The sequence below is a fragment of the Rhinichthys klamathensis genome, unplaced genomic scaffold (assembly GCF_029890125.1).
Source record: "Rhinichthys klamathensis goyatoka isolate OS25496 unplaced genomic scaffold, OSU_Roscu_1.1 h1tg000191l_1, whole genome shotgun sequence".
In the NCBI taxonomy this organism is placed as follows: domain Eukaryota; kingdom Metazoa; phylum Chordata; class Actinopteri; order Cypriniformes; family Leuciscidae; genus Rhinichthys; species Rhinichthys klamathensis.
The window spans coordinates 3,216,229-3,288,317 of record NW_026606717.1 but is presented as its reverse complement, the minus strand read 5'-3'; the positions used below and the strand labels follow the sequence as shown (position 1 = coordinate 3,288,317).

At 40.6% G+C, this 72,089-nt stretch overlaps 2 protein-coding genes across 3 annotated transcripts; one reads left to right on the top strand and one right to left on the bottom strand.

Annotated features, from left to right (window-relative positions):
- Window positions 1-14,997: 14,997 nt before the first annotated feature.
- adra2db (adrenergic, alpha-2D-, receptor b) lies at window positions 14,998-16,594 on the bottom strand. Its single transcript, XM_056262131.1, has one exon. The coding sequence runs from the start codon at window positions 16,432-16,434 to the stop codon at window positions 15,055-15,057; it is 1,380 nt and encodes a 459-aa protein (XP_056118106.1). The 5' UTR covers window positions 16,435-16,594; the 3' UTR covers window positions 14,998-15,054.
- A 16,980-nt stretch (window positions 16,595-33,574) lies between these two features.
- On the top strand, window positions 33,575-49,308 carry cnot6a (CCR4-NOT transcription complex, subunit 6a). Of its 2 annotated transcripts, none has more exons than XM_056262116.1 (12): window positions 33,575-33,679; window positions 35,132-35,253; window positions 36,017-36,203; window positions 36,788-36,873; window positions 37,535-37,636; window positions 37,913-37,981; window positions 39,208-39,365; window positions 39,989-40,143; window positions 40,350-40,504; window positions 43,273-43,506; window positions 43,590-43,792; window positions 48,635-49,308. In XM_056262116.1, the coding sequence occupies exons 2-12, from the start codon at window positions 35,142-35,144 to the stop codon at window positions 48,845-48,847; spliced, it is 1,674 nt and encodes a 557-aa protein (XP_056118091.1). In that variant the 5' UTR covers window positions 33,575-33,679; window positions 35,132-35,141; the 3' UTR covers window positions 48,848-49,308. The 2 variants fall into 2 exon arrangements, with proteins under 2 accessions (XP_056118091.1, XP_056118092.1); XM_056262117.1 differs by having other exon boundaries at window positions 33,588-33,665.
- The last annotated feature ends 22,781 nt before the right edge of the window (window positions 49,309-72,089 follow it).

Below are 72,089 nucleotides of genomic sequence, written 5' to 3'. Positions count from 1 at the left end.
CAGGATAATACAGGATTGTAATTTCATCGACACATAAACATGACCTGGGGCCCGTTCTTCGTACGTTGCTTAAAACATCCGAGATCAAACGAGACATCCAAAATAATATCATCGTGCTCATCATGATCCGGCTAATTAGGTTCTTCGAACACTCCTGCCGGTTATGATTAATATAGCTGGATTGAGTTATCTGAGATAATTGCGGGTTCATGCACTGGTTTAAAAGGGGATATGTATCGATAGCAGAAACATTGATCAGCAACGCTGATATTGGCTGCTCACCGTGGCCGAAGAGCGCGCTCAGTTTTTTTCTCCACAGAAGAGCAAGAGTTATTGCTTGAAGGATATGCTGAATTTGAAAACTTAATTAAAACGCCAGGGAACACCTTAAAGTGTGCAAAAACCAGGAGAGAGGGCTGGCAAAAAGTAGCAGACAAATTAAGTTTGTAGTTAGATGTTTTTATCACTTATTACAGTATATATTTTTATATTTTAATAATTTCTAAATAATTAATAACTTTGTTCATTGTAATGTCACAGTCACCACCCACTACTAGAACATGGGAACAAGTAAAAGTGAAGTACTAGAATATTCTACATAATAGTAATTTGTACTAACTAATCTCTTTTAAAAAGGCCACTGTTAATAAATGTTTGCCTGTTTATAAAAGCAACCAAGAAAAAGGCTGAGAAAAAAAAAAGAAAAGAAAAACAAACAGATGGTGGTCCTGCACCCCCACATTATACCCAGGCAGAAGAGCTGGCCCTTGGGTTAAATGTGAACCTTGTGGAGGGCACCCCTGGGTTCAGCTCTTCCTCAGACCCACAGCCAGGAGCAGCAACACCTTCACTGCTGGTAAATGACCTTTAAATGATCCTAGTACACTGTAAAATAATTTGTTGCTGCATTAAATTAAGTAGGCCTATAATCCAAATGGCTGTCCAGTCATATCAACTGTTAAACCTTGAGTAGTAATGAATTGCTTTGACTTGTGAAAGTCTACATGTGTGACTGTGAAACTACATAGTTAATGTAAAAAAAATACGTTGCCATGAGTTATTGATCACATTTCCACCCAGTGTACTTCATTGTAATTAAATTGTGTTTTCCTCTTTTGTGCAGTATTAAACAATACACCAACACTTTTATGTGTTCCCAAGCAAGTGGTGGCTGAAGCATGTGCAGTAAGTGGACTTTTTCTAATGTTACATCAAAAGGGAAGAAAGTACAACACTTTGTAATGCCCATTTTCCCCCCAATGCACAGGACAGTAATAAAAACCCTCTCAGGTATCTTTAAGTGCATAAATATCTTTACTTAATTTACACTTGAGTACCTATTATTTCTGAATGCAATATGAGTTGCAGGAGTCCACATCTACAGAAGAGTCTGCACAAAGCAGTGATGCAGAGGTGGGCAGTGTTGTACTTTTCCTTTTAATTTTTGATGCATAAGCCATGTGTTTGACAGGTTTACCCCTACCCCTAGAAAACAGAGTATTTTGAAAATACTTGACAACTTAAAGAAAAAAAAAACTGGCACTGGAGATAGAGTTGCTTCATAGGAACTTCAGAGTAAGTGCTAATATATTATTTCACACAGAGTACAATATATATTATTTGCAGGCAAAAGATGACCTGATCACTGGCTTTTCTTTACAAAGAACAATTAAAATAAAACTCAAAGAACTAAGCATATTTGTCTCGTCTTTTATTAAACATTAATGAAATGTTTTATATTTCTTCTGATGGTGCAATGTTGTGTAATATGGCCCATGCAATGTCACAGGCCCTGTCAGGTGCAACCCTCAGACTTTTCAGATACTTTAGTTGGCTAAAGTTCACTTCATTGTGTGCCCTTGCCCTGGCTAGAGCTGCATTGTAACTGGTCTGGGGTTTGGGTCAGGGAATGGGGTCATAAAATACCTGTCTCCAAGCAGGATCCTGTTGTAATCACCTGTTTAATGGAAAAATTCAGTTCTGTTAGGATAAGCATAAGTGTATGTAATACAGTGAGCTTGATATTTATATTTTTCCTTACCACATTCAAATAATGTGCATAAATCTCTGAAAATTCTTGAGTCGTGCACAGATCCTGGCCATATTTGTGATATGGAACATATCACACACCATCTAAGAGATTTTGGTCAGTCAACTGCCTTTTTAAAATTTGATATATTATTACTAATCTGGATAAGAATCGCAATAGTAACTTGCCTGCACTGTTATTAAAGCCCGACTCCGATGAGTCGAACATTTATGCGTTTCCAAAAAATTAATGATGTAAAATACATCCTCACGAGTCATGAGAAAAATGATATCTCTCAAAAAGTACACTATCGCGCTGCATTAAAGCTACTTCCCGTATCAGCTCCGCTTATAAAGCCGCGATCTAATCCTGTTAACATGAAATAAGCCTGCTCGCGAGCAGGTTCAAGCTGGCGCACCTGTTGCTATGACAGCAAGTCCAGGATGAGCGTCGAAGAACCAAACAATCCAAGATCATGCCAAATCGCCAACAATCAAATCCAGCTAACTGAGTTAGCGACGTATGAAGAACGGGCCCCTGGGCTGCATTTCCCATAAACATCTTAAGCCAAACTTGATCGTAGAACAATTGCAATAAATGGTCTGTATGATCAAAATATGATCAAAATACGATGCATTCAGGAAATGCAGCCCAAGTCATAGCTTCTCTTGCCACAACAAATGTGCTTTATAAACACAGAGTTGGAGCAGCCAGAGAAAAACTATTATTAAAAAGTAACGGGTCAAGAGCCCAACTCAAGCATACACTGATCACCGTAATGGTGACTTGAAACAAAATATTCCATAAAACATTACCATCTAAACTTCTGCTAAATCTAAATAAGACCGTGTGTAGATGTATGACAGAAATAAAGTTAAACTGGTAATAATACGTGCAATAATGTGTAATGGCTCGAAGTCAGTAGTTCTCTTTCCTTCAATGATTCTGCTTATTAACATCAGGCATCTTCAATAATGCTCAATCATCACTTAATCACTCAATTGTCTCATTAACTTCAACACTGCTTCAGTGTTAATTTTAACACCCTGTAGTGTGGACACATACACTACCGTTCAAAAGTTTGGGGTCAGTGAGAATTTTATTTTTATTTTTTGGAGGAAAGAAATCAATACTTTTATTTATCAAGGACAGTAAAGACATTTATAATGTTACAAAAGATTCTATTTAAAACAAATGCTGTTCTTTTGAACTTCCTATTCATCAAATAATCCTAAAAAAAAAAAAACTGTACAACTGACAGACCAACAACTGTTTCAACATTTACAATAACATTTGGGTTATTTAAATGAACAAGATTTTAAGAACAATCACACCAGGATATATTATAGCTATTAGCTATATATATATATATTTTAAAAAAAGTGTTAGCCAACAGAACGGATACATTTATGAGGGTTTATGTAATTTATTGCAATCAACAAATGATAACAATTAGTAAAAGCCACATTTTAAAAGCTTCGCAAGGTGCAATTTATACGACGAGTTGAAGTTTGCTGTACTTTATGCCTACACGAAGTGAATGCCAGCAATCATTAGCTAAGTCAGAGACGAATAAATAAAAACATGAACTTAACGAAACGATACACAATTGTAAGTTCGCGCTGAAACTATATTTACCTTTTTTGAAATAACCCATTAAACCTGCTGAGAAACGAGGAGTGAACCTCTGAGTGAACTAGAATGAGCAGTTGCACGCGCATGCCCGGGAAACTCATGAATGTTAATGTAGGCTCCGCCCACTGCCTCTACAGATGCACAACTCACTTTTGCACCACATTTCACGGTGCACTTGGTGCAAAAGGCGGAGCGTACGAAACTTTTCACTTGAAAGTGAAAAACAGAGCTTGTGATTCGTCGCAGCAGATTCAAGCAGCTGTAGTTATGTACTTGTGTTTGTGCTAGAAAAATATACAAGACCTTTGTGAGAAAAGATTCTACAAGTGTGCAACTCTCATTGGATGAATTCACATACTGATTTGCAGATGAGCAAAAGTTCTCTGTGACTTCACATTTTTTGATGCGGGTGTGTAAATGCGTTTTGCACCATATTCACTGCAGCAACTGTAGCAAAAATGTGAGCGTACGAGTTTCTTAATTTGTGATTTGTAGAATAGGATTTGTGCAATGAAGAATTTGAGAAGGTGTAACTGTTGTGTTGTGTTTGTGGAAGATAAAAAAAAGTCTACAAGTTTGCAACTTTTAAAACATTTCTCTCTGTGACTTCACATTTACTGATACACATGTGTGGCTATTCTTTACAACTACAAATTCCACTGTCACAGGCGTTCAGTTGTTTTGCACCAAAAATACCTTCATAGTATAGCTTCCTGCAGCCAGCCCCCTCAAGTTGCAGCAGCCGCAGCCGCGAGGACAGTGCAGGCAGCCAGTCATAAGGAGTGATTGATTGGTTGCAGCACTGTGTGGAAAAAATACTTCGGCCGGGCCTAATGTCTGATGTCGGGTTACACAAAGCAAATCATCTACACAATTATTTAGTTTTCCTATTTAATGACCGACAATTTAGTTGTAATAATAATTTTGTCATAAGGCTTATTAGCATTAGGCAAGGTCTGATTTAGCACTGTTACAACAGTAGTGAAAAAAAAAAAAATTCACAATGATCTTTGAGTTCATGATTTTAATGTTTTTTTTTTTTTTTTTTTTTTTGTGGCAGACTAAAGACTAATGACAGACTGTTGATCTTTGAATAAAAAAATATGTTTGGTTCAGGTTTGAAATTCATTATCTTTTAAGGCTATGTAGTTTTATATCATAGTAGGACTACTGAGAAGGTCTCCCATATAAGTGAAGAGGTCAAGAGGCACGATGTCAAGATTGTTCAACTTGAAAAGGAGAATAAGGATCTGCGAGCTGAAAACATATGTCTAAAAGAAAACTTGGATGAAATGCAACGGTACTCGCGTAGATCTCAAGCTACAAGGGGTCCCAGAACCAGATGGAGGAGATGCGAGAAGCGTGACGATCGACATCCTAAGAAAGATGATCCCTAGTATCCAGAACAAGTTGGATGATGTAATTGATGTTGTACACAGCCTGGGGCAAAGGAGATCTGATGGAGCACCTCGTAACATCATCATACTTTTTACTTTTTACATCAACTTGACTCCTGAGTTGCGCATGGACAATCTCTCTTTGCGGACTGCCTTTATGGAGCAACGTGAAAGTTTTTGTACTCTGCTGGTTCCTACAGCATAAATAAGTTATGCCCTCCCATACAGTTGAGCTTTTTTCTAAGTTTCAATGTATATGTTAGCTTTAACTACACAGCAAAATCCCCAGTAACACTCCTCAGTGTACATACACTACCGTTCAAAAGTTTGGGGTCGGTACGATTTTAAATACTTTTAAAAGAATTCTCTTCTGCTAACCATGGCTGCGCTTATTTGATTAAAAATACAACAAAAATCAGTTATAGTATTAAATATTATTCCAGTGTAAATCAGCTGTTTTCTGTGTGAATATATAGTAAAGTGTAATTTATTCCTGTGATCAAAGCTGAATTTTCAGCATCACCAGTGTCAGTGTCTTCAGTGTCAAATGATCCTTCACAAATCAGTATAATATGAGGATTTGATGCTCAAGAAACATTTATTATTATTATCAATGTTGAAACAGTTGTTGGTCTGTCAGTTGTACAGTTTTTTTTTTTTTAGGATTATTTGATGAATAGGAAGTTCAAAAGAACAGCATTTGTTTGAAATAGAATCTTTTGTAACATTATAAATGTCTTTACTGTCCTTGATAAATAAAAGTATTGATTTCTTTTCTCCAAAAAATAAAAATAAAATTCTCACTGACCCCAAACTTTTGAACGGTAGTGTATATTTTTTGAGCATACTCTACAATATGGAGCTCAAATAGTGAAAAGAATGATTTTGACTATTCAGTTACGCAGCAATTTGAAGCTTTTGAAAGCTTTTGAAGTGGGTTGACATTGTGTACAGTGTGAAAGTATGTATCAGAAGAAAAAAGGTTTGAAGCAGCTGTGAGATAACATATTCCTTATGAACTTTCATTTATGTTGAGAAGACTACCTGAGCAGGGGTGCGTTTCCCGAAAGCATCGTTAGCCAACCATGGGCGCAAGTTCCGTAGTTATCAGCATAGTTCAACGAGTCGGTGTTTCCCGAAACCATCGTGCAAACGAACATTTGCAAAAAGCATCGCAAAGTTGTGTGGTTTGAACGACAGCTCTCGAGCTGGGGTTAGAAGAATACCGTAGTTTCTAAATTGCATGACATGTGGACTTAATAAATCCTTATCTTGAACAAAATAAGCAAGCTGACATTCAGTACAACCTGTGTCTTTTATTTAGAATACATACAAATGTCATTTACATCTTTGAGTTTGTCAAGAGATTTAAAGCACCGTTTTTGAAGACTGCGCATGTGCGAACGTGCTCTACTATGTAAGAATGAGCCTATGATCAAACAGTTTTAGTAAAATAAGTTATTACTCCACTACATGAGTGACGTCATAAGCCAACGTGGTTGAACGACACTTTGCGACAATATGGTTTCGGGAAACCATGACCGTGACCGTGACCATAGATATCCACAATAAAGGCTAGATGTCTTATGGCGGAGTCTCTATCGTCATCACCGGCGGCCATCTTGTCACAGGCAAGCTTTCTGGCGGGCTCTGTGGTACCTGATGTAAGATGAGTGATCAGCACGAACACAAATACTCTTATCTTGTTGAAATCTTGACGGATTTACAAACGGTTTGGTTTCTTACAAACGTTATTAACGTGGTTATAATTCTGAATGATTATTTATTTATACACACTTATTATTCATAAGTATGCAGTGTCATAACTACATCTCTGACGTTTATAACAAACCAAACCGTTTGAAAATTGGTAGAAAATTGAGCAAGTTATGGTTTTTTAAAAAGTACATGCACCATTAAAACACAATGTTACGAGTGAGCGAGCTGCCTGTGACAAGATGGCTGCCAGGTGCGGACATCGACCTCCATTGGCCAGCAGCGCGGACGAGACATCTAGCCTTTATTATGGATATCTATGGTCGTGACTAGCTAGTTGATTTCTTCATCGATGCTTCGTACTATGGTAGTGAAGCATCGAGTTACGTCGTTGTACGGGAAACGCACCCCAGATGTGTGCTACTTAAATCTAAATTGGCAGTTTTCCTCAGGGCAATCAGATTTCCTTCTCTATAGGGCAATCACAAGTGTCAATGGGTTTGATGTATGAATTTCTCAGGGGTGAAATCAAGAAACATTTTATGCAGTTGCATATTAATTCAGAGTATGATTGTCTTTGTAGAAACCCTGTGGTGGTCACCCATCACAGGTGTCAGCTGTTAGAGAAAGAGGTAAACACCAATAGCTTTGAGATCTACTTAAGACATCATAAAAAGGCCGCACAGAAATAACATCTCTCGTCAGCTTTTTGCCACAAAAAATAACAAGCGTGTTCTGCTGCAGTTTAATTCACTCAAATCTCATGGAGATTTTTTATTAATACTGTAGCGTCTGGACCAATCTCCAAGTTGACAGAGTGTATTAAGGATATAAAATATTGGATGACCTGTAATTTTCTTCTATTAAATTCAGATAAGACTTGAGGTATTACTTATTGGACCAAAAGCCTGTCCACAGAATCTCTTAGAATACAATTTGCATTTAGGAGGAGGTACTGTTACTTCATCCTCTACAGTAAAACACCTGGGTTTTGTATTAGACAGCAACTTCGAAAATCATATTTCATATGTTACAAAAAAAAACATTTCTGCTTTGCAAGTTAACAATTCAGTTTCCAAACACCCTGAAGAAATTGAGAATTTTTTCACTAATTTTTATAGACATTTATACTCCTCTGATCTTCAGGCAAACCTAAGTTATTATGTGAGTCTCCTGTTTCTTTAATTGAAATTAGTGATGGAATGAAATTGATGAAAAAAGGGAAGTCGTCTCGCTGCGATGGCCTTACTTTACAATTATTTACAGTTCTAGGAAATTTTAGAGCAACCCTTTTTCTTAATGCTTCAAGAATGTATAAAACCTGGAACGATGATTCCCACTATGATATATATTATTCCCAAACCAAACAAAGATGTACGTATCATTGATAATTGGCGCCATATCACACTTCTACATTTTGATTATAAATTATTTACTTCTATTTGTTAAGAGATTAAAACAACATTTACATCATATCATTAATGAAACAAAGCTTTATGAAAGGACGTCATATTAGTAATACTCGACTTGGGTCTTATTGAATATAAAGGACAAATTGAGTCTGATGATTTGTCTGAAATCTTATTCCTTGATTTTTATAAAGCCTTTGACACTGCAGAGCACCAGTTCCTTATAAGCTCTTTAGAGGCTTTTGGATTCCCATCCAATTGTATTAATGTTGTCCAAATGTTGTACAAAGATATTGATAGCTGTATAATTTTAAATTCACAAACATCACCAAGGTTTCCTATCTTCGTGGAAAAAGACAGGGTTGCCCTTTCAGCCCATTTTTATTTGTATTGGTTGTAGAAACATTACCCATTGATATTTTGCGCAATAATAACTTTGTTGGTCTTAGTGTCTTTAACAGAGAGATACAAATCTCACAATAAGCAGATGATACCACTTTATTCTTAAAAGATAAAGAGCAAGTTTCTCCAGTCTAAAGCTTTACTCAAACTTAATTTATCCAAGTGTGAAATGATTTGCTTATTTGACTATGTAGAAACTGAAATTGAAAATATACCAATTAAAAATGAAGTGAAATATTTGGTGATTCATATAACGAAACATGTCATTAGTAGACAGTTACTGAATCCAAAACAAAATATATTTTTAATAGCTGGCTACAAAAAGATCTGTCAATTTTAGCCTTTATAGTATTTTTATCCAAAGCAGATGAATTATCCCTTCCCTGTCTTTAGCTATAGATAATCACACCTCCAAAAAAATTGATACGATTTTCCTTGATTTTATGTGGAATAATAAACCTCACAAATTGAAGAAATATATTTTAGCAAACAAAAGGCGTGAGGAGGGTCTTGAAGTCCTGAACTTTGATGATACTAACAACACATTCATAATTAATTGCTTGAAGAGATGCTTGCTTGGGTCAGATTCTATGTGGTATTTTATCCCTAATAATATATTTAAAAGGGTAGGTGGCCTTTCTTTTTTTGATGAAATGTAATTACTCCACTGGTAAATTACCCATTAAATTGGCTAGATTTCATCAACAAGCTCTGTTAGCCTGGAAATTGGTTTTTACACAAACTGAGAAAGTCCAAAAGCGTTAGGTTGTGCCCCGCTCTCCCCTACATAATGTAGTATGAATGAAATCCAGACATGCTACATTTGTCATGTCATTGTCATATGACCTACAGTGTCGTGTCAGTTCACAACGCCTCCCATCTGGCCTCAGTGGATAGCAAAGTTTCCATCAGATGTGCACTTCAGAAACTGGTCGAAATAGTACTTCGACCAGTTTCTGTAAGACCAGTACTTCGACCAGTTAAATAAGATTTAATTCAACACAGGGGCTTGTGTTAGCCTATATATGTATGTGTACTTGATGTATTTTATATGTTGGAAACTGTTCTTTATGTTTTGTATGCTGCGTCTTGGCCAGGTCTCTCTTGTAAAAGAGATTTTAATCTCAATGAGTTTTCACCTGGTTAAATAAAGGTTAAAAAAAAAAAAAGTACGTCCTCTGAGTACTTTTCGCATACTGTTTTGTGAATTAAATATATGGAATATACTGTATATGTGAATCAATATATACAGTAGGCCTATATATAATGATTCATTTCAAGAAGTAAGTGCCACTATGAGTTGCTCTGAGATGATCAGTGGTCAATTCTTTTTTGACTTCATTTGGAACTATTTTCACTGTCAATGCGAAATTTAATGGCAATATTGTATCTAAAATGTAAGTTACCCAATATTAACTTCTCCTTTATTGAACTGTTGTGTAAAAGCAGCCCAGTCTCACACCCAAGGCGTCATCTAACTGACGCTTTTGACCATGTTTGGCCATGCGTCAATATGCCGACGCACAGGGTACCCCTTGAGCGTCAATATGAGACGTGCCTCCTAGTGGTCTAATCCTAACCCTACCCCAGACCTAAACCTACCCATAACGGAAGCGTCATCTAACTGACGCTAAAGGGTGCGCGGCATTTGATGACGCCCGAGGATGAGCGTCTCATGTTGACGTTTGGGGGGTGGTGTGTGCGTCGGCATGTTGACGCATGGTCAGAAGCGTCAGTTAGATGACGCCTTGGGATGAGACTGTGTTGGTAAAAGCACTAGCAAGAGTGTTGTTGGCCTGAATATCAGTAAGGTATTGAGTTCACATAGTTTACTTATGATAAGTGACCCAGAAATAGTGCAAAATCAGTGATATTTTCTTCTGAAACCTTAAATAAGATTTTAAATAGTTTTTTTTAATGTGATCTCAGACTTTAGACTCCACCGTACATAATGCAATGATTTCTTTAAGTGAAACACTTTGTTGTCTTGTGATGAAACTGCTAAAGCATATGTCTTGTGTCATTTTTATTTTATTTTATTGCAATAATGTGAGTTGTTTTGCTCAGAGGTTGCACACGTTCCAGTAAGGACTTAATGCTTCATCTTCACATCGTTCCCCGCTGTGCCACAGTACACAATGCTGCCCCTCATCAGATTAGTGTGTGCTGGAGCTGCCGCCCGCCCATCCGCCCCCAGTTTCCCCCGATCTGACCCCGTTCCATCTCTCACAGGGAAAGCAGGACTCCCATGTGACTCCTTTCTCTCATTTTCCTAACAGTAATCAATGAGCATGCAAAGTGGACGCCTCCCAGCTTTTAGTCACTTCACCAAAAGCTCTGTTCATTTAGGGTTTATTTCGAGCCTCAATGACAACCGACTGCAATCATGGTTCTCTGAAAAACGAATTAAGCTTCTCGCTTGAGTCCTGATGGGGATCTCTGGCAAATGCAGTTTCTAAGCGTTAGCCTGAAGCAAGATATTCCATTTTTTTATGGTTTAATCTCATATTGCAGTTTAAAAGCTTGTAAACCATGTGTCCACCACAATATCACACTATTTGTTTTAAAACAGCTGCATCCTCTGTGTTAGGTGTGTCAAGAGCGGAAGGCGGTGCACATGATTGGCAAGATTTTCCTCAGAGGGAATCTGTCCTTGCTTTTTGCTATTCTGTTTCATTCTCTTTGAAGTGTGTCTCTGGTCATTGAACATGATGTATCTGATCTCAGAAGCCAATTGCAGAGAAGTTTTTCAATAGCTTTCAAGTAGGAGAGCGGGATTGCTTTAGCTATAACTACCAGTTCTGGTAGCGCTCTTATTAGGGAACTTGGTTTGAGTTCGAGAAAATAACCGAATGGGCTCGTGGAGTACATGGCCTGGGGCCCCAGACTCCAAGGGGCCCGCAGCAGTGAGCATCCATATGAACTGAACTGGAGCCCAATGTGTAATCAGGGGCACCTGGACTTGAACAATTCATAATCACAAACAGCATGCATCAAACAACTTGAACAAAATCACAACAGGATCCTTTCATCATTTGCATAATTTTCACACATCCTCCTTATTAACCTGCTCTAATGCTGTGACAAGACGACTAACCAAATGATTATCAATTTTTGTTGTGTCGATTATTGATTATTACTTATTACAAAAATAATTGATATAGTAGTTTTGACTTTTAGTTTTATGATAATAACCCTGAAAATATCCCTAATTCATGCTATCGGTCCTGATCTGTTGTCTATTATCAACAAATGTCTTCACACCGGGGTCGTCCCCAACAGCCTGAAACATGCTTAGGTTTTGCCTCGACTTAAAAAATCTAATCTGGATTCGACAATTCTGAGTAACTTCCGCCCAATTTCAAATTTACCCTTTATCTCGAAAATTCTAGAAAAAGTGGTTTTGAGTAAACTATAGTCTTTCTTGAATGATAGTCATATTCATGAGAAATTTCAGTCTGGTTTTAAAATATCGTCACAGTACTGAATCTGCACTTTTAAGAGTCATGAATGATATATTGCTTACCACCGATACCGGGCAATCTGTGGCTTTGGTCTTGTTAGATCTTAGCTCTGCTTTTGACCTGGTCGATCACAATATTCTCATTTCTCGTCTTGTTTCGGGGTACGGTGCTACAATGGTTCCGCTCATATTTTACTAATAGGAGTTACTCAGTTCGTATCGGGCAACAGTGTTTGTCCGAAATGAAATTGGGGTCTGGCGTTCCTCAGGGTTCTATTCTTGGCCCGGAACTGTTTAATCTATATATGTTCCCCTTGGGTTCTATTTTATCTAGACATGGGGTTTCTTTCCATCTGTATGCCGATAACACTCAAATGTACTTGCCTTTGAAGCGTGATGACAAGTTTGCTTTAAAGCCAATACTGGACTGCCTGGACGAACTGAAACTCTGGCTTGCTAGTAACTTCTTGAGTCTTAATGAGAGCAAAACCGAAATTATCTTGTTTGGCTCCAATGATCGTAGTATTCATGATTTTGATCTCCAAACGTTGTTACCATACAGCACCACCTGTGTTCGGAATTTGGGGGTCTGGTTTGATAACAACCTTAAATATGATGTCCTGTTTTTATCATCTCCATCTTTTAGCTAAGGTTAAGCCCTTCTTGTCTGCAAAGCACTTTGAGATTGCCATGCATGCATTTGTAACATCCAGATTGGACTATTGTAACTCCTTATATATTGGTGCCCCTAAGAAATGCATCACTCGTTTACAATTAGTCCAAAATGCAGCAGCACGCCTTCTCAAAGGGAAGCGTAAATTTGAACACATTACACCAGTTTTGATCTCGCTTCACTGGCTACCGATTCAATTTAGAATTGATTTTAAAGTTTTGTTATTTGTTTTTAAGTCATTGCAGAACCAGTCTCCACAGTACTTATCTGAATTACTTCATCCGCCCACACAGTCGATCACTCAGATCGGGGGACTCTAACTTACTATCTGTCCCTCGAACTAGACTAAAAAATGGGGTGATCGCGTTTTTGCAGCCATTGGACCTAAGCTATGGAATAGCCAACCGGCTTACATCAGATCTGCCCAAACTTTGTCGATTTTTAAATCTACTTTGAAAACGCATTTTTTCTCAATAGCTTTTAATATATCTTGATGTGTGTGTTTTATGTTTATATTTTTATTTAAATTGTTTGTCTTTTTGGCCTTGTTAAGCACTTTGGTCAACGCCAGTTGTTTTTAAATGTGCTATACAAATTGTATTGTATTGTATTGTATTGTATTGTATTGTAATATACCTTTTTTATATACCTGTGGCTTTTGTGCCACAGGGTCTTGTTGTCCTTTGTTCCAGCCCTCAACTGAGATTTTACATGAGTGCACTGTAAATAGAATCCTGTACATAGTGATGATGAGTTAACATCACAATACTGTTAAGATTTGGAACAATAAGGATATGATTGTTTGCCAAATAAGGAGAAACAAGCAACATAATAAATGAATCATTCTTATTTGGCCCAGACTTATCAGCTTTGGCATATAGCCTAATCTTTGATTTTAAACATGATATGAACTGAGATGTAAACGCTATGGACATTTCATTACATAATTAGGGTGGCATTAACATATAAATTACATTTAAATGAGGATAATCAAATTTAGACTTTAAAACCCCAGTTATCCTTGTCATCTTATGCAGCCTTTGACTGATCTAGTTAATTTTACATCATCAGATTGGGGGAAGGAAAAAATGAATATTGCATGTATTTAATGGCCTTTGGATGACAAACTCACAGCCAGGGTTGCTTTCCAGGCCTTTGCAGGACCGAGGACAGCGGCAAGAGTTCAGGTCTGCAGTGTCGTCACAACACTGAAAAACATGTGCTTCTAATCAACAAACAGTTGCATCGTTCCATCTGGTAATTGGCTATTAAATATTCCGAGATTTTAACAGTTGAACGTTTTTGTAAGTTCATTTCATAAACACGGGTTCAAAAACTTTATTAAAACGTCTCACATTAATGTCTTTGTACACTGAAACAATTTCAGGAAAGTGTCTGTGTCATATCTAAGATTTTTTGATCCAGTTGTGCAGTATTTTGAACATGTACTCCTATGAATTATACATAATTCAAGTGGACCGCCACATTATGTGTGGTCTTTAAAGGAGTTTTCACATTTGACCTGGTCACCTGCCCGTGTTTTTTAGGAGGAAATAAACATACTGTATATTGTAAGTTAAAATCTTAAATATGAATACACTACATTCCAAAATTTGTCCACAAAGAGCAAGAGAAATGCTTGGAGATCCTGTAAAACTATTTGCAAAGCACATAGACAAACTCAAACAAACACAGACGATATATATGGGTCAATGACATGACGCTCATTTTTGAGGTACTTCATCAAAGATACAACAAGAAAGCAATTTATACTTAAATACACTTTTTCTATGATGAAATGTTTTTGATTACTAAAATAAGTCACATTGTGTGGCATAAAGAAAAAAATGTCACGGTAGTGTAACTAGCTGGAGATTGTAAAATGGGCTTACATTTTTGTAAAAAAGAAAAGTTGGCATTCATTATATCTTTCACTACAAAACAAGCAGTAAAGCAATTTGGTTTAAAATATTATTAATATTTGAAGAAAGTCCACCATCAAAATCATTGTGACTAACAAGCAGAAAGCCATTTTGTTTTCATGTGACAAGAAAACTATAAAACCATATTACTGTGTGTGTGTTTTTTAAATGCTTGTTATAAAAAGGGCATGTTTTGTTCAGCCATAGAAAACTTATTTATATTCATGAATCACAATTCATGATATGATAATAAAATATTGTTTGAAAACTGGTGAAGGAAAGAATTTAAGACATTAAGGCAGATGTGTTATACTATATTGTATTATATTATAGCCAATTATATGTATTATATTTACAAAAGATTGCCCCTCTGACTCTTATTTGTCACTGACCCATATACATGTGCATTTACGTGCGTGTAGAATGCTGACACATTATCTTCTTAAACGCTTTCCTAAAGTCTCTGTTGAAAATTGTATAAATAATGGGGTTCACAGAGCTGTTGCAGTAACCAATCCAGAAAAAGAGATTGAATAGAGAATCCGGTATTGTGCAACTTTCTCGACATATTGCATGAAGGCTGTACGTGAAGAAGAATGGAAACCAGCAGAGCACGAACACCCCCATGACCACAGCCAGCACGAAGGTAAAGCGCTTCTCTCGCATCTGTGCCAGTTTGGACTTGGACAAAGACAGCTGACGCGCGGTCGGCTCCTGCTCGAGCTCCGACCCGCGGCTACAAGCCCATGACAGCCGTCCATTTTGCTTTGGGCACGCTTGTGCACCCTCCACCTTTCTGCTCTTGGCGAAGCGCGAGTTCCTCTGTCTGTTGGAGATGCTGCTCTCCTCCAGATCGATGTCGTCGAGCTCGCCTTTGCGCTCTCGACTGCCCGAGCTGTGGCTACTGGGGCTCTCCGTCTCTGACTTGCCTTTACGCACGAAGCAGGTCTCGGATTGCGACGGTTGTCGCTCCATTCCGTTCTTGGCCACGAACACAGTGGACGCACGCTGTTTGGCCACCCTGTAGATCTTGCAGTACACCAAAATCATGATGAGACAAGGGGCAAAGAACGACACCATGCAAGAGGAAAGGATGTACCAGGTCTCGTTGTTCAGCAAGCACTCCAGCTCATCGTGTTTGGTCATGAGAAGCGGCGGGAAGGAAATCACCGCAGAAATGATCCACACCACCGTGATCATGAACTTTATTCTCCGCGGGGTTCTCTTTAGGTTGTAGCTGACCGCTTTGGTGACTGACCAGTACCGGTCCAAACTTATGGCGCAGAGGTGGACAATGGACGAAGTGCAGAAGAGCACGTCCAGAGCCAGGTAGAAAGCACACCAGGTGCTTCCAAAGAACCAGTAGCCCATCACCTCATTGGCTAGGGAGAATGGAATGACCAAAGTGGCCACCAAAATATCAGCAGACGCCAAAGAGACCAGAAAGAGGTTCTGTGGCGCACGCAGCGCGCGGCTGGTGAAAACGGCCACCACGACTAATACGTTCCCCACTATGGTTACCAAGATGATCACGGTAACCACGAGAACAATGAGCATCGCCACGCACTGTGAATGCGGCGGGGGTCTCGGCACGGACGTGCTATTAGTATCCGCGGATGAGTTCGGCGAAGTGAAGGTGATGGTGGTTAAATCCATTTTGAGGACCCTTGGCGCTGATCCCCCATTTCCAGGCGTATTCTCATCCAAGACGCGCTTCGACTTCAAACTTGTAGCATCCAATCTGAAGCGCTGCGCAATCCGCCAAACACTCCACGCCAGACGTATCATACCAAAGATTGTGTGCTAACTTTTAAAACTCCCCGATGATTTGGATATATTTTATCTGTTTTTGCTGCCTTTTTGACGGGGCAGTAGTGAACCACACTGAGCCAAGACATGTTTTGTTTCCCAAAGAAGCGCGCGCCGACACAGGCGGATTAAGTCTTCGGTGCGCTCCAGTGTGTCGCGGCGCTGAACATTTATGCGAGTGTTTGTGCCCGTCTCTCTCTCTCTCTCTCTCTCTCTCTCTCTCTCTCTCTCTCTCTCTCTCTCTCTCTCTCTCTCTCTCTCTCTCTCTCTCTCTCTCTCTCTCTCTCTCTCTCTCTCTCTCTCTCTTCATGACACGGGGGTGTTCTGTTTGTGCTGTTAAACTACACAAGCTTTCGACGTTTGATTAATTAGCAATCAAGCCTTTTAAAATCCATTAGGTAGTCGCACGTTATAATAACTTTCGTTAATAAGTCATGAGTGTGCATTGATATTAATCAAAGTTCGATTCCATTACCCAATAATGAATTATATATATAATTATAAAGAATCATATAATACTATTTATGTAATAGCCTACTACAGTTTATGTTAAAGAACGGGCAGCTGTTATAAGACTTTTATTAAGATGATAATAATAATAATACATTAATAATAATAATATTTTAGCGATGTTTTAACCTACAGTTAACCAATTAACAGCTTTTTATTGTTGCATTAATTAATTATAGCATTTTTCACAAAAATGGATGATGTCATCACGCTTATACTATGACCACGATGATTGGCTAACAAATATAATAGAATATTGTGATCAATATTGTAGAACAAGTTATCAAGTTGGCTAAGTGTGACTAATTAAACAAGTATATGTTCAGATAATTGTCAGCCTCTTACATGTCTGCATCTCAAGAGATTGCAGAATTCAAGCAACAAATTATGTTTTATAAACAAAGTTCGGGAGGAGTTCAACTTATCTATCAAATCAGCTTGAGAGGAGGCCTCACTCTCGGCTGGTTCCTATTCCAAGCCGGGGATACGGGGGAGTACTCTGGGTTTGGGCTAAATTCAGAGCAAGGAGCCCTCGATCCCCTCGGACAGCACGGCAAATAGGCTTATTTTACTCTTTTACTCAATCCGATCATTTGTAAGTTTGAACTCGTGAAACAACTGCCAGGTAATCAGACATTATTTACTCTATTTATTTATTTATTTATATATTAAAGATTTATTGATCGTGTTTTGCCTTTTTATTATGATAGGACAGTGAGTAGACAGGAAGCTGGGTGGAACAGAGACAAGGTTTGGGAAAGGTCCATGATCCGGAACTCGAACTCGAACCATCAGGGCCGACGATATTTTCATGTTTTATTCCCCATCATTCAATATTGCATTGCATTAAATCTATAAATCAAAAAAATTTAATTGCATATATGAAGAAAAGGCTCTATCGCCCATTGCCTCAATGGTGTAGCGGCTAGCCTACAGTGTGGATTACTGAGGCGGATTGCCTGCAACAGCCATTAGTATTGTTTGTGATTTTGTCTTAGTGACTTAGAAATCCTCTTGACTACTCCTATAACTTTACAGATTTAGGAGCTGATTTTAGTGCTAAAAAGCTTTGAAAAATACTCTTAGAGCAAAAAATTAGGAGTCCTAAAATTAGGACTTACATGCCCATTAATTATTTTTAAGAGTTTCTCCTAAATTGGCAAGTTAATAAGGCTACCTTTAGCCTTAAGATGTTTTGTGAATACGGCCCCTGGTTGTTAACTTGCCATGCAATTATTAAGCCGGTAATTCTAATGAATAGTAATCGAAAGTGGTGTACAGAGATTCATTGACTGCTATAGCAAATTAGCATTTAAGATGTCAGTATCCAACTAATAACACCCCTGGACTTTTGCTATTGCTAATCAAACTAAAATTAAAATGGTTTTATATATAACACCTTTTTTTGGGGGGGTAAAAGCATAATTCATGAGTAACATTGCTGAGAAATGTAGTCAGCACTGAGGAATAGAGAATTTTGGTTCAGTGCCAAAATGAGAGTGTTTGCAGAGCATGGTGCTGAATTAATAAAGTGCATAAAACTAGAAGATGAAAATAACAAGGGCTTCTTGTGTTTAACAGCAGTTTGCATTTACTTAAATAATTCTATTTTTTTTTCAACATCTCCAAAAGTCTTTTTGAAACCCAGATTTTCAATGTCGTCTCAGAGTTTTGGGCCCAAAGTTATTTTCAGGTCAGATGTTTCCAGCGAGAGAGAAAAAAACGCTTTCGAAGTATTGCATTGAGGGGCTGGCGATGGTAGTATGTTTTCTTCCCTGAAAGAGGTGCTGTCAGTGTATACACTGCATGAATGCAAAATGTAAATGAAAACTGAAAGTTTGACTCAACTTTCCATTTGATGAGTGAAATAAAACAGTCTGGGGAGAACGGATTTCAATTGTGTGCATGTTATTAAAAATTACACCAAATCTCTGATATGGAAAGCTCTAGGCAACACATCACTCAACTCAAAATTGATTTCAGTAGAGTTTGACATAAACATGTTTGCAAGCTAAATGCAAAATAATAGTAAGCATAACAGCTCGTAAAATAAGTTTACAATTAAATTAACATTAAACATATTTATAGTCAATATTTCTCTCACTTTTACTGAACTCTTCATGATGCATTCTGCGATGGCCTTCTCTGTGAAGAATATATTTAATGCCACCTTTGAATGTGGCTAGAATATGAATCTTAACCCTGTAACGCCTGATATGCATGCTGTAAGAAATAACAGTCAGAAAAAAAACTTTTTTTTCAGAACATTGACAATTTGTATATGTTTAATACATCATAATTGATATATCATGCTTTTATGGCTCATATAGTATGATATGAGAATATGGAGCTCATAGTCGAGGAGGAAAAAGCAAGATGAAATTCTGATAGCTTGTAATGTTAAAGTGTCCCTATTGTAATCTGTAATATAGCTGTCTGTGAAAGTAAACAGTCTGCAAAGTTAAGTCGAAAGAGCACAATAAATAAAGTTATTGTCTCTCAAAATAAATAATTGACTCTGAACCGCCCAAACGAGTCGTCAGGAATTCGAATCCCAATCAGTTACGGCTACACGTCACTAGCTAACACATTTGCATAATGCCCGCCAATGTTCTACGTTGTACGCTAGTGTCTCGAACAACTTGACCCGTCCTTCACAAAACGCTTGCTCTTGAAAGATGGGTCAATACCCAGTATATTTGGACCAGCTTGCTCCTCAGAATCACAACCTGTAAGTATGATTCATTATTGATGTATATAGTTTCTACCGGGTGTTCAAAAACAGTTTTGTGTTTTATATTGTGTAGTCTTCGGCTAACAGGCTAACTTACATTATTACTGTCTTACTGAAATAGTTAATGCTAATCAGCTGTGTACCCACTATTACCTAAAATTTTGTCTATTAATGCAATGTCCGTCGTTCTTATTACTTTGAGTAATGATGAAGGATTGAGCAATATTTATTTTACAAACTTTAACGTTACATCAGTCATTCATGTTATTGCTCTGCTAACGTATGCGCTGTTATTGATACAGTTCCGCGTGTGCACTGCAATAAATAAGAAATATACACATCGGTTTGTTGATGGACATACACTTGTAATGCTGATGGGGAGGAATTACAGCTGTACATCTCATAATGTACCTCAAATGAGTAGCGTATCAATGAGAAACATCCTGCTCAAGTCATCCTTGCGATGGAGGTTTGGGTTGAATAACTAGTTCTTCCAATGTTTCATCATCGGACTTGAGCTCGGATTGATATGGTAAAATCAACGCCAATGTTACTGTCTTACAGTGTATATAATCATTGAGTTTTAGGAAGCCTCCGGAGCTGAAGTTCAGTTATGGAAATGGGCATTTAGTTTCCGACAAGCGCTGTAAGAGGTAGACCAATCACAACAGACTGGGCCATCTGGCCAATCAGAGCAGAGCAGGCTCGTGGAAAGGAGGGATTTAGAGAGACTGAATCATTGGATAAGTCATTTGAGAATCATTGAAAAATGTGGTGATGTGCAATGAGAAAATTAAAGTTTTTTTTTTTTTACCTATGATGCATGTAAACCTGTTGTAGGAGACCTCCAAAACAAAATTAGGAACCGTAGCATAATAGGGGCACTTTAATCAATACGATTTTTATAGCAGATACTTACATAAAATAAGATCTGTCATGACAACTCTCTTAGAGATATGGCAATGTTAAAGGGTTAGTTCACCCAAAAATGAAAATTCTGTCAGTATTTACTCACCCTCATGTTGTTCCAACCCCGTAAGACCTTCGTTCATCTTCGGAACACGAATTAAGATATTTTTGATGAAATCTGACAGCTGGATCTGTCATTGGATTCATTTTTGGGTGAACTAACCCTTTAATGAATTTGCTCTTGGCGGAATAGATCTACGCTACTCCTTAAGCAGAGCAAGTACAGAGACTTGCTACTGCCAATACATTCACATACATTGCTGTGAGCATGTAAGACTTGCTGCTGTAGCACATATAACATTCAGTACATGAAATACCCCTCGTAGCAGATACAGGTGGAGCTGGGGAAGGTGGAGGGTTTCTGAAAGCGCGCTGCACACTGCTAACAGCAACACTACCAGTATTTGAATGTTGAGGCACAGCTCATTGGCCACTGATGCAACAGCAACCAATCAGCTGTGCTATGTAGATGACGATGCGATTACTACCAAATAAGTTAAGGACCTATCAGCCTGCACCATCTAGAGTTTCATGCCAGAACTTTGTATTTGTCACCATATATCTGTAAGGGAATTCCAGACTCAGAGACAATAATATGGTGAGATAACACAGGTTTATAAGGCAGTTTTGCAGGTAATGGCATTTCAGGTGAGTAAATGGTCATTTCAAGTTGCAGATAAGAGACTGCACACTGCAATAAAGACCCTGGTGACTTCACGACAATAGGCTTGTTCGACTTCATGCAGCGCTGCGCAGACCGATTGGCGGCTGACTAGAAGCAGTGCATGCCGGTTAGAAATTTTGTCCGACTTGAAAAAGCGGCGACACCACGTCACTGTGACGTATGGCATCAAAGTACCTCAAGGGCGATTCGAGAACAGACGACTGACTCAGTCAGCGGGGCTTCTCAAAAACGGCTTGAGCCGTTCATATGATGCCTTAAAATATTGCCTCTGTAGGCATAGGGTTCATAGGGTTCCTCATAGGGTTTTGCTGGGTAATCAACCTTTTTTATAGCCCTCGAAGGGCAAATGCTCTGGCTTCGAAGTGCTGATTGATGCAATTACAAATTCAGTTGAGCCCTCTTAATTGTAATTAAGGTCATAATTGCACAATGATTTCATAGCCAGAGAATAAAATAAAAAAACAGATGATGGATGCTGATATACTTTGTGCTTGAATAGTGAGTATTGAGTAATGAATACTGAAGGTTCACAGTTTAATGAGTGGAGTGCACTGCAATGTTTTGCTCACATTTGGTTGCTTCATTTACAGGAGTTAGTGCCAGCACATATATATCTCAGTCTAAAGATGTGTTATTGCTGCTGCTTCCTGTGATGAGCAGATCTGTGCATATTTCTTACTCTTTGTCTGCATATTGGCTCACATATCGTGAATGCAATCACACAGGCTAACACACACTTTTCTGTGGAATATCCCCACGGTCAGTGGGTTCTGGGGGTTTATGGACTCAGGGATGCTGAACTCCCTCAGGGTGCGTAATGACTTGGTGGGTTTACCAGCACCACAGCTGTAGCCTTCTATGACGCCATTGCCACACATTATACAGATACAACACAAGATGTTTTACAAAACACAGCCTTGAACTGTTTTCCGCTCCAGCCTATTTTGGTTTCTTTTCCTGTTTCCCTTCAGCTAATGAAGCTCCTTATTTAAAGCTTCAAAGGGGGAGAAAAAAGTCAAATATATAGCAGTCTCATCAACCAAGATTTCGTTGTTCCTTTGTGTTAATTGTCATCCTTTAAAGTGCTGTTGGGATTGATCACTGTCTTCATTCAATTCAAAAAGACAATCTGAAAATCCTCTAAAAAAATGTGCTGGGGGAAAAAAGGAATAGAAATTTGCTTTATTTTCCTTTTATTCATGAAATTTCAGGATTAACATTTTCTTCAGTACTGAATCATATTTTGGTTCTTATATTTTACTTGAGAAAGACTTTGAGATATTAGTAAGATATTAAGACAATTTCAGAGAATAATTATTGAATTAAGCTTATTGTTCTTACAAATTTCTTACATGATGTAGGCTATGTATGTATGTATGTATGCTGAAAACAAATAGTTTGCCAATAGGCAAATAAACTGAATTCAATAAATAATATAAGTAATGTAATTTTAAGCATAAACTAACATTTTACTGAAAAGGTTAAATATAAAATACTAAAATACTCAAAACGTAAATGGTGGTTTAATAAAACTTCTAATTAAGACAAATGCATTGCATAGAAATTCTAAATGGATGTGGGATGACATTCACTGGAGGTTTGTATGAACTACTTTGCTCCTGGATGTGTTGAATTTCTACACTAGTATCAATCAATAGATCTTGGAAAAGAAGCCAAGTTGTTGCATTAATGATAAACCACATTTTTATGCCTTTAAATTTCAATTTATGAGGAAAGGCCAGATTCATGGCTAGTATGTGAAAATCTGAGTAAGGGCTGTAGCAGGACCTCTTCTTTCAGACTCAATGATTTGAGGTCTTGGCCATCTTGTGGTACACGATGATGTAAACCCATGGCATGCCCCCAGAATGCATTACATGCTCTGTTAGCTGGTGTTTAATAAACTATGTGGCATCTTGTCTGTGACAATCCATCACTCAGTTTTGGCCGGCATGGTCCATCAGATGATTAATGGGTCATGTTGGTTGTGATTTTTCAAGCTTTAAGGGAACACCCTGTCATGGTATATGTGTCCTCACATGATGTGGCAACTGGACAAATTGGCAGAGTCAGACAGTAAATTAACTGCAACTCCACTGGACTTGACAGTGTTAGTGACATGGGAGATCATACAGTCAAGAAAAAGCTGTTAAAGGCTAAATGCAGCACTCATTATTTTTTGTGTTTAACATCTATTCGGTTTCACAGACAAGGTTTAAGGCTAGTCCCAGATTAAAATGCATGTTTGAGCTGTTTTAACTGAAAGTGACTTGCACTGACATATCTTAAAATATATCGGTGCCATTGTTTTGTCTCAAGATGCACACCAGTAAGGCATATTTATAAAAGCTACTTAAATGTCCTAATTGAAATAAGGCCTAATCCTGGCTTAATCTAAGCATTGTCTGTGAAACCAGGCCCTAATGCAATACATTTAATGACCCACACTATTCCTCTCCACACCTGCGTTCCTCAATATAGACGTACTTGGCCATTCAGGTTGTTATGCAAAGAGGAACATTGCTCTTATTTCTAGAGATACGCTCACTGGAGGTGAGAATGTGGGGGTGTGAGTGTGAGAATTAAACAGGGAGACACAACAAAGGAAAAACAACAACCTTTTTTTACCTTGAATTATTATATGAGATGCAGAAAAGAAAATCTGTCACAGCTCTGTCAAAGGTCAAAATGTGACCCCTGTGACAAATTCCCAGGCCGCTGCAGCTTGAAGGGAAATCCCAGGGCCCTCTTTGTTCATGATTCAGATCCACAGGCAGTTTCTTTGTTCACGTTGACTTGCAAACCCAGCTTCTTGGTTTTAAAAGAGAAACTGAGACGGCAAAAAAAAAAAAAAAAAAAAAATTATCTGATCTCTCATGCACCTCTGCCTGAGCAAACAACATTCTCAGTTTCATTGTTGTACTAAAAAATCAATTTGTATTCATTAGCAGAATATATGATTCTGACTTTTCAATTGTATGGATAATTTAAAAGGACATGGTGATGGTAAAATAAATTACATTGGAAGGAAAATTATTATTTCATTGCTTTTGCTTTCACTATATGGACAACAGTATTGAGACAACTGATCATTACACCAACAGGAAGTTTAATGGCATTGCATTCTAAATACATAGACAATATTATGGAGTAATAAAAGGGGGTCTCCCCTATGACAGCTATACCTTCCACTCTTCTGGGAAGGCTTTCCTCAAGATTTTGATTTCAGTTCTTTCATTTGGCCTAGCCTTGTCACCCCGCACATACTGGACACAAAATGCATGGATGCAGCTCTGGTCCCGCTGCAACTCCAGGACATCCGCATTTTAAATTACATAGACGACTGGCTGATCTTGGTCCAGCCTCAAGAGCTTGCTTTTCAACATCGGGATTTCATTCTCGCTCATCTTGTATCTCTGGGGCTGAGACTCAACACCAAGAAAAGTGTTCTCTCTCCTGCCTAGAGGACAATGTATTTAGGGGTTGTATGGGACTCGGTCACCATGCAGGCACAGCTGTCTCCCACACATGTGTTGAGTTCATCTTAAACACCCTGAGCAATATCAGGCTAGGTCAGGAAATTACTTTCCATTACTTTTCAAAGAATTCTAAGTCTTATGGCAGCTGCGTCCACGGTGATACCTATGGGCCTTCTGCACATGAGACAGATTCAGTTGTGGCTCAAACCCAGGGAATTTCATTTAAGGGCCAATCCTTAAAGGCAAATAAGGGTTACGTGCCGCGGGCTTCGTTCCCTTTTTTATGTGGCTCAGACCCAGGTTCCTCACCTTGGGTCCCACTCTAGGTGCGTGTTGTCGACGCAAAATGCTAACGACAGAAACTTCACGTACTAGCTGGGGAGCTGTCTTAGATGGCTGACCAGCCCAAGGGATCTGGAGAGGTCATATCGATTGGCACATCAATTGCCTCGAATTGATGGCTGTATTTCTGGCCCTGAAGTACTTCCTCCAGCAGTTAAGGGGTACCATGTCCTAGTGCGGGTGGACAACATTACGTTAGTCTCCTACATAAATCGTCAGACGGACTGCATTCTCGTCTTCTGAATGGTTGTGTCACTTTCTGATCGGTTCATTCTTTCATTAGGTTCAGGGGGTTCTTGTTGCTCATTAGTCTTTGTGTATAAATAGCCCTCGTGTTCCTTTGTCTAGCTTTGATCCTTGTAACTGCTGTTGGTGAGTTTTCGTTCATGTTTAAGTTAATGTTTCAAGTCAAGTCTTTGTTTATTTTGTATTTTGTTTATTTGAAACTCTTCAACTCTACTCGCCTTCAGTGGACTTTATTACAGATACATCTATGCTGCCTTCAAAAATCTTTCAGATGAAGGAATCTCAGGAGACAGGAAGTGAGGCTAACATTGGATTCGGACATGCCATGATGCCTTCATACTTTGGAATGCATCTGCCGAAGGCAGCATTTTTCAGCTTTCGGACGCAGCCAGTGTTAAAGGTTTCACACCTATATATGCGCAGCCTGGTGACCAATCTTCACTGATTTTACATTCCATCAGTCAGAGCAGAGTGTGAAGGTTGAATTAGCAGAGCAATAGCACAGCTGTACATAAAATATTGCAATCCACACAACATGGCATCTAGGGTAATGTCTGCATCAGTGATGGTTTGGGCAGCAATATCATGGCATTCCCTACTGTGCTTTATGTGCACGTCACTGCCAAGGACTACCGAACCATTCTGAGGGACCATGTGCAGGGATTTTCCTAATGGTTCAAACATTGTACCCTGAAGGGGGTGCTGTGTATCAGCATGATAATGCACAAATACACACAGCAAGACTTGTGACGGAATGGTTTAATGAACATGAAAGCTATCTTGAACCTCTCCCATGGCCTACACAGTCACCAGATCTAAATATTTTTGAGCCACTTTGGGATATTTGGAGAAGCAAGTCAGAAAACATTTTCCTCCAGCAGCATCACATAGTGACCTGGCCACTGTTCTGGAATAGGAATGGCTCAGAATCACTCTGGCCACCAATACGAATTGATGCTGCATTTGCCGCAAAAGGAGGCCCTACACCATACTAATAAATTATTGTATAAAAACGGGTGTTTCAGTTTCAACCCCTGAATGTATTACAGAGAGTCGCTAATGAATTAAAATTGACACTGGGGATTTATTGACAAGTGATATTCAGCACGTATAATTCCATCAAAACAAGCGCATTACAGATTTCCATATTAGAGAATGTGTCTTCAGACTCCAATAAGCCAATTACAAACAAAAGATGCTTAATCCTATTTAATTCAAACACGGAGAGTTGCAGTAAACAATAATTAATCAGTTTATTTGCTTTATTCTGTTTATTGTACTCTTTGTATAACACTGTTTGTTGATCTTGACATTTCCCATAGGTTTGGTAACTAAGTCAAAGTAAGACTCTTTTTGAAGTTGTCATGTTTATCTATACAAGTCCTCTATATCACTCAGTTACACTGTACAACTGCCATCCACCAATGAATATGAATCAAAAGTGAACATGAAATAAGAAGAATTGGTGAGTAAAGAGAGATGGAAGTTTTATGCCACAGGGTCTCATTCCATATGCAGCACTGCATGCTAAGATTAAAGATTACCTTCTTTCTATTACAACCTTTCCTTTTTCCCTTCACCTTCAGTGCCTTATCATTAGAGATGGGAAATGATGACATTACCAGACTACTTTCCTACCGCGCTGAGATAATTATCAAGTGTTTGATTTATATAACCCGAGGCGTTCGATTTCTTGAAAGAGCTGATAACGCTGACTCTTGCATGCTATTGAAAGCCATTCAATAGCTTTTGGCAGGGATGTCTCAATCATAGTCATTTAAATGAATCCTACAGTTCAAAGTGTTAAGTCACTGCATTGGAGAGCTTTCTGGCACACATCTGCACAGTAAGCGGAAGTGGGTGCTAGAAGATAGAGAAACACAAGATGATAGAACATTTGACAAGCGCAACCCTTGCAATGCTCAGATAAGTGAATGCGGCAAAAGCATGTGTCAGATTTCAATGGGTGGCTGCTAAATGAGGATGCTACTTAAACTGCCGCTTTTGAATGTAGGTGCTAATTGGATGATGTGGATTCAGTTGGGCACAAGTAGATGATAAAATTTTTACATCTCTGGTTTGTTTTGAATTATAGAGCAGTAAAAGTTGGGGCTTGGTAAAATATCTAAATTACAGATCTAATATTAGATCAGATATAGCAGTTTCAACATACTCTTTTAAATCAAATCATTACCTCTTGTAACTTGGAGTTTATTAAACTTGAGAACTTTTTGTTAGATTAAGATTACACTAAAACTGTCTATAGGAAAACTTTTTGTCTTCAACATTTATATTAGCTATGCATTTTACTTTTTTGTGCAGATTTTATTGTCCCAGTCCCAGACTTTTAATTATAGTGTGCCCCTATTATTCTATTTTAAAGGTTCCTAAATTTGTTTTCAAGGTCTCTGTGATGGCCGATGACGTGGCCACACAAAAGGACGGTAACTGAGAACACATGCATACATGCATCCTTCTTTCTGGGTTGTTTACACATTATTTTGGATTATTTTTAGTATGTCATGATTAAACATTTGTTGCAGATACCTTGGTTACAGATCACGCTATATACATATTTCATAATAATGACACAAATTTTGTTCATTTTCACTGTTTTATGTTAAATTTGTTTTCTGTTATAAATTACTAGTTTGGGTGCACACTTTCTAGTTATTATTGGTATATTGTTAATGTAATTTCTTTTGAGTTTAAGTTCCTTACGTGGGAAGAGAGGAGGTTTGGCGATGTCTGGGACACAGCGCAGCACTTCGGTGGAGGTCCGTTCCAATAATGGCTCGTTTCCACTGAGCGGTGCGGTACGGTACAGTACAGTACGGTACGCAATTATTTCCGTTTCCACTGTCAAAAGTTGTGACCAAAATGCCAAACCGAACCGTACAGTACCTAAAGGGTGGAGCTAGACTCACTGCAAAACGTTGATGGTTGACAGAGAATCGTCACTTGCACGTGCTACAAGGGGAATGACAACATAAGCAACGCCATTTTTTAGTTAAAATACTGTTATTGTGTCACGAAATGTAGTTTTAAGAGTTCTTCAGGCGAGAATGTAGTTGTTTGAAGCTCAAATCTGTGGTTTATTTATAAGGATTTATGAAAATTAGATCCAGGTTGTGCGATCCATTCCAGGCGATCACAGGGCGCTTGACGCTCATGTACCCCGCTTGGAACAGCCTTTCCTTGGATAGTCGTTTTGACGTTTGCCGCTGATGTCTCTGTAGTGGTTAAACATGAGATACAATTCGTCTTGTGTAGACCTCCTCACGGGCGATCTTTGGTCTCGTGAATCAATAATTTGATCCCTGGCCAATCGTTTTGAAGTTTCACAACTTTATATATTTAGGCTATTTAACTTTAACGTTGAAACGTTAGACTAGAGCGCTGACTTTGTATGTTTGACTGAATTGTTTGCTTTATTTATTATTGTATAGCTTCATGTACCTTTTACTTATACTTTTATAATGGCTATTATTGATAAAACTGAAATTTAACAAAAAGAGACAGGGTTGAGTTTTGTAATTTTTCATTTTATTACAGTGAAGATGATCACCGTAATGTTGTTTACTGCAACATTTGTTGTTTAGTACAAATGCACATATTGCCTGGACCATATTAATATGTTTAATATTTTTTTTAATTTAAACGAAAAGAGGCTTTTTTGGAACAACATGTGGGTGAGTAATTACTGACAGAATTTTCATTTTGGGGTGAACTAACCCTTTAATATGTATCTATTTTGGGTCATATCAGAGACTATGAGCAAATGGAGCTTTGTGCCGCTTGTCCTGCTTATATTTATCAAGCAGTAAAAACGCACCTTTTCCCTCTCCCACAACAAGGCGCCTGTGGATGAGAGTCAGTAGCAAAGACTGTCCTACACCACTTTTCAGACAATGAGTGGAAGGAGAATTATAGATTGACCCGACAGTCATTTAGGACACAATATCCAACAACAACAACAGCTCGTTCCATGCCTCATATAGCCCTACCATTGCTACGTCATTACACATTTGCAGAACTTTCCAGATTCTGACAATCTGAATGAAATTTCAATCGGATTTGGCCAATTCACTCCGATTGATGGGGCTACATGTGACTTTCTATATTCTAGCTGTGCTAGTCTGATTCCAAATGGATTATTAGGGTCCATGTAAATTCACCTAGTGTTTGAGTGCAGATAAGTAGATGAAGTAGATGCTGTTCGCAGGCAGCCAGTGAACAGTAAACATTTATATTACACATGACAGGTAATATCGAGAAAAAAAAAGCATAGGGGCACTTTAAAATATGAAAATGTATCATCAAAAATATGATAGTTTACAATTACAACTATGATAATCTAAACAGTGCAACAAACATAAGCCATTTTAATATGTATTGTATAAAAATAACTTTTTAGCGTTTTATATTTTTACCATGTCCACCATCACACTGATCACTTTTGTCCCTTCTCAAGAATTTTAGTGTTAGTGTACCAAGGAGACAACCGTGTCAGTTAAGTGCAAGGTGAAATATGAGACTTGAAGAACACAAAGAAAACTAAGGTTAATATCATGTGAAGCTAATTATATTGTGTCATACAATCAAGCTATAATTTTGTCAAATTATGCAAACGGTGCAAAAACATGTTTAATTGCGTGTATTTAGAATGCATAAAAATGCTAGCTGTGAAATTAGCTTTAAGGAATTGGGTGTTTTATCACATTTGAAATGTGTTGGAAATCAGACAACAATGACAGAATTCTTCTGTGATGTATGAATGAAGACAGAAAAGACTTTGATGAACGTTCGGTTTACATATGTATCTAAAATGCTTTGGTTTTAGATTGCATATTCATTTTGTTTAGGATGTGCTTTGTTATCTTTAATATCCTGAATCTGATTTCATTAAACAAAAGGCACGTCAAGGTATCTTCAAGGCCTCAGCCCTGACCTCAAGATCTCAGACCTATTAATGTTCTATCATGAAAGGTATAGCCTGGTTGCATGCATCATGATGTGGAAGATGTCAGGGATGAAACTATATTTAGCCCTCAGCAGGTGGGAGTGTGTTTGTGCTTATGGCAGGATTATTTCTTGACAGTTTCAGTGTTGTCACCAAATCTTTACATCCCACATTTCAAGCACAGTTTATTGAAAAGCCTGCATTCCTTTTACATATCAGTGGTGAATTAGGTTTTATATGATGTGAATTCATCAGCACATGATTTCTGTTAGTAAGGCCTGTGTTTGATAGTATGCTCAAAACTACTTGTTTGGAATAATTCCTCATGTTCCATTTTAATAATAGTTGAAGTACATGTAGTTATTATTATCAATGTGTCATTTTCTTGAAGTGTTTTTTTTTTTTCTATGTTTGTGGTTTAATTATGAATTAATCAGTTATAGAAAATTACACCTAAAAATTATTTTCTCAGCATCTGTTAAGATTATGATTTATGAAAACATAAAAACAATCCAATATGCATTACAGTTTGAAAAAACTAAATCAATTACTGCATTTCACTTTATACCCCAATCAAAATTCTAAGGAGAACTGTGTCCACGTTATGCAAATTGTCTGTATAATCCATTGAATATAGATGAGCTTCCACACAGACCTTAAAGTCACCATGGTCCTCCACGTGCTGCCAAAACATCGCTGACCCACCGAGGCATGGACTCTTCAAGACCCCTGAAGGTGTCCTGTGGGATCTGGCACCAAGACATTTGCAGCAGATCATTCAAGTGCTGTAGGTTGCAAGATGCAGCCGCCGTCCATTGAACTCGTTGGTCCAGCACATCCTACAGATGCTTAATTTAAATTGAGATCTGGGAAATTTGGAGGCCAGGGCAACACTTGACATCACTTCTAGAGGCGCACACGTACATGGCCGTCCACGTGACGTAAAATAAAACGCAGTAAGGGTTCAATCTTCAGCTGGCTGGCAGGAGCCGCCACTGGCATGTCACATGACCTGTCAGTGGCTGGCTAGTTTTCTGGCAGTCTGCCTTTAGCAAGTTTCAGAAACCATTGATTTTTGACAGTTTTTGTGTTTTGTGTTCCTCCCTTTCTAGCTCATTTATTATGCATCTGTTGATATGATTATGTTCTTTAGTATGATTGATGTTTTGGGGACTGTTATCCCAATATAACCAGTCAAATGGCCGTGATCAGACTGGCAGCTTACAGATGCTTGCTGGACGCTCATCCAGTTAGCCGCGGCTGAACTGCGAGTATAACGCATTGCCTGACACTCTCGCTGCAAGGAAATAAATTGTTTTCTTATTATGAATATAATGTCACGCATCTATTCTTCTTTGCAACTGCACACTGTGTGTGTGTTGAATAATAGTTTAATTAAGTGCGACAAGCAATGGCCTATATAGATTCTTGTTTTTTATTTGTAAATATTTTTTTTTCTTTGTTTTTATTTGTAAATAGTTTTTTTCTTGGGTTTTATTTGTAAATAGTCTTTGTAAATTTGAAAATAGTGATACAGTCTGTGCTAAGTGATTTTACCGTTAAAGTTGGCATTCTTTTATTGAATTATTAAAAAGCTTTCTTTTATCAAATTATTTAAAAGCATCTCTATTTTGTCCTGGTGTCAGAAAATGGTCAAGGCAATGACAAAGATTCATGTTATTGGGATTAATTCACGTTTTTATAGGCTACTTTTTCACAAGGATTAAAATCGTCACAACTTGCAGTATCCACAAGTTAGATTTATTTCCTTAGAATGAGAGGCAGGCAACATATAACTACAGTAAGCAACCAGGGCCATTTGATTGCTTTAATTGGGATAAAATTCTCTAAAACACCAATCATAGACAAGAATAAAGGCATGACATATTCATAATAAGAAAACAATGTATTTCCTTGCCGCGAGAGTGTCAGGCAACGCGTTACTCGCAGTTCAGCCGCGGCTAACTGGATGAGCGTCCAGCAAGCATCTGTAAGCTGCCAGTCTGATCACGGCCATTTGACTGGTTATATTGGGATAACAGTCCTCAAAACAGCAATTATACTAAAGAACATAATCATATCAACAAATGCATAATAAATGAGCTAGAAAGGGAGGAACACAAAACACAAAAACTGTCAAAAATCAATGGTTTCTGAAACTTGCCAAAGGCAGACTGCCAGCCACTGACAGGTCACGTGACATGCCAGGCTCAGACTGGCAGCTGCCACTGACAGGTCACGTGACATGCCAGGCTCAGACTGGCAGCCAGCCACTGACAGGTCACGTGACCTGCCAGCCAGCTGAAGATTGAACCCCCACTCATAAAACGGGAGTCATCGGACCTGGCGACCTTCTTCGACTGCTCTAAGGTCCAGTGGTCCAGTTCTGACACTCGTGCTCATTGTAGGCACTTTCAAACGGTGGACAGGACAGGGGTCATCATAGGCTCTCTGGTTGGTCTTTTGCAGCATTTACAACATTCTAGTCATTTAATACCTACTATTTCAGCTACTATTGACAAAATAACATGTAGGCCTATTGTAAACTAGGCCTATTCAGTTTTGAACAAAGCCCTGATGTGTGTAAAGCTAAATGATGCCATCCAGTGTTTATCAAATGTACTGCAACCAAAAACGCATTTTAATTAGGCTATAGCAGATTATATTTTATTTTCTTGAAAACTGTTTCTTCACATATTATTCTACGTGGTTAATATAATATAGGCTAGGCCTATTGGGAAGTTATACACCTCACATCGGTAACAGAGATTAAATGATTCGCATATTTTGCATGTGTCGTCTGATTTTTAAGTTCGCATAAACGTCGATGCAATTAAAATCTGTGCAAGCCCATCTCTTAAATACCAGTCACTAATTTCAAATAGCCTATTTAAAGTGTTTATATAACAAAACACGCCCCTATTTACTTACTGTGTTTCTTACATTTTATGTAATAGATTGTCATTACTATTATCGTCACATAATGATCTATAGCGCGTTTATAGCAAACTGCATCTATGTTGTACTCTACTTGTCAACATCCGCAAAATTGACCTATTTTTGTGACTCCCATTTTTGACCTGCCTCGCTGGCGTAAACAGTTTGGAGGCGTCGAGTGGACAAGCTGACCAATCAGATCGCTTGTTTCAGGGGCAGCCAATGATCGGGGCGCTTCTTATCGCGCCCTGAAACTCTCACGGCCGCCATGATGCTTGTTTGCCATCAGTGAGAAAGAGCAGCGGATCAGAAACAAAGGAAACGCGCACTCGTCTTTGTGAACTGGTATGAGCTTACAGGTAAAACAAATACACGTTTGAGGCGTTTCAGTTGTATCTAGTGGTATATAAGCAAGGGAATATGTTTCTTTCTTACTGCTTTACGCGTAGTGTTGGTCTAGTTTTGTGAATGTGTAATCGCCTGTTAGCCAGTTAGCGTATAAGCTAATTTGCTCAATCTGAACAGAGAGGAAATGAAGGATCGGTAAGATCCAATTTGTATTTTCTCCACTTTGCGTGCGTGGGCACTTTGAAAACTATGACGGATTGGATGAAATGATCAACGAAGCGAATTTACGTGTTGAGATCTGTGTTGTTGGTTATGTAAGCAGCCTGCTGTGTCCGTACTAGGGAAGCTACATAAGCTAACACAATATGCATTTATCAACATCATAAAACCTCTTATTAGTTTACTTCTGTGTGTTCCAGGCGATTAATATCGCACAAATGCACTTACAAAGTTAAGTCGATCTTTGTCAAGAGAGGTTCCCTACTGTAAATGGCCAGCGCTAACATTGTAGGGGGTCCGATCAAACTAATTCACTAAAGCAGTTAGACAGCAAATCTGTCTCAAGCACCATCTAAAGTCAATTCATTTCCTAATTGCTTACCCTTAATCGACTCATTAAGACGCCTTGTTCCCCTCATGAGTCAGGCTCGCTCAGCTAGCAGTCCTAGCTCTGTAACGTGGCTCTGGGAAATAAACACGAGGTGGTGGTGTTTTTGTTTGGGTTGAGTTGAGTTGCACAGCGATGATGAAAGACCAAAACTGACGCTCCTCTGGCCTGTTGGTTAAGTGATTAGTTGGCGATTAACACTACAGTTATGTAAGTTAAAGGAAATATACTGGCACCGTGTTTATATGGAGTGCAGTTTTACACCGTTACAAGGACTTCAGTTGCACCTTTGTTTCATGGAATTTGTTATATGAGTCGACTTTTTTTCTTTCTGTGCCTTTTCTGACTAAAATTGTACTCCGACATTGTATAAATTGAATTTGCTTCGATATAGTAACTTTAGTCCTTTGCCCACAGTGCCAGCTGCTCACGCAAGAGCGCGGATTTACCAGCGATAGATGTTAGTTTCAAATAAAACTTTGCTCAAAGTTTATTTGAGTGCTTAGTTGTCATAGACTATTAAAATATTACTCGTGTTCGTTTTAATCGCTGCCTTTTGAAAGCTGCATTATGTAAATTTGAGAAGCGTAGTGACGTCGTCCGGCGCGCGAGTATCTCTAATGGAAAAATCCCCTCGGCTATTGATTTTGGAATTGCTTTTGTGTTCTCACTTCTCACTCTCAGAGGGTTTTCAGTGTTATTTTCACTAGGCATTTCACCTGTTCTTTGCACGGTTGCACCCATTCGGTTTCCTGTCAGGATAAAAGCAGCTTCATGTTTATGTAAAGTGCATGTGTGCAATACATTTTCTGTAATGGTGTTCAGTAGTGAAAGTGATTTGTTGTTTGTGTTTCAGTATTACAGGGATGCCCAAGGAAAAATATGATCCGCCTGACCCAAGGCGGATGTACACGATAATGTCCACTGAGGAGGCGGCGAATGGGAAGAAGTCATATTGGGCAGAGTTGGAGATTGTTGGTAATGTTGGGGTTCTCAGTGGGGGCCAACATGTCAAAGACAAATGAAATCAAAATAGACCCAGTTTACTTAAAGTTGGTATGAATTTTTTAAATGCATGTGACTAAACGCGACTTCAATATGCATTCCTGGTCTATGTGCGTCAATCATCTGTCCTCATTAATCCAAAGGAAAATGTTTGTACAACGAGTAATTTGCTCCGAGGTGAGACAAGCTGGAAATAATGTAAAAGTCACCATGAAATTAAAATGGACTATTCTCATTATTTATAGGCTATTGCAGTATTTATTATAAATGATTTATCTGTGCCTATTTTTTAAATTGAGTGCTCATGATCTTTGATCAAAATTACGTGCTTCAAAGCAGAATTGTTTTTATTGTTCATCAGATGGGGGGAAAATTATTCTGAAAGTGATTGCAATGATCTTGTTTCTCTGTGCCGTTAAAGTTGTTGTGTGGACTCTTTAGAGCTATATATCATCCTTTGGCCTTTAGGGTGTTGTTGTAGCCAATGTTGCACTTTTAAAATCTTTCCAATAAATGCAGTAATATATATTGCATGCTAATTAAAATGTATATATTTTTTATAGTAGGTCTGTAACAACTAATCGATAATGAAAATAATCAACACATTTGATTATTTAATGTGCATGAAAACATATGCAAGCAGTCTCGTCACTTTACAGTAGTAGATATATAAATGATGTCCACTTTTCACGCCCTTAGCGCACAATTTAATGTTTACGTCCTGTTGTCTTTGCAGGGAAAGTGAGAAGTTTGAGTACGTCATTATGGTCCCTTACCCACCTCACTGCTCTTCATATCAGTGATAACTCACTTTCACGAATCCCACCCGACATTGCCAAACTACACAACTTGGTGTACCTGGACCTCTCGTCCAATAAGATCAGGAGCCTGCCTGCTGAGCTAGGCAACATGGTATCTCTCAGGTGGGTGGCTAATTGGCTGTGTGGCACACTGTATAAAGATTGTGGTTTGATGTTAGGCGGATGGATAAGGCTATTGTGGTAGTGTGCAGAGACTTTTCAACCCCAATACTTGCTGTTGCGCGAGTCGTTGAGCCTATGGGTATTGTTAATTAGGTCCTTTATTCTTCAAAGGTGATGTTAGTTTGCATCCAGGGCCTGAGCTCTGAACACCACTGTTCTCATATGTGGGGGACACAGTGGTTTGCTCTGAATCAATTTAATTTGTCACAGGTTGAAATATGTTACCACTTCTCTGCTAGTGTGATTACTGCTGCTGTGGATGGTTATAAATCATGTTCTGAGAGGAGCCCAAATGCTACTGTATTAGGTACCTTTAAAGTGGTTGGGATTTTATCCAACAGCTGAAATGCACTGGGCTGCGATAGGTTTTGTGCAGTATGGGGGTTCATATGCCAAAATGGCCTGTTGACGTTGGATTTTATGTAGCATTTTGTATCCCTGTATGCTTCAGATGCTTATTGCTGTATGATTGTTTTTATGGCATGCAAATTTTTATCTTTTTTTTTGTTTTGTTTGTTTCACAGGGAACTGCTTTTAAATAACAACCAGTTACGAGTTCTGCCTTTTGAGCTTGGAAAACTCTTTCAGTTACAAACGTTGGGTTTGAAAGGTACTACTTCCTTTTATAACCCATAAAACTTCAGTTGTGCAGGCCCAGATGGTCATTTTTCCTTTTTATGTGCTGGTTTTAGAGAAATCTACAGAATAGATGTAGACATGGTAAAGGTTTTTTTTTTTTTTTTTTTTTTACTGAGCTTATTGGTAGCTGAAATGCATAATCAAATTAGACCAAGTGCATAATAAACATTCAATGGCCAAAGAATATGAATCCATGTGGGCCTAGTTAATTGTTTGTTTTGTTGCTCTACAGTAACTATTCTTTAAGTCCTATTACTTTAGACTGTTATCTGGGCCATTCTACAATTGAAGTCACAAGCTGTTACTTTTAGATAGGAACTGTAAAGTACGCTTTTTAAAACACACCATTACATAAATTGATGTAGGCCTAATATATCAATTCTTAAAATATGCAACATTTAATTATAAAATATATATATTTATTATTATTATTTTAAATGTGCATGTCAATGTTAACGCTCTTAAATTGTTAGTTTCCCTTTTTTTTTTTTTTTTTTTTTTAGATCCACAATTATGTAAATAGTGGCATTTGAGAGAAATTCAGTTGGAAATGCAATTTTAGTATGACCCATGTACTGGTTCTGTAATTATCCATGTTCCTGTCATGCTTTATGTTTGGTTGTGTTCTGTAGGAAACCCTCTTGCACAAGAAATCTTGAACCTCTACCAAGAGCCTGATGGGACACGCCGGCTCCTCAACTACCTGCTGGACAATCTTGCAGGCACCAAACGTGGTGAGTCAACTCTTGTACCGCTGCTCCGCTTGTACAGCGATCACTGAAAAGCTTCTATTCTTGTACATGCTCTTTTAGTGCAGATTAATTTCATGCAATGAAATGAGTCATGCCATTGTTCTCTAATTGAACACTTTCTTTTGATTTGTTCTGAAGTACTGTGCGGATAATATAACTATGTTCTTGCATGGCATTGCGTCGGATCATATCCATTTGAGTTATTGCTCGGTTTTTGAGAGGTTCACTCGCTGACCCCTTTTTTTTTTTTGGCCATAGTATCTATAGACCAGCCACCATCTCGCTCATGGATACCACTGCAGGATACAGACAGAACACGCCCAGCAGGTGAGACACTTTCACTTCAGTTCAGATTGTGCTACACAGACCTTAACTGTATCGTTTGTTCTTTCACTTCACCTTTACCCTGGTGCAGCAATTTAGACAGTTCTTTTCAAATAATAATAAAAAACTAAGACATATTCTCAGAGCACAGCCTTTACTTTGAGACCTGGTTCTCTAAATTTAGAGTCCTTAGAAATCTAAGAAATTTAATTTAAGACCTTATGAATTCCTTTTTATTTTCTGAAACTTTTAGCTTTTTGATTAAAACAAATTTTATCAAATGAGTTCGTAAAACATAACTGTTTAAACATTCTTACTGTTGCTTTTGTCAAATAAAGAGCTTCACAGCAGAGGTTTGCTGTAATTATTACATTAAGTACAGTTTTTAGTGTACAATTTCAAGTTTAACCAAACTTTTAATTTGATGGTTTGTAGTAAAGTTTTTTTTTTTTCCTCCCCCAAATGAAATGGTGAAAGGCTCATAGTAAACTCTAAAGTGTCCTTCTATAGTGATTGGGCTTACGCAGAAAACACCAGTGTCACACATGCTTGAAGTATGTGCAGTAGACCAACATGTGCTGCTTTTTCACTCTTGACACACACAGAACATGCAGACTTGATATTTAAATGTCAGTCTCTTTATGGTCTTCTAATCAAGGACACTGTTCCATATTGTGATTTGAATTTAATTGTACAAACCTGCTTTGTTGATTTCAAAAATTGCCAATTTCGCAAACATTTCACAATGCCTTAAAGGGATAGTTCACCAAAAAAATGAAAATTGTCGTCACTTACTCACCCTCATGTTGTTCCAAACCTTTGAGTTACTTTGTTCTGTTGAACGCAAAATATATTTTAAAAGATGTTGGTAATCAAACATTTAATGGGCCACATTCACTTCCATAGTAGGAAAAATAAATACTATAGTCAGTTGATGGGCACCATTGATTTCCAGTTACCAACATTCTTAAAAAAAATATCATCTTTTGTGTTCAACAGAAGGAAACTCGTAAAGGGTTAATGCCATATGAAAGTGAAGAAATTACTTAAAATATTTTTTTACGGGATCGATTCGGCCAGTTGTTCAAATTTGCGGGCCTGGGTCCATCAGGCAGTCCTTATTGTCGAGCCCTGAATGTAATGCTGTAGTGTAGTAATATTCTGTATCAATATTTTTTTTAATAAGACATCCTCACTGGAATTTTGCTTCCTCTCCCTTCGTACTTTAGCGCTTTTCTCTGTAATGTGCTACAACGTGCTGTGTGATAAGTACGCCACACGTCAGCTCTATGGCTACTGTCCCTCCTGGGCCCTCAACTGGGAGTACAGGAAGAAGTCCATCATGCAAGAGATCCTCAACTGTGGTGCGGACATCATCAGCCTACAGGTTTGTCAGCCACTCGCATAAATAACTGGAGCTGGAGAACTGCGCTTTAAAGGCTTTTTTTGGTTTGGCTAATCTTGTTGCAATCTTTGCTTAAAAGCAGTTTATTCCATTGACACCAACATCGTTTAATTACTCCCAATTCCAGTTCAATCCAGTCACAAGTTATCTGGCAGAAGTTTGACCATTATGGATGCAGTTAGCGTTGTGTGAAAAACATTGGCTGTGTCCAAAATCACATACTTTCTTAAAGAATATAAATTTTTTCTTTTAAATAAGTACTTTGCGACAACTAAAGTATGTTTTGTATAATATGAATGTGTGCGGTATGAATGAAATCTGGATGTGTTACATGCGTCATGTTGTAATTATCATGTGACCAGCTTTAGTTGCGTCGCTTCACTGCCATTCATAAATCCTCTGTGGCCTCACGGAATAGTAAAGTGTCCATCATATGCACACTTCAGAATCTCGCCGGAAGTTAGTAGGTTGTCCGGGTGATTTTTGCTTACCTTTCTGAGTACTGTGCATTACTATTGTCACATACTGTTTTTGCTTACTATATAGTTGGGAAATATGTGATTTTGGATGCAGCCATTTACATTTGTCACATTTGTGCCCATTAGGAAGTGGAGACAGAACAGTACTACAACTACTTCTTGGTGGAGCTGAAGGAACAGGGTTACGAAGGATTCTTCAGCCCTAAGTCCCGAGCCAGGACTATGTCTGAATCTGACCGCAAACATGTTGACGGCTGCGCCGTTTTCTACAAAACGGATAAGTGAGTCTGGCATAAATAAGCAGACTGCAGGGCTTTAGTTTATTGGTTCTCAATCCTGGTCCTGGTGTTCTATAGGTAGCCCAGGTTTGAGAACCACTGTATTATTGTGTAAAATACCTGAGATGACTTTTAGATGACTTCTAGAACAACAGTTGTTCTAGCATATCGTGTACTCATCCTGACCTTGCTTTTTCTGTGTTGAGCAGGTTCAGTCTGGTACAGAAACACACAGTGGAGTTCAACCAGCTGGCTATGGCAAACTCCGAGGGCTCAGAGGCCATGTTGAACAGGGTGATGACCAAGGACAACATCGGAGTGGCTGTACTACTAGAGCTGCGGAAAGAGATCATGGAGCAGTCTGGTCTGTTTTCTTTTTCCTTGTTCTTTTCTCTACATTACAGTTGCACTCTAAATTTGTATGATTTACTGACACAAATATATATTATCACAGAATATATACAAATATTTTTAACAAACATTTTACAGTACATAATTATTGACACTGAGTTAAAAGAAAAAGCATTGTAGTGGGATATTTTGGATGTAATCGATCCATGTACTTTATAAACCTGAACCGCAATCATACATGTGGTTTGAAACATGTCAGATCTACTAATAATTTAAGCACAGCAACAAAATGAATTTTGATACCATAATAATTCTTCCAAGCAATGCAGTTTTCAGCAACATTCAGCAGAACGGTTGCCATAGAGGAATAATGGTGTAATGAGGTCACAGGTGTGGGTTTATAGAGTATTTTACAACAGCTTTATGGCTCAGCCAATCATAATCAAGAACTGAAACTATCTTTTTTTATTAATTTAGAGCTGCATGATTAATCAAAAGATCACGATTCAAACACCCACGCAATCTTATTCCTGAATGACAACGATTCAGCTATGTCTATTAAACCTTTGACAATCACAGCGAAACTATCAAATCTGTGTTCTAGGGGTGCTCTGATTGATCGGCTACAGATCGCTATCAGCCGATAATCTCTCAATTTGCCGATCTTAGAAACCATTCTCATTCTGACGACGCTAAAAGACACGCACCTGCCGTGAGAGGTGTGGTTTGACATGCCTGCAGCATCGCCGTCTCAATCTGTCCGGCGCGGGTGAAAATAATGCTGTCACTTGCTGGGCAGTGTTGCATCGTCACCAAAGTTTATAATTTGCACATCTTTTTAAGTCTTGCCAGTTTAAACATTCAAGCATTTTTAAGCCATTCAGCACTCGTGCGCTCTCCGAGAGACTCTGCGCTCATGCACAATTAAAGAGCGCACAGATAAAGCCGCCTTACAAACAGCTCTCGGGTCTCTTCATGGCAAATTGCACTTTAATGTTTAAATACACACGTGCAAAATTACCGTCTTGGCAAGCGTTCACGTAAACGCAGTATCATGTCTGAAGTGAACGCAAACATTTTAGAAGAAACGCGTCTAACAGTATATTGGGAACGTGCATCAGATTTAAAATATCAGATGCCTGTTGCTGTCTGTCATTTAATGTTAATCAAACAACAAGAGAAGTCACTCAGTAACTTTAAATGTTAGGATTAATTGGTATTTTATTCAGGGAAGATCTAGTGTTCTTTTACATTTGATTCCTTAATTATTAGTTAACTTAAAGCACTGTTTTTCATTTGTATCTTTATTGCATTTATTTGTGCTACTGCTTGTAATTTGTTTATTTGTTCTCATTTTATTACTGACTGCATACTTTGTCTTTTTTGTAAATGTAATTCAAAGTTTGACATCAGGCTTGTGCTGTGTAAGCTATTGTGCCACAAAATTGCCCTATCGTAAAAAACAAACATTTGATCAACATTTAGGTGAGATAATTGTAATAAAAAAATAAAAAAATCTTTACAAAAATGTCCCCCACCACCAACTTCCCCCTGAAAAAGAGTCACTTAAGGGGGGAATTCCCCCATTTTCCAAAATGAAATTCAAGTCCTGAATTAATGTCTTTAAGATCCTGATCATCCCTATAAATAATGCTACATGATAAAAAGAAAAAGAAGGCTTCAAATAGACCCCATGATCTGTATTGGTGATCGGTATCGGCCGATACTGCTTCCTGTGATCGACCTGAAAAATCCTGATCGGAGCAGCCTTACTGTGTTGACGCTGCCACTGACCAAGAAAGAGCAGTTGTCATATATATAGGTATGAAACCGCTTCACAAACCGTCTTTACAATCACACAGTATCGTTATTTCTGTTACTGAGAAGTTTAGTTCCAATATAAACACTGTCTATGGTAGCGATTAAAATAGTCACCTTTTGTAAGTAATTCGGTGCTTAAAATAAAAACTTATTACATCGTTACACCAGTAGGTGGCGACAAGTGACTGTTAAATTTTGTATTTGTCATTGAATCATTCATTCAAAAGATTCGTTCATCCAGTAATGTAACCAGTGGAGAAGTTGATTATTTTGAATCATTCAAACAGATTTTTTTTTATTATTCATTAAAATGACACATTTTTAAATGGACTGCAGCAATTGACATTGTCAGAACCACTAGTAAATTACTTGCGTTGTGTTGTTGTCTGTTCAGAATCATGGGAGAATCGTGATCTCTATTTGAAACCGAAAAACCGTGGTTCTCAATTTATCCAGAATCGTGCAGCTCTAATTAATTGTACATTCTCATTCCTTACATTTACGTTTTTACATTTATCTTTGCTGTCATCTAATTCTCATTTGGTTCATCCTTAAAAACACTTTAGTAAGACTGTTAAATGTAATCTTTAACAAATCTCAAATTGCATTACTTGTAGATTTTATTTTTCATTTAAGTGAAATGGTTATTGTTGGCTAAAATTATTAAACATTTGTTACTTGAAAATAAGATAACTGAAATATAATAATAATAATTTTAGTTTCCCAAGAAAACCTTTCTATCAATAAGATTATTTGATATACTAAAATTTAAGACGATATAAAAATGAATAAGTGTTTAGACGGATTTACAAAAAGAAAAGGAACGAACAAAAATTTAAAATGAAAACCGAAAATATGAAATTATTAGTTTGTAGAGTCTCTGCTCAAGTGTTGTTACCATTAATGAGACACTAAGGTTGGACAAGTATCTAAAGCAGTGTCTCTCTTTTTGCTCCATAGCTGGAAAGTCTCTGCATGGCATGGAGAAACAGCTCCTCCTGGTGGCCAATGCTCATATGCACTGGGACCCCGAGTACTCGGATGTGAAGCTTGTCCAGACTATGATGTTCCTGTCTGAAGTGAAGAACATTGTGGATAAGGCCACTCGCAGTCTGAAGCTCTCCTCAGTTTCTGGGGAAACCAATGCCATCCCTCTCGTCCTGTGCGCTGACCTCAACTCTCTACCTGACTCGGGTATGTATGCCAGTACCAGAGTGTTTCGAGATTTGATTTTCCTCCTTGCTCAGTTCCTGATGGAGAGTTTCATGCACACACAGGTGTGGTGGAGTACCTGAGCACAGGTGGTGTGGACAGCACCCATAAGGACTTCAAAGAGCTGCGATACATTGACAGCTTGACCAACTTCAACTGCAACGGCAAGAACGGCACCTCCAGCACCAGGATCACGCACGGCTTCAAGCTGAAGAGTGCCTACGAGAACGGCCTGATGCCTTACACCAACTACACCTTTGACTTTAAGGTTTGTTTTAGCTGTTTTTCATTTGTTTTCTAAAACTTTAGAAAGTTTAGTGTTTGTTGAACACAGCTGAATGAATTCAAGGTGCACCATTTCACTGTGCCAAACTGCTTTAAGCTGTTCAACCGGTTTCTTTACCATGAGCAAGTCTTTTGTATGAATGTGCGTGTGCCATTCAAACCAGCAAATGATAAAGGAGCAAATGATCATCTTATTCAGACTGTACTTTTGCAGTTAGGTAAACATGCAACATTGACAACTGTTTGATGCTACAGTTGTGGTTTGGAGTTGAATATACTTGGGTTTCAAATAGGGCTGAAACAACTAATCGATTTAATCGATTAAAATCGATTATTAAAATAGTTGTCAACGAATGTCATTATCGATTAGTTGGTCTGGTTACGTCACAGGGTGCGTTTACTGGTGATTGGTTGAAACGGGCCAATCATGATGCTCTCTGTCTTACATGCGCTGCGCTTCTTGAGACACACGCAAGGTCTCTCTCCCTTGGCCGATCTGCCGTGCGCGCAGGGACCGAGATCTTTTTTACAGTCTATGTTTGGAGCACAGTCTCTTGTGTCTCGCATGCGCGCTCTTGCTTGCGCCCTCTAGATTTCTTGGAGTTTGAACTAATTTGCGGGCATCAGGGAGCCGCTATCAATATGCGGATGACTTCCGGAACTTCCGCGAGACTTGGGATGTCTGTATTTTGTCTCGAGCATCAGGTTGCGCAATCAGTTTGCTCGCAACATAAGTGATGGATTAAAATAGCGCTACCGCAGAAATAGGTTAAATTAAAACGGTGTTTACAAAGTGAAGCACTAAATTAAAGGCAGTTAATAACAGCACCAGTAAAAGATTGTTTTTGTCACTGTACTCAGTGGTTTTCAGCGAATGCTTGTGCACTAATGCATCATTTTTCCTGTCCTTTTAATCAAGCCTGTTAACTTGCTGCGTACCATTCCATTTTCTTTTTATAGCATTTGTCTACTATTAAGTTTTAATTGTTTTTCAAACGCGATCTACTGCGGCTCTACGTTCACACGCTTGTTTACAGTCTTTCTATATTTATTTGATCAATTATTCTTATTCAATTAATTTTAAATAAATTAAATGAATTATATATTTGAGATGGTTTTTAGTTTATATCTTCACATCTGAACAACATGTAAATTTGTTTTAACAAAAATTGTGTTAAAACATGTTGGATATATTTTAATAAATTTTACATTAATCATGGTTGTCAACTTGCCATCAGCAATTATCATTAAAAACAAAGCAAATATTGATATTAGTAAAACTCAATGTGTGACCTTTGCACTTTTTAAAGTACACTTTTACACATAAATACCCTTGTGGCAAGCAGGACGAGGCCGAGGGACGTGAGAGAGCGGCGCGAGACCGGTGGCGTGAGTGATAATGAACGACACCTGTGAGACGCACAGGTTTCGCATCTCTCACGTCCCTCGGCCTCGTCCTGCTCGCCACAATCCTGATTTAGGGTTTTATTTAGTTATAATAAACAAAAAATCTAATTGGATTTTTTAATTCGATTAATCGGAAAAATAATCGTCCGATTAATCGATTATCAAAATAATCGTTAGTTGCAGCCCTAGTTTTAAAGGTCCCCTGACATGGGGTTATTTTATTATTTTATAATGTTTCCTGGGTTGCCCTTATAATGTTAGTATGTTTTTTTAGATCAAAAATAGTCAAAAATTTCAAAATAAAAGGCATTTTTCCAAGCCTGATTTTAGCCTCTGATTTGAACGCTCTGTTTGAAGGGGCGTGTCTGCTGTGGGATTCAGTGTAGCCAGCCACTGCTGTGATTGGCTGACATGCTTGCATATGAAATAGCTATGTATTACATGCGAAACTCTCTCGAATACTTTTGCTACAGCTATTATACGTTTTTACTATTACAGCTATCGAGATTAACGAATCATGAGAAGTCAGTGTTTCCTCTAGGATTTTTTCCAGCCGTGGTGGCAGGCCCATTTCGCCAGGGGGAGGGGCGTGGCCCATGAGTGATATTCCCATTGGCCACGCCCCCTTATCCCAGGTGTTTAAACCTCCCCTAAGTATTATAACATGAAAGGCGCCAATAAGAGCGGCAAAGCGATTATGCGCATCGCGTGCGCAGAATGATGCACTTGAAGCAACGCGAAGTCACAGCGTGCAGCGCTTCGCATTGAAAGGTTCAAAGCACAAATAAGCGAAGAGATTATATCTGCTTAATGTATTATATCTATGCAACAGTTTATTAAGCCTTTTCTTTTAACAGTTTTAAATTTCAGTTAACTTACAGTGCCCATGAAGAACAATTCATAGTGCTCTCTACTCTAGTGCTGTATTAACAGACACCCGGGAGAAAGGAATGTGATTTAGAAAGCGCTATAAACTCCAGCAAGATAAAGTAATTTTATGCAAACTATAGACCTTTATCTACAAATATAGTATAAAGGGAACATTGATCTTGAAGAGTGTCGTCGTGTTACTATGTGTTACTGTCGTAACCGAACGCGACGCGCTGTTTGAATGCTGAATGGAGAATGACTGAGGAGAGATGAGTTTCCATTAACTTTAACTTAACGACTTAAATATACATTTTTACCTCACATTATGCTATTGAATGACTTTAGAAGTCTTGGAATATAGTGCGAAAACTTTATGGTGCTTTACAATGTTTTGTATGCCTTTAGTGGGGCTTAACAATAACACAAACAATATCGGACCGAGAAGCTGCAGCCGTGGCGGGATGATTTTAGGTGTGGCGGCCCGCCACGGCAGAATGAATGTAGCGGAAACACTGGAAGTTTTTAAAGTATTTAGATCTATTCCCATCACATAAAATGTTGCCGTGATGAGCATTGAGCAAGCAGATGACAGTCTGTTGATCGCGAGCATGAAGATCTTATCTTTGCAACGCAGTTTCTGCACTCTCTCTAATGCTTTCCCCAATGCAAACACGATGATGTACGTGCGTCATTGATTTCATAACGAGTTGTCCAGATAAACTCGCGCTGTGTGGAAAGATTGTTCTTTGATTGCTTTCTGTATAATTTGTTCACAATTTAAATAAGATTATTTTCATCCTACTAAAAGAAACGATGTGAAGTTGATATTTTAGTCACTGGCTTGACTTATGCATAAACCGTATTGAACGATTTTGAGAGAAAGATTACCTGTCTGAACTTGAACAATTAGGCTACACATCAGAAATTGTTGCTTGGTAGCTCGATCGATTTATTTTCAGACGTTCATCGAGGCCAGCTCTGTATTGGCCAAAGTTGAGGAAACAGTCGTCGGTGAAATGTTTGGACCATACAAAACTTTGGGAAGTTGAGCTGCAGAGAAGAGAAAAATGGCCAAAGCTCAGTTTACACCGATTGAAATTTCTAGCCACTTGGGGGACCATATACAGGCTAGGGGGAACTCATATTAATGTTAAAAAACCTCAGAAAGTGAAAATTTCATGTCAGGGGACCTTTAAAGCAGTTAAGGTTTCTTTTCATTTAAGTAGGCTACATGTTATTACTTTGAGTTCAATAAAAAATATTGAGAGTTGACTATTACATGCTAAAAACAATGCTATATGAATAATTTGTTAAATATTGTGAGAGATTTGAGCCTGGAAAAGAATGGAATTTTGGAATGGAAAATGTGTAGGAGCCCTGTAAACCCAAAACACGCGCACAGAAATCCGTTACATCGTATTATGCTTGAATGCTAAAAACCACACAAAATTGTCAATGCCCATTTTTAGCAAGGATCCTCATAAGCACAGTCTTATCTAATTTAAGTCTTAAATGACGTTAAAGAGTTGGGAGAAAATCAGATGTGTCATTGTTAATCTAACATCAAAAGAAAGAGAAAATCACTCACTGCTAGGGATACGCCAAAGTCAAATATCTTGTTCGGAAAGGCACTGAAAATGAATAACGCATTCTACGGAGCCTCTAAAGGGACATGGTTAGTCTTGCTGCGGTAGATCTAATACAATTATTTCATACACTGATTGCTTCTAACCGTGCTGCAACAAATGTGGGTAAAAATCTGCGTTGAAATGTTGCTTTTTTATGAATTTTGGCCATGCATGTTGGTGAGAATTTGAGATGGCTTAGTGCGAGTTATTATTAGTTATTATATAAATACATGCTGCATGATTCACAGTAAATGCTACTCAAGTACTTATTATTTAACGCCTATAATTTGCATTTGGGAACGCAACATTTGTCATGAGAATCGTTTATAAATCTTTCAAGCAAGAGAAGCGATAAGGTCTTTCTGTGGTTTCCTACCAAAAATAAGCTAAATTTTTTAATGTTTGAAAACAAAGAAATTACCTTAAATATTAGTATTGTAGTTTTACTGTTCTGTAAAATAAAGTAAAAATAATAAATTTCTATTAATACTTTTATTATAACATGTATTGTATTATAATATATACAATATATTAGGTGGTTCCATAAGTGCCACCTACTGTCTGAGAATGAATTTGCCCTTTCATTCAGTCCGTCTTTTTCCCCCCACAAATTTCACAAATCTGAAGTCAGACCATTCTGTTTTTCCTTAGAATCCTATCATTACATCTCATTTAAACAACTGCTAATGCTACATGTGTGTAGCATCTTTGATCATATTTAAAATGCAGTGTTGCCTCTAATTTCAAATGGCTACAGATATTTAGTTGAAGACCAGTTTGGCCTGTAATAGAGCAAATAAACTTGTTATAGAGCGAATACATTTGCTTAAAGAAAAAAAGCTTAAGGATTAATCCATATTTAATCTTAAAGTTTAAAACCATCAATGGCACAATTGTGATGTTGTTTTTCTTTTTTTCAGGGCATCATTGACTACATCTTCTACTCTCAACCTTTGCTCAACGTGCTGGGTGTGCTGGGTCCCCTGGACCCCCACTGGCTGCACGAGAACAGTATCACTGGCTGCCCCCATCCTCACATCCCCTCTGATCACTTCTCCCTGTTTGCACAACTGGAGCTGCTCCTGCCCTACCCGCCCGCTGTCAACGGCATTCATCTGCCTGGTCGCAGGTAGTTCTCCGAGCCAGCAGGGGGAGCTCCGGCCCTTTTGCTCTCACGGTGGAGAGGGAACGAGGCAAGGGCTGTTGTGTGTAAATCTGAATCTCTTATGAGGAGATGGGGTATGGCAAACTTTTATTCCCATGGATTTTAACTGAAGCAGACACTTTTGTCAGTCTTATCTATACCACGTCCCACCCACTTGTTCTTTTTGTTTAATTTTCTCCCTCTGTTTCTGGGCACAAGTTACCATTCTGTACTTTTTTTTTTTTTCTCAAAACCCTAAGGGCCCCAAGTGATCATGTAAGTTTTACCTTAAGACAGGAAAAAATAGTTTGTTTTATATAAATAACTAAATGGCAATATCTTTGAAACATGCAGGGAGTCCAGCTCAAGCGAAATATCATGAAATGCATAATTTGGATCATGCTATTGAGGCCAGTTTAGAGCGAGCAGCTGAATTTGAAGACAGAAAAAGACAAACAAATTTCACCAGCTTAAGCCAGAGAGTACGATCTCCAGGAGCAACCCTTTAAAAAAGGGCTTTTAATGTGTAAAGAGAGCGGGCCGAACTCTCACGTTTGCACTCAATGGTGCTGAGGCCTCTCCACGGATGCTCTGCCTTGCTCTAGCTGTACACCAGTGACAGGTTTGCGTGGCCCACCATCACCTACTGGGCTTTTGCCCGTCTCATAATTTAGTCCGTTGGATGCCAGAGCAATTGATGTACTTTTTTTTTTTTTTTTTTTTTTTTTTTACTCATGCTTTTAAGAAAGCAACATTTCAAGACCCGAAATGGCCTAGTTATGAAGTTGTCAAGCTTCATGTGCCATAGAGCCCTCCTTGAGCTGAGGTGCCCGCAGATCTGGTGCGTACAGCCGAGCAAGAGTTTAAATGAAGGGAAATCATCTGGAAAGGGCCAGCTGTGTTTTAGCAAACGCCAGTGACTAGCCTTTGCACCTGAGGGAGTTTGGCAGGAGATCATGTTAAGATGACGAGAATATGCTAGAATGGGCAAAAAAGAAAATTACATCTCACTCATAGACGGATAAATTAAACCCTCAATGTCACCAGTAGACGCTTTCGTCCAGCCAAGACTCCAGTTCACTCCTAATCTTTTTTTTTTTTTCTTTTTTTTTTCTATATATGATTGTATACAAGCAACAAATGTCCTGATCTACTGCATCTCTTTTTTTTTCTTCTTTTCTTTTTCTTTGTACGTACACTTTTAGATTTGGATGAAAATGATTGTATTGTAAATGAAAGCGAAATTTCTATCAGTTTTAAATGTTCATCCTAATGAACATTCAAAAGACCAGCGTGTGTAAAATAATTTTTTTTCAGGTATCTGCTGTGTAAAGTTGCACTTGTCCAGGTTCCCATTTTTACCCAGTGTACCAGTTTTTTTTTTTCTTAAGTTTTTTTTTATTTTGGATGTATTCCACTGAGGCAGATATCTGGTGATGTGGTCCTGTTACACACTTTGATATTCAAGAACACGTGACATTGTGCCTCACTGATTCGTTTCTCTAAGCGCACTGCCAGTGCTATCAGTGAACACCTGAACAGCCTCAATCTACTTATACAATATCCTCATTTTGTTTTTTGGGGGTGTCTAATGTCGAGTAAAGTGAGTTTCTGCTGTGCCGATCCGGGCTCGTGATCATTCTCATGTAGTTCCACCATTCCTCACTTTTTTTTTTTTTTCTCCTTCAATTTGCATCCTCTATTTACTGCCACTTCCTCCCTCTCGACTCAGGCAATTCACTTCAACCGTATATTTTTGCTTGTGTATTTCTCTATTCGTTCGGATCTCGTTCTGTATTTCACTTCCTGCTAGACCACGGTTATCTCCTCGTGTCGTGCCATCCAATTCATTCTGCCACAAGGCCAAGTGTAAAGCTCGATTTACTACTGTAAAGCCTGTTCTCCGAACTGATGACGTTCGTGGTGTTTTTTGTCGGTTTTCTGCTCTAAACGCAAGGCCAGAGTACCATTCCTGTAGCGCTGTCTGACTTTTAACTTCGTCTACGCTGGCATTGCGATAGCGCTGCGTCGTTTTCTTGCTGCGTGCTCTCAAAGCCAATTTGTTTTTCGTTTGCCCCTCCCTCTCGAATTTGTCATGTTTTAAAAAATCGAATGGATTGACAAGCACTTATTGTAGATCACTGGTGCAGCTACTCATTGCTTTTAAAAAAAAAAAAAATGAAAACATACTTTTGCCATGAGGCAGAGGTCAATTTTAATGACTTTTATCAAGCAAGAGTAAATAGATGAACTGGGGAGGACCATCTTATAGTTCCCCTTTTGGTGTCCCTTTTTATTCCTCATCTGTCTGTTTTTGTTTTCTTCTGGTTGTTTTTAATTGGAAGCAACTTGTCTGGTTATATTGGATTGCTGATGGTGTTGTAGTAAAAAGATTTTTGTAAAGTGTGAATAAATAATGTATCACGTTTCCTTTCTTTGACATGAATTGTGTTGATGTGTGTATTATATCTAATAGTTTTTTTTGTCATTTTCATTTTGCTTTTGTTTTGTAATACTCAAAACCAAATTTTTTGTAAAAATGTTGGCACACTGAATTATAGATTTATATTGTTGCTAACCTTCACTTCAAGAAACTTTTGAGAAAAAAAGATACGTCAATGAAATGGTTAAGTCACAGAGAAATAAAGAGCTGTCATTTTGTCACCAAACAATTTCAACTTTGACCCTGATCTTTGTGGCATTTCACCTGGTTTGAGTGCCAGTTAGTTTAAAGCGTGCACATGGGTTGTGGCAAGAATTGCAGTCTCTCTATCTCTTTCTTTCTATCTGTCTCTTTCTCTTGATTTTTTTTTAGGCGTTTTCTTGCTACCGCTCTCCAGGAGAAAGTAAGGTTGAGAGTAGGATGAGACTTTTTCTTTTGTTTTACAAGTGTTCTTGCTCTCCTTCCTTGTGTTCTGTGCACAACTCGGTGTCACTGATCTCTGAAAAACAGTCACTTCTAATAAATTGCGCATGTATAGATATTGTTGCCATCACCATATTGTTCAGAGACGTTTTTGTTTCCTTTGGGTCAAAGACAATGGTTTCAGGTGGTGTCTTGTGCACGACAAGCAAAAACCGCATAATGCTAATCACGTCAACGTGGCAATAATTGCTTGCATCCATCCCCCCTCTTTTTCTGATCCACTTGAGCAGATGTTTCTGGCTTCACCATAGAAATCCTTTTAATTTCCTTTTCCTGTTTCATAGTCGACTTTTCTCTGTCGGTAGGGGTAGTAGTTCAATGGTCAGGATTGTGGTTGAATCAGCTGAGAGTCAATAAGTATTTAGGTAATGTCACTATATAATGCACTGGACCAACTCTTGTTTACCATTTATGGAATACCAGCATAACACTTGCACAATGTTTCAAATAAGAATGTTGCATATATATATAAATAAATACACATATATATATATATATATATATGGTAAAAGATTATAGCTATTTAATAAAAGAAAATCAAATAATGGCAGCTGTTTTTAATTCAATATTAAGTGTTGGGGATAAAAACCTAATGGTAAACAAGCGTTTTGGATTTCACTGTTTCTCCAGTTCTCTTGGTTCTCTGAGTAGTGATGTGTTTATAACAGGGTCAGCTTGTTTCCTTTACACCTATGTATTTTTTTTCCTACTCATGGTTAAATAAATTCTATATCTGTTTCAGTCTTGGTGTTTTGTGTTTATTCTTAGATTCGATGTAAATGTTAGAGCACGTTGTGTAGGTTACAACACGTGGAACAGAAATTTACTTCGAGTCAATTGCTTTAGCATTAAAGGGTTAGTTCACCCAAAAATCAAAATTCGGTCATTAATTCCTCACCCTTATGTCGTGCCAAACCCGTAAGACCTTTGTTCATCTTGGAAACACAAATCAAGATATTTTTGATGAAATCCGAGAGCTTTCTGACCCCCCTGTAGACGGCAACGTTATTACCACTTTCAAGGCCTAGAAAGTTAGTAAAGACAACGTTAAAATAGTCCATGTGACTACAGTGGATCAACCTTAATTTCATGTAGTGATGAGAATATTGTGCGCAAAAAAAAGGATTTTATTATGCAATGGATTTTATTCTACAATTTCTTCTCTGCCATGTCAGTCTGACGCTATTCACATTGTAAACAGTGCTGCGCTTATGGGTTCTGCGCTTATTGCGCCGACTTAAGCCCCGTTCACACTACAAGCGACGCCATACCATTCATTTCAATGGTGAGCGGGCGACTTCCGGCGACACGCGCGACAGCGACCGTTGGCGACTAGATGGGGCGTGTCTAGCGACGCGACAAAGTTGAGAAATTTTTAACTTTATGCAAATGAAGAGCGATTTTCGCGAACGACAACCAATAGGAGTGGAGCGCACGTGATCCTTCTCCTCAGCCCCTGGGCCTGCAGTGATGGATGGCAAGAAAGCTGATTCGCTGTCTTTTGGATGTCATACTAGTCAACCAGTAGTGGGAACGCCCACTAGCGACCTCATCGCCAGCGCCTGGCGACTTGCAGCGACAAAGTCGCGTGTAGTGTGAACGGGGCTTTAAGCCCCGTTCACACTACACGCGACCAAGCGACACGATACCATTCATTTCAATGGGGAGCTGGCGATTTCCGGCGACACGCGCGACAGCGACCATTGGCGACCGGATGGGGCGTGTCTGGCGACGCGACAAAGTTGACATCTGTTTAACTTTATGCAAATGAGGAGCGACTTTCGGGAGCGACAACCAATAGGAGCGGAGCGCGTATGATCCTTCTCCACATCATTGGATGTCATTCATAAAGGCAACCAGTAGTGGGAACTCCCACTAGCGACCTCATCGCCAGCCACTGGCGACATGCAGCGACAAAGTCGCTTGTAGTGTGAACGGGGCTTTAGGCTGAACCCGAAATCGCCCGTAGTACCCCAGAGTGCAGTCTGGACGATGGGGCGGGGCGACACTTTTAGGCGGGGCGACACGTGACGCTCCGCCCACCCCCAATTTAATTGGTTTATAATACCGCAATCTTATTGGTGTAAACGATTCAGGTCTGAGCATGCGCGTTCCTTTATGTACGATTTTGTGAATGATTTGGCCGTATCAAAGAAATATTAAATGCTAACTTTAATTGTATCTTATTATCAGTTTACCATAGTAATTTTTGTTAATATCTATTGGCTAATACTTTATATACTTAAGACACAGTATAGATTAAGTTATTGTTTAAAAACGAACGCTTGTGACGTTACTTGTACTTCAGGGAGATGTTTTACATTAGATTAGTGCGTCATTCACTTGGCTTCTTCATATTTCTATCAGGATCGGTGGATCAGCACAAACTCGGGATTTTACGCAAATGATAATAATTGACTGTAAGAATGTAAGCAGATTTTAAATTCTAACGCATGACCGTTTTTTTTAACGAGATTGTCCAATGCTTGCATTATTTGGTACAAAGTGCAAATAAAATGTTTAATGGCAAACACGTTTCCTGGTTGATTACCTGTTCATACAATATGAGGGCCTATTGGTTCTGTAAAGCCCTATGTTATATTTTTTAAAGATTAATGTTTTCTAATAAGTGTCAACCGGTTATGTAGCCTACGACTGTCTATCTGTGACTGTGACATCAGGTATATTAAAAATCCAATTGTTTATTCATCCACCATCGCATTGCGTGTTCATGTAGGCTACTGGATAAAAATGCTGATGTCACCGGGGTGACAAAGGCAGGCGGAACCTTTTAATCACGGCCGGGTTTCCGAGGGGAGGGATTTCCGGTGTGGGACCCGGAAGACTCCAGTTCCGGAAAACTCCGAGCAGAGACGGAGGATGATTAGTTGATACAAAACAGGTGCGGGAGAGGATGATTGCGATCGCGATTGGGACGCGTTGTCAGTTGGGAAGGATAAAAGGACATTTCATCTTCAACAGAAGGAAGGAGAGAGGAATAGCGGCGGGAGATATTCGGGTGAATCTGGAGATGTGGAGATGCGGGGAGGAGAACTGTGGTGGATAAGAGATAAGTGCTGTTGATGTTTGGATTGAGAAATGAGAAATCTGGTGGAGGACGTGATGAGAGGATAAGTGCTGTTGATGTTTGGACTGTGATATGAGAAATCTGTTTGGAGGATGTGATGAGGCTGCATGAAGTGTAATTTTGTCTTTTTGGAGGAAGTTGAATGTCCCACGCTCCATTGGAAGAAGTCCAAGAGATTGTGAGAGGTGCAGTGGACCAGACCCCCTGTCTCCGCCCTAGTTTGTGAGTGACGAGACTTTGCAGTGTTGTTCATTAATGTAAACACGTGTGCAGATTTGTGCGAGTTGCAGTTGAGCACGAGTGGAGGTGTAATGCAGTGACATTGGGGAAGCGGTCCTGGCTGTGGAGACATCGTCTGCGACTCATTGGATGGAGACCATTGGAAGAAGTCATCTAGTGGGGAAATTCTCCTTTTCTCCTCTTTAATCGTTACGGGGCATTGTGAAGTGTTAGTTTGCTGTGGAATCCTCATCTCCTCTCTGTCTGAGCCCTGTGAATAGAGCCAGCTTTGCTGTTGAATCCTCATCTTCTCTCTGTCTGAGCCCTGTGAATGGAACTAGCTTTGCTGTGGAAACCTCATCTTCTCTCTGTCTGAGCCCTGTGAATGGAGCTAGCTTTGCTGTGGAATCCTCAATCTTCTCTCTCTGTCTGCCGGAGCCTTGTGAGTAGAACCAGCTTCGCTGTTGAATCCTCATCTCCTCTCTGTCTGAGCCCTGTGAATAGAGCCAGCTTTGCTGTGGAATCCTCGTCTTCTCTCTGTCTGAGCCCTGTGAATGGAACTAGCTTTGCTGTGGAAACCTCATCTTCTCTCTGTCTGAGCCCTGTGAATGGAACTAGCTTGCTGTGGAATCCTCATCTTCTCTCTCTGTCTGCCGGAGCCTTGTGAGTAGAACCAGCTTCGCTGTTGAATCCTCATCTTCTCTCTGTCTGAGCCCTGTGAATGGAACTAGCTTTGCTGTGGAAACCTCATCTTCTCTCTGTCTGAGCCCTGTGAATGGAGCTAGCTTTGCTGTGGAATCCTCATCTTCTCTCTCTGTCTGCCGGAGCCTTGTGAGTAGAACCAGCTTCGCTGTTGAATCCTCATCTTCTCTCTGTCTGAGCCCTGTGAATGGAACTAGCTTTGCTGTGAATCCTCATCTTCTCTCTGTCTGAGCCCTGTGAATGGAACTAGCTTTGCTGTGGAAACCTCATTTTCTCTCTGTCTGAGCCCTGTGAATGGAACTAGCTTGCTGTGGAATCCTCATCTTCTCTCTCTGTCTGCCGGAGCCTTGTGAGTAGAACCAGCTTCGCTGTTGAATCCTCATCTTCTCTCTGTCTGAGCCCTGTGAATAGCGCCAGCTTTGCTGTGGAAACCTCATCTTCTCTCTGTTTGCCTGAGCCCTGTGAATAGAGCCAGCTTCGCTGCAGAAACTTCATCCTCTCTCTCTCCGCCTGAGCCCTGTGAATAGAGCTAGCTTTGCTGTGGAATCCTCATCATCTCTCTCTGTCTGCCTGAGCCTTGTGAGTAGAACAAGCTTCGCTGTTGAATCCTCATCTCCTCTCTGTCTGAGCCCTGTGAATAGCGCCAGCTTTGCTGTTGAACCTTCATCTTCCCTCTGTCTGCCCGGGCCTTGTGAAGAGAGCCAGCCTTGCTGTCGAATCCTCGCTCCTCTCCATCCATCTGGATCCTGTGAGTAAAGTCGTTATACTGTTGCACGCCCACCTGTGTCCGCCGTCCATCCGAACCCTGGGAAGCGAGCCAGCTCTGTTGCTGATTCCGTACTCCTCTCCGTCCATCCGAACCCTGCGAAGAGAGAAACAGTTCTGCTGTGAATCCGAGAGGAACAGTTCCGCTGATAATTCTTACCTGTTCTCTGCCTGCCTGTGCCCCGAGAAGAGAGCCAGCTCTGTGCTGATTCCGTATTCCTCTCCGTCCACCCGAATCCTGTGAAGAGAGAGACAGTTCTGCTGTGAATGCCAGAGAAACAGTTCTGCTGATAATTCTTACCTGTCCTCTACCTGTCTGAGCCCCGAGAAGAGAGCCAGTTCTGTGGCTGATTCCGTACTCCTCTCCGTCCATCCGAATCCTGGGAAGAGAGAGACAGTTCCGCTGTGAATCCGAGAGAAACAGTTCTGCTGATAATTCTTACCTGTCCTCTACCTGTCTGAGCCCGGAGAAGAGAGCCAGTTCTGTGGCTGATTCCGTACTCCTCTCCGTCCATCCGAATCCTGGGAAGAGAGAGACAGTTCTGCTGTGAATCCGAGAGAAACAGTTCCGCTGATAATTCTTACCTGTTCCTGGCCTTCCAGAGTCCTGAGAAGGACCAGTTATACGGCTGAAACCTCACCTTCCTCCAGTTGGCTTGAGGTTGTTTTTACCTAATTTATTCAATAAAGATTCTGTGTTCTTCTGCATTACTTTGCCTCTGTGTCCTCTGTGGTGTTGGCTCCTCGCGGTGGTACGTGAGTCGGGGGCTGGGACGGCCGGTCATCTGGCGTCCACTCCTCCCCCGACCCGGTGACATAAAGTGGCGTAGTCGGCAGGGTTGTTGCCACCGCGAGTTGAAGCGGCCACAGGTTCACTATGGCCGACGAAGAGATGGTGGCTGCAAGACCACAGGTCATGCCCGTGTTTATGGGAGCCCCTTGGGCCCAGCGTTATGGAGGACCGGGATCAGAACTACATCTCCAGGACTGGAGGACGCAAACTGAATACCTGGCTGGCCTCCAGGGGCTGAGTGATGCACAGAAGACACAGTTTGTTCTGGGCTCCCTGGAGGGAGAAGCAAAGAGGGAAGTTCTTGCTGCACCCAGCACTGCACGAGCCACCGCCAAGGCCATCTTTGACTTTTTGGCGGAACTGTATGGGGATACTACCCCCGTGGCCGCCCTTCGGGCTCAGTTCTTCAACTTTCGACAAGGTCCTAGGCAAGCCTTACGGGCTTATGCGTTGAAGCTACGTGAGCAGTTTGTTCGATTGAAAGGGCGACCCGATCATGGTCTGGGTGATGGAGATTCCTTACTGCGAGATCAGTTTGTTTTGGGGCTCCGAGACGGGCCTATTCGACAGAGTATAAAGCTCCAGCTCCGCCGAGACCCAGCGTTAACTTTTGAAGATCTCCGACAGGAGGCCTTGGCGTTGGAGATGGATCAGGGTGAGGCAACTGACCCACCGATGTGTATGGCTGTTGGTGGTGCCTCTACTCCAACCGTAGATTGGAAACAGAAGTTGCGTGCAGAACTGTTGGAGGACGTCAAAGGACAGATGGCTGAACTATCTAGGACCCTCCTAGAAGAACTGCGCCGGGGACAGCTCAGTGGCCGGGATCGATCCTATTCCGAGGGGAGCCGAGAGCCCGGACGGCGCCCTGGACGACCGGCTAATCCGAGGTTCCAGTGGGATGGTCAGGGCAGGCCCATTTGTAACAGCTGCGGGGAATCAGGACATTATAGCCGTCAGTGTGGCTCCCGACGCAGTTCCCAAGAGGGTTTTTAGTTGTGCCGGCCACTGCGGGTCAAGTGGCCGGGACCCCCTTAAATGACCCCCTTTCTATGCCTATCCTCCGAGACGACTGGGTTGGACGTTGTCCAACCGTGAAGATTCAGGTTAATGGGGTGGAGATTGAAGGTTTAGTCGATACCGGTTCCCAAGTCACGTTATTCTCCGAGAGCCTGTCCAGGGAACTCTTTAAAAACCGACGACTTCAGGAGGCGGAGTCCTCACAACTTGTGTTGAGAGGAGCAAACGGGCTAGACATTCCCTATACCGGCTATGTGATGGTGGACTTCCATGTTCAAGGGGTCCCCGTACGACAAAAAAGGAGTTGTTATCGTTAGAGACCGCTGCTTGGGTTCACATCGAGCATTGATTGGCATGAATGTCATTTCGGAATGCTGGGAAGAGCTGTTCCGAAACCGGCCGGCCCAGGCCCCTTCGGTCCCAGAGCGACAGGAATGGGAGCGTATTCTGGCTGACTGCCGTAGGATTCAGGCGGCTAACCGCGAGGATCGCGAAAGCATTGGGCGAGTAATTTGACGGTTTGGCCTGACAGTTCCAACACGAAGCGAGGCAGTGATATGGGCCCGGCTTAGGCCGGCTTATGGCGCGGATGACTGGGTCCTCCTCGAACCACATTGGGATTGCCAATCCATCGGAGTGGCCCGAGGGCTGGCTGTGGTCCATCGGGGCCGGGTCTCGGTGCGGGTACGGAACGTTAACCCGTATCCTGTCGTCCTTCGCCGCCATCAACGCCTGGTCCGAGTCACCGCGGTGCGTTCCCACCAGGTGAGGGAAGAGAGAGACGTTTGCTTCCGTCAAGTGAGCTCTGTGGTAGTGGAAGTGGCTGTTAGATCGGTAGAGCCGAGGAATGACCCCCAGAGAGGTGGAATACCGGATCATGTGGCAGGAGATTCCTTAAAAGGAGAGGGCCTGGAAGAGGAACAACAACTCCAACTCCGAGACTTTCTGGCGAAATGGCAACATGTGTTCTCGACCCACGATGAAGACTATGGGTGTACGGGGATTGTCAAACATCAGATTCCTACAGGCGACGCGGCCCCAAGCAGAGAGCGGTATCGGCCGGTGCCCCCGACGCTTTATTCAGAGGTTCGCACCCTGCTGAAGGGGATGCTGGATGGAGGAATCATACGGGGGGTAGTAGCCCTTGGGCGGCCCCAATTGTGCTAGTGCGGAAAAAGACCGGTGCCTGGAGATTTTGTGTTGATTATCGGAAGTTGAACGACGTGACGAAGAAGGACGCATTCCCCTTACCACGCATTGAGGATTCCCTCACTAGTCTGACTCAGGCCGCTTGGTACTCCACGTTAGATCTGGCCAGTGGGTACTGGCAGGTGCAGGTGGACGAGAGGGATAGGGAGAAGACTGCCTTCACCACTCCATTTGGGCTCTTTGAGTGGGAGCGGATGCCGTTTGGGCTGTGCAATGCCCCTGCGACTTTCCAGAGGCTAATGCAGCGATGCTTGGGAGGGCAGTTAGTTGATTCAACCTTGGTCTACCTCGATGACGTCAAAGTATTCTCGCCAGACTTCGCCTCCCATCTGCTCCACCTGGAACGTGGGTTCCAGGCTATGGAAAAATATGGATTGAAGTTGCGGCCGGATAAATGCCAGCTATTTAGGAGTGAAGTGCAGTTTCTGGGCCATCGGGTCAGCGCTGCAGGGGTGTCCCCTGACCCGGAGAAAGTGTCTGCCGTCCAGGGCTGGGAGGTGCCAAAAACTGTCCGGCAAGTAAGGTCCTTCTTGGGCTTTGTAGGCTACTATCGACGTTTCATCAAGGGGTTTTCGGGGATTGCCAAGCCCCTGAATCGACTCCTCGAAGGTACCGGACGCTCCCGACCCCGGAGATCTCCCTCCGTGGACTGGGACTCGGCGTGTGAATCGGCTTTCCAAAAACTCAAGCGGGAACTCCTGCAGGCCCCGATCCTGGCGTATGCTGATTTTACTCAGCCGTTTATCCTATACACCGACGCAAGTAATGCAGGATTGGGAGCTGTACTCGCACAACGACAGCAGGGAGAGGAGAGAGTTATTGCATATGCCAGCCGGAGTCTCCACCCAGCCGAGCGGAATGCCTCCAACTATAGCTCTTTCAAGATAGAACTTCTGGCAATGAAGTGGGCGATGACGGAAAAATTTAAAGACTACTTATGGGGAGCGAAGGTGATGGTGGTGACCGATAACAACCCCCTGGTTCATCTGCAGACAGCCAGATTGGGAGCGGTGGAGCAGCGTTGGGTGGCCCAGCTGGCCAATTACGATTACCAGCTTCAATATCGACCAGGTAGAGAGCATACTAATGCGGATGCGCTGTCCCGACTCCCTGTGCCTAACGAGAGTGGGCGAACCGTATCCCCTACTTTTGAACCGGAGGAAAGACTGTTAGTGGGAGTGGTGGAAGCCCCCGGAACCCGGTTGGAGGGAGTACCCACTGGCTGGGGATGGGACCCAGGCCGGTGGAAAGAGTTACAGCAGAGGGATGTTGACCTGGCAAGGGTGCATGCTTACCTGCAACAAGGTTCTAGGCCTGGGGTAGAAGAGAGGCAGACTCAAACCGTGGCAGTAAGGAAACTCATGGGGCAGTGGAAGAGACTCAGTTTGAGAGAGGGGGTGATCTGTCGTTTTATTCAAGAGCCAGTAACCCAGGAGGCGGTATACCAGGTGGTGGTGCCAGAAGAACAGCGTTTGGCCCTGCTGGAAGCCTACCACACGCACACAGGACACCAAGGACAAGAAAGGACATTATCTCTGTTAAGGAGGTATTTTCACTGGACAGGGATGGAGGCGACGGTCAGGGTGTTCGTTCAAAGCTGCCCCCGGTGTGTACTTTTTAAGACCAGGAAAGAGGCAAGAGCTCCCTTGGTCCCCATGTGCCCTAGAGCACCTCTGCACATCGTGGGGATGGACTTTTTAACACTGGGTCGGCCCACGGATCGGTACCAGAACATCTTGGTAGTAACTGATCTATTTACAAAATACGCATGGGCTATTCCTACTCCAGACCAAACAGCTGTTACCACTGCCGGTGTACTCTGGCGAGCTATTATCCAGCCCTTCGGGTGCCCCGAGACTCTTCACTCGGATCAGGGCCCGAACTTTGAAGCTAGGGTCATACAAGAACTGAGCCGCCTTTATGGGTGCCGGAAGACTCGCACTACCTCGTATCGCCCCCAAGGTAACGGGGGGTGCGAGAGGTTCAACCAGACCCTGTTGGGGTTACTCGGGACCTTGGAAGCCGACCAACAGAGTCAGTGGGAGGAATGCCTCCCTGCCCTAGTACAAGCCTATAATAACAGTGTACACAGCACCACAGGTTATGCCCCGGCATTCTTGATGTTTGGGAGACACATGCCGTTACCGGTTGATCTGTTGCTGGGGACTAAGCCTACGGAGGGAGTTCAGAGTACGACGGAGTGGGTGGGTCGTCATCATCGGCAGCTCCATTACGCCTACCGTCGGGTTACGGACCATCTGAGCACAGCAGCAGCCAAAAATAAACGGTTGTATGATCGGACAGCTCGAGAAGCCCCCCTACTGCCCGGAGAGCGAGTATTGGTGCGAGACAATCGACGCCCAGGGAAGGGCAAACTCAGCGACCGTTGGGAGACTGTACCGTATGTGGTGGAACGCCAACAAAAGCCTGATCTACCTGTGTATACCGTTCGCCCTGAAGGAAGGCTAGGCCCTGAGCGGGTACTCCACCGGAATTTGCTTCGTCCTTGCCCAAATTATTTGGCCCCGATGGAAGAGGCCCCTGAACGGTCTATGACCCCAGTAGCTCCATCAGTGGGATGGGCCGTGGTCCCAAGGGGCCCCGAAATCGAGGCGGCAAGAGCAGTCCCCTTATCCCCACCTCGACGTTCCCAGAGGGACAACCAGGGGAGGCCACCCCAGCGATACGGCGAGTGGGCCGAAGTTTCCCGGTCCTAGGGACTAGTCCCGAATGGCAGGGGGGGATGTCACCGGGGGTGACAAAGGCAGGCGGAACCTTTTAATCACGGCCGGGTTTCCGAGGGGAGGGATTTCCGGTGTGGGACCCGGAAGACTCCAGTTCCGGAAAACTCCGAGCAGAGACGGAGGATGATTAGTTGATACAAAACAGGTGCGGGAGAGGATGATTGCGATCGCGATTGGGACGCGTTGTCAGTTGGGAAGGATAAAAGGACATTTCATCTTCAACAGAAGGAAGGAGAGAGGAATAGCGGCGGGAGATATTCGGGTGAATCTGGAGATGTGGAGATGCGGGGAGGAGAACTGTGGTGGATAAGAGATAAGTGCTGTTGATGTTTGGATTGAGAAATGAGAAATCTGGTGGAGGACGTGATGAGAGGATAAGTGCTGTTGATGTTTGGACTGTGATATGAGAAATCTGTTTGGAGGATGTGATGAGGCTGCATGAAGTGTAATTTTGTCTTTTTGGAGGAAGTTGAATGTCCCACGCTCCATTGGAAGAAGTCCAAGAGATTGTGAGAGGTGCAGTGGACCAGACCCCCTGTCTCCGCCCTAGTTTGTGAGTGACGAGACTTTGCAGTGTTGTTCATTAATGTAAACACGTGTGCAGATTTGTGCGAGTTGCAGTTGAGCACGAGTGGAGGTGTAATGCAGTGACATTGGGGAAGCGGTCCTGGCTGTGGAGACATCGTCCGCGACTCATTGGATGGAGACCATTGGAAGAAGTCATCTAGTGGGGAAATTCTCCTTTTCTCCTCTTTAATCGTTACGGGGCATTGTGAAGTGTTAGTTTGCTGTGGAATCCTCATCTCCTCTCTGTCTGAGCCCTGTGAATAGAGCCAGCTTTGCTGTTGAATCCTCATCTTCTCTCTGTCTGAGCCCTGTGAATGGAACTAGCTTTGCTGTGGAAACCTCATCTTCTCTCTGTCTGAGCCCTGTGAATGGAGCTAGCTTTGCTGTGGAATCCTCATCTTCTCTCTCTGTCTGCCGGAGCCTTGTGAGTAGAACCAGCTTCGCTGTTGAATCCTCATCTTCTCTCTGTCTGAGCCCTGTGAATGGAACTAGCTTTGCTGTGGAAACCTCATCTTCTCTCTGTCTGAGCCCTGTGAATGGAACTAGCTTTGCTGTGGAAACCTCATCTTCTCTCTGTCTGAGCCCTGTGAATGGAGCTAGCTTTGCTGTGGAATCCTCATCTTCTCTCTCTGTCTGCCGGAGCCTTGTGAGTAGAACCAGCTTCGCTGTTGAATCCTCATCTTCTCTCTGTCTGAGCCCTGTGAATGGAACTAGCTTTGCTGTGAATCCTCATCTTCTCTCTGTCTGAGCCCTGTGAATGGAACTAGCTTTGCTGTGGAAACCTCATCTTCTCTCTGTCTGAGCCCTGTGAATGGAACTAGCTTGCTGTGGAATCCTCATCTTCTCTCTCTGTCTGCCGGAGCCTTGTGAGTAGAACCAGCTTCGCTGTTGAATCCTCATCTTCTCTCTGTCTGAGCCCTGTGAATAGCGCCAGCTTTGCTGTGGAAACCTCATCTTCTCTCTGTTTGCCTGAGCCCTGTGAATAGAGCCAGCTTCGCTGCAGAAACTTCATCCTCTCTCTCTCCGCCTGAGCCCTGTGAATAGAGCTAGCTTTGCTGTGGAATCCTCATCTCTCTCTGTCTGCCTGAGCCTTGTGAGTAGAACAAGCTTCGCTGTTGAATCCTCATCTCCTCTCTGTCTGAGTCCTGTGAATAGCGCCAGCTTTGCTGTGGAAACCTCATCTTCTCTCTGTTTGCCTGAGCCCTGTGAATAGAGCCAGCTTCGCTGTAGAAACTTCATCCTCTCTCTCTCCGCCTGAGCCCTGTGCATAGAGCCAGCTTTGCTGTTGAACCTTCATCTTCCCTCTGTCTGCCCGGGCCTTGTGAAGAGAGCCAGCCTTGCTGTCGAATCCTCGCTCCTCTCCATCCATCTGGATCCTGTGAGTAAAGTCGTTATACTGTTGCACGCCCACCTGTGTCCGCCGTCCATCCGAACCCTGGGAAGCGAGCCAGCTCTGTTGCTGATTCCGTACTCCTCTCCGTCCATCCGAACCCTGCGAAGAGAGAAACAGTTCTGCTGTGAATCCGAGAGGAACAGTTCCGCTGATAATTCTTACCTGTTCTCTGCCTGCCTGTGCCCCGAGAAGAGAGCCAGCTCTGTGCTGATTCCGTATTCCTCTCCGTCCACCCGAATCCTGTGAAGAGAGAGACAGTTCTGCTGTGAATCCCAGAGAAACAGTTCTGCTGATAATTCTTACCTGTCCTCTACCTGTCTGAGCCCCGAGAAGAGAGCCAGTTCTGTGGCTGATTCCGTACTCCTCTCCGTCCATCCGAATCCTGGGAAGAGAGAGACAGTTCTGCTGTGAATCCGAGAGAAACAGTTCCGCTGATAATTCTTACCTGTTCCTGGCCTTCCAGAGTCCTGAGAAGGACCAGTTATACGGCTGAAACCTCACCTTCCTCCAGTTGGCTTGAGGTTGTTTTTACCTAATTTATTCAATAAAGATTCTGTGTTCTTCTGCATTACTTTGCCTCTGTGTCCTCTGTGGTGTTGGCTCCTCGCGGTGGTACGTGAGTCGGGGGCTGGGCCGGCCGGTCATCTGGCGTCCACTCCTCCCCCGACCCGGTGACACTTACAAATATTAACACTCACATATAGGCTAGCTGCATAACCATAAAAAAACACACTGCTATAAATCTGTGCAATTATAATAGGCTGTAATAAAATAAATAAAACACCCAGCAGAGAAGTGATATGAACATGTAGGCCAATTGCTTAAATACGCTCTTGAGCACATAGCCTACATTATAATATTTGCTATAGATCAACATAACATCTGTTTTAGTAAAAAAAAAACAAAAATTTTTTTTTTTTTTTTTTTCACATTGCAGCGCTGCACGGATTTTATTCCCATTGTACGCACATAACCCAATGGCCAGGGCTTGCTATTTGGTAGCCTGTCTCATTTGTCACCGTGGTTTTGCTTTAAAATAAAATAAAACACACTTTCGGATTTATCCTTGTTTTACTGAAATACAGGGAATTATCATAATTTGTGTAAAATCCCGAGTTTGTTTATTCACTGATCCCACTGGAAAAACGAAGAAGCATAAACGAATGATGTAAAATTAAGGAGCTCTGCATGACATGTGGAAAAATATTGACTAAAACAGCCCACATAGAAATGATCTCTCCTTTGATCTGCAGTAATTTTATGCAGTCATGCTCATTGCCCACCAAAAGTGGCAATGACTTATCTGCAGGGTAAATTAATATAGTATAGCTAGGCTAAATCTCAAACTGTGTATTATTTATCAGCAACATATTTTGTGATATCGCCAAGCCATAAAACTGCTCAATATTAAAGCTTACAATATGACTTTTTGTAAAGCTGCTTTGAAACGATGTGAATTGTGAATACATTTTGACAGTAACTTCATCTAACTTCATTCGTAAGTTCATCAAAACATTATCCAATTGATCGTTACTGAAATCGCAATGGTTATCACTTAATATCTTAAGATAGTACGGCCAAACAGCGTCATAGATAATTCATAAACTCGCACATAAAGGAACGCGCATGCTCGTGCCTCAAGCGTCTATGCCAATAAGATTGCGGTATTATAAACCAATAAAATCGGGTGTGGGCGGAGCGACACGTGTCTCCCCACCTAAAAGTGTCGCCCCGCCCCATCGTCCAGACTGCACTCTGGGGCTACTCAATCGCCCCATGAAATGGCGTATGTATGACACGCCAATTTCGTATTTCCATTTTTAGCGTGCTATCAACACGCATAATCACTTTTCAGCGTGTTTATCAACGCCGTTGACTTAACGTTACATTACTGTATATAGGGGAGAGTGGGGTAAAGTGAGACATTTTTTACATTGGCTCTCCTCTAAGCGAGCTAAAATGATATATCAGTAAAATTTACACATTTCCCATTAATTCAGGATGTTTCCTAGCAATGCAAATTATCAGAATGTATTCAGGACGAAGGGCAGTGAAAATATGATTGTTTTTTAAAAAGTGGTCTTGTGTCTCACTTTACCCCAGCTTAGGGGTAAACTGAGAAAGACCAGAGAAATCAAGGGGGTAAAGTGAACCAGCGGGGGGTAAACTGATCCACTTACTTTTTATCAGAGCCCTGGCTCCCTGGAAAGCAAACGACTGGTATCAGTCAGGAGTAAGTATGGGTGTGGTTACAAGGAGACAAGTGATCTCGACAAATGCCTCCAACCTATGTTGGGGGACCCTTTACAAGGGCAGGCTCGTCTCTGGCCCATGGTCAAGCCTGGAGAAGCGCCTACATATAAACTGTCTAGAGATGAGAGCAGTCGCTCTATCGCTGAAAGCCTTTCTCCCGTACTTAAAAGGCCACCACATCCTGGTCCGGACGGACAATATTGCAGTGGTGTCCTATATAAATCGCTAGGGCTGTCTCAGGTCAAACAACCTGCACGCCATGGCCAAAAACCTCATCTTATGGGCTCAGCACAACCTGCGCTCCCTAAGGGCGGCGCATGTGCCAGGCATCCTGAACCAGGGTGCGGATATGTTATCCAGAGACAATGTTCCCCCAGGGGAATGGTCTCTTCACCCACAGACGGTTCAGCTAATATGAAGCATCTTCGGCGAGGCAGAGGTCGACCTCTTCGCCTCAGAAGACAACGCTCATTGCCGAATATTTTTCTCAATCGTGCTTGCCCACGATTGGCCGAGCCGCCCGCTGTATGCATTTCCTCCGGTCACGATGTTACCACAGGTCATCGAACGGATCAGGGAGAGCAAGTGCGCAATGCTACTAATAGCACCTCTCTGGAAGACCCAGTCATGGTTCTCTGTGCTGGTACAGCTGCTGGAAACAGCCCCATGGCCGGTTCGGCTGAGGAGAGACCTCCTCACGCAGCCAAACCGATTAATCTACCGTCCCCGTCCCGACTTGTGGGCCCTTTATGTATGGCCCCTCAACGGATACATCTGTGTCTGCTGTGGAGCTGCACTGCGTTTTTAAAATTTTGGCTTTAATATTCCACATTTTTAAAACAGGGCTCCTACTCCTCAATATCTTGTCAGGCTTGTCAATATTTCTATGCCTTGCAGCTGCTCTTATAGACTTCTTTCCTTCCTTGACCTCAGCGGCTGCACTCTCCATCTCCTCGAGGGGTGTTTTTCCCCAGGTTGTCTTCCTGGTGTATTACCTTGGCATGATGGCTTTTCTTCAATGTTTATGACATTAAAAAATAAAACATATGTAATGTAATAGCCTATTACATTAAAATATGTTTAAGACTAAACTTAACTTGTGCCTCATGTCTCACTTTACCCCACAGCATTTGTCTCACTTTACCCCACTGCCACATTTTAGAAAAAAACGATCTCTCTTAGTAATTCAGGATACTCTTCAGCTAGCATCATCACATGGTTTTATGTTAATAGTTCATCAACATGTATGATATAAGTTTTTCTACCTGAATCAATTTGCTTTGGCACAACAGTTGATTAAGTTGACAGCAGGAAAATTTACTTTTACATGGAAAGCTCAAAATGCGTATAGATAACACGCCACTTGACTTGAAAGTGGCGTGTATGTTTACGCAAAGTCATGATGTCATGTTGCTCATTCACTATTCCCTACATTGGTCCACTTGAAGGAGTGAACGAAAATGAGTGAGCGAATTCGGACAGCCGTTGAGCGTACGTCGGCTGTACACTTAATGCGATGCAATGTGGGATAGAATAAGTGCACATAATAACGTCCGCTATGGTTTCGTACATCACTACAAATGGTTGTCCCCTCAAATGAGGGTATTGGGGGGCGATTTCGGATTCAGCCTTAGCATTGGCCGGCTTCTGCATCAGCATCACACGCATGTGTCGTGGTGCTCACGTGAACAGCGTCAGACTGAGACGAAAGAGAAGGAGTTGTTGCTCTCTGATTTCATCAAAAATATCTTTATTTGTGTTCCGAAGAAGAACGGATGTCTTGTGGGTTTGGAACGACACGAGGGGGAGTAATTAATGATAGAATTTCCATTTTTGGGTGAACTATTCCTTCAAGTGCAACAGAGAGTTGAAAATCTTTCATTGTTTGAACAAATAGATAGTCACACCCCCAAATTCATATCATTGGTTGAAGTATGTTTCTATGTCAGGATGCTCAAACCAACAGCAATGTTTTGATAGTTATCTCATGATTGTTCATTACACATACATACAGTTTTAAAGGTAGCCAAGCTACACATATCTTTCTTACAGTTGTCTCTACATATTACACTGGGACAGGAGATTTTAAGATAGTAAAAAACGACACACTTCGGCTTTCATTTTATAACCTTCTTTAAAAAAAAATCCCCAGACTTGTATATTTGTCTGCCCTGATGTGCTTCACCCAGCAGATGGAGTGCATGTTTCATATGGATGCTCATGATTCTTTTTTTCTTTACTTCTCAGTGGTTATGAACTTGTCTCTTTTTTCCATCTGTAAGCTTGGCAAGAATTCTAAATGTTTATATATATATATATATATATATATATATATATATATATATATATATATATATATATATAACACGTGTCTTATAAAACAAAAGCCACATGACACTATTAGATTACAAAAGATTCTGTAGAAAGAATCTGTACAAAGTTTTGTAAGATTACAGTGTGTTTTACCAGACACAGATGAATATGTATTATATTGTCTACAAAAGCCTCAAATTGACAGTCTGTATGAATGTGTAAACAGACATTTCCCTGCAGTTCCATTGTGATTTAATGCAATTACCATGGAGACAAACCCTCCTGCAAAACGATCATCACAGGGAGCATAAACAGTCAGTCTTGGGTAGCAATGCGGCAAACATCTGCAGCACCGAGATGAATAAGTCATGTCAGTCATAATTTGTTTAAACTTTGTCAATAAGACAGCCAAGTGCTACAAATTATGTATCACTGAGAATCTGAGATACATAATCATGAACACATGCACAATGTGGAAAATATCAAAGTATCAAAACATCTACTCTTGACCTGTCTCTGAGGCAATAAGAAAAAGAAACACCAGACAATTACCCGGGTGAAAATGTTACACATTAGATAGACAGACATAAAAAATAAATAGGTAGACAAAGAAATAGACAAACAGAGATAGGCATGCGGATGGATAGACGTTAGAGATGATAGATGGATGGATGGATGTTGGAGCTCATGTTGGTGTTTCTCTGCACATAAAATCCACAATAGACTGTTAGAACATCACTATGTAATTTTGCTGCCTTAAAGCTGAAGTTGTTTACAGGTTGGGTTTATCCTTGGATAGACTTCATTAGTTTTGAAGTTTCATTTCAAGGTTTGGGCCGTAGGGAATCTTTCTAAATTCTCTCTGTAGGTTGGTTATAACGACCCAAAGCAATGATCCCTGCTAAACTTTTTCCGAAACAATCTCTTGGGACGGCCACTTTTTGTGAGGTATGATCGCTTTAGAATTCGCTTGGCTTTAAACTGAGGGCCTTAATGCTGATCCTAAAACCACATTTTAAATCATTTGGTCCTCTGCCAGCAGAGTCATTTTTTACAAAATACATGTCCATGGCTGGGACTGTTTATCCCAAGGAGGTCTATAATAGCCTAATTAATTTCTTTAGGTTATATGACTCTAGCTCCATCTGCTTCTTTGGCCCTTTTGCTGTTACCAAAAAAGGGACTCATAACCTACTATATTATAGGCCGATCAGTCTGTTAAGGCTCAGTGGATAGACTACTACAAAACCATCATGCTCTGGTCAGCATTACTACCATTTCAACAGTTGATCCACCAACACTCCATTGAACACAGATGAGATTTTTCATTAAGTTCAACAGTTGTAGGCTACTCTGTCTCTGTAAACGGTATAAATCGGTATTTTGTTTACGCAGGTTGCGGTCAGATTGTTTGTGTAACCAATCAGAAGTGGCTTTCATCCTATATGTAGTCCATTATATGGGAAGCCGGAAGTTGAAAGACCGCAATAGCCTACATGAATTTGGAGCGTGCGTTGCTTAATGTTTACGTTTGCGATATCCCGGCGTACACAGCCAAACGTCCTAAAAGGATTAGGAAGAATAAAATAAGGAGACCAAAAGGCGACAGAAAAAAAACAAACAGTCAAAAGGAGAGTAAACACTGGCAAAGTATTTCATCATGGAGGGAGCTGAGAGTTTCAAAGTGTATGCAAACGGATGCCAAGCTCGCTTTGCTTCAGCTTGACAGGTAAAAATACCAAAGAGTAGAAAGGTCGTTTCTAGTTCTGGATGAAGTTCTACAACGGTTAACATCGCTTGCATGACATTCATAGAGATTTTGTAATTTAGCAAATATGTTTGTGAGTTAGCAGAAAGGAAAATGCATGTATTTCAAGACATATTTCCAAAAACAAGCCTTAATATTTTATGTATTTTATTGTGTTTTGTATTACTGGAAAACAAGAAAAAATACTGATATTTTGTAGCTACTGTAATTTGTGTAAATTCTAAGATTTTATATTATCTTGTGAAATTGATGCATGTCCGTTACGTTAAATAGTAGGCTACTGTAGCCTACACAAAAACTCTTTATGTTTGCTGTTATTTAAAAACAAAACAACAGATTCTGCAAAAAGTATATGGCAAAACTTTTCTTAGAGATTAAAAACTTTATATTTTGACTGTCTGGCTGTAGGAGCAGTAAAGGTTGGCTACCGTAGTCCATCCTTTGGATCATTTCATTAGGATTTTGTCATATAATTTTTTTTAAACATTTTTATTGTGAGGTTCACAATTTAGTTTTCTTGAAAATACATTTGATGCCTGGTGCTGGTTAAGTAATTAAAACGGTTGAACACTTGTATCTTATTATAAATGTAGTTTGAAGCAAGTTTATAGACAAAAATAGATTTTGTTCCATGGAAAATGGAAGCTCATGGTTCTCTGCTTTTCGTCCTCTTAGACTCATAAATTGTTCAGTGGCTTTCGTAAATGAATAAATCAAGTGTCCTGAGGTTCTTTATGAGTTGCTGGTAATACGTGTGTATCTTTGTATTTTAGGATTTCGTATTCTAACAGATTTCAGATGTTTCTCTTTGATGTTCAAATACATGCTGGTTATCAAATACACGTGGCATTCAATATGTCCTGCCTTAGTTTCCTGTTTCAGTGGAAATTACGTCAACGCATCATACAAAGCTGCGCGTTCCAAGGCACTTCAGGGGGCCTTTAAAGTCATTTTTACCCCCATGTAATTTTGCTCCAAATCTCAGGTGAAAATTGTCATTTTGACCCCCCTCCACAAAATAGTGTATTATTCAGTAAACATACATCCATGGCATTTAATATTTTGGATTTCAGCTTCATTCATGTATTTCTTTCAACAGAAAAAATATATATAAATCAAAATTTGTAGCCAGGGACCTCTGGTTGATTTGACAGGAAGATACTATATAGCGATCAGGGAGCTGGAACCAAATCTGTAGTGAATGGTGACAAAGTGAATCACACAACTTTCATGGTTTGCTCAATGTAACAAAAACACAAATAAGTGATACAAATGGATATTTTTCATCATTTTGAATTTCGGATATAGCTATTTGGGTTTATTGTTCACAATATAATTCCTTTTTTTTTTTGTTTAGGCAGGAATGTATGACATGTCGTAAAAACAAACGTCTGACTTGGAGGTACGAGTTTCCAAGTGCACTTGAAGGCAGCATCATTGGGGCAGGAATATTCTCATTCTAGATAGCATT

Bases quoted from the DNA above. Each gene is read 5' to 3' on its own strand.
- adra2db (XM_056262131.1), bottom strand. From the start codon at position 16,434: ATGATACGTCTGGCGTGGAGTGTTTGGCGGATTGCGCAGCGCTTCAGA.
- cnot6a (XM_056262116.1), top strand. From the start codon at position 35,142: ATGCCCAAGGAAAAATATGATCCGCCTGACCCAAGGCGGATGTACACG. The intron at 39,366-39,988 runs GTTTGTCAGCCA...TGTGCCCATTAG, and splicing joins CGGACATCATCAGCCTACAG to GAAGTGGAGACAGAACAGTA. The intron at 40,505-43,272 runs GTCTGTTTTCTT...TTTGCTCCATAG, and splicing joins AGAGATCATGGAGCAGTCTG to CTGGAAAGTCTCTGCATGGC.